The sequence below is a fragment of the Colobus angolensis genome, unplaced genomic scaffold, assembly GCF_000951035.1.
Source record: "Colobus angolensis palliatus isolate OR3802 unplaced genomic scaffold, Cang.pa_1.0 Scaffold12, whole genome shotgun sequence".
Lineage (NCBI taxonomy): Eukaryota > Metazoa > Chordata > Mammalia > Primates > Cercopithecidae > Colobus > Colobus angolensis.
The window spans coordinates 17021281-17093369 of NW_012113141.1; positions in this window are offsets into that span (position 1 = coordinate 17021281).

Genomic DNA, 72089 nt, shown 5'->3' on the forward strand with positions numbered 1-72089 from the left:
AACCACAATCTATCTTTGAGTTCATGAAATTTCTGAACCAGAATTCTATATATGGGTCAAATATCATGTATTTCCACAGGATGAGAGTATCTAAAAGTTCGGTAAGTGCAATCAAAGACAATACCACAGAACTGACCCCCAGAGCTGCCAAGAAATTCAGAAGACTGGATCACGATTCAGGAACTAAACCAACTCATTGCCAGTAAGAAAACAAAACCAACAACCAAAACAACTGACAAAAACGTAAGCATTTCCAAAGCTGATTTTTAAAATAAAGTTTAAAACATCTATGTTTACTTATTTCAAGCCAGATTTTACAACACTCTACTCCCCTGTCTCAGCCCCGAACATCTTACAGGCTCTTTTAGTGCCATTGTATCACTGGAGTCATTTATTCAGCGACTACCAAAGATACTTAGGAGGTAAGGTTGTTCAGATTTTGCACACTGGAGGTGAGAGAAAGGAGTATCAACTGATGGAATTCACTAAGAAAGGAGATGCAGGAGATGGACTAAAGTTGGGGCATGAGATCATGAGTTCAGTTTTGAACATGTTGATTTTGAGATTCTTGTTAAATCTCTAAGTGAAGATGTCAAGAAAGTATTTGAGTATATGAGTTAGTGGTTCAGAGCACAAAAAGCTTAGTCTAGTGATAAAAACTTGGAAATAACAGCATGTAAGTTACCAATTGAAGCCTTTAATCTCGGGGAAAGAAAGTAGACTGACAAGAAAATAGACCCTAACACTAACCCTGAATAACTCTAATCTTCAAAACTCCTGGCCGGGCGCGGTGGCTCAAGCCTGTAATCCCAGCACTTTGGGAGGCCGAGACGGGCGGATCACGAGGTCAGGAGATCGAGACCATCCTGGCTAACACGGTGAAACCCCGTCTCCACTAAAAATACAAAAAACTAGCCGGGCGAGGTGGCGGGCGCCTGTAGTCCCAGCTACTCGGGAGGCTGAGGCAGGAGAATGGCGTAAACCCGGGAGGCGGAGCTTGCAGTGAGCTGAGATCCAGCCACTGCACTCCAGCCCAGGTGACAGAGCGAGACTCCGCCTCAAAAAAAAAAAAAAAAAACTCCTATCTGCTGGTTTAAGTGTCTGGGGAGGGTCCACAGTAATTCAAGAAAGACTAAAATAGTAGTTATTCAAGTTAAGGGAAACAAATTTAAATAAATAGATCATATTCAATTAATGAAATTCTATGAGTGGTTAAGTAAGATAAGAGCTAAAATATATACACTGGCATCAAGGCACAGAGGTCACTGATGTCCTTAGTAAGTAAAAAATTGGTGAAGTGAAGGCATATATTTGTTTCAATAAAACACAAGCTGTTTAAGTGTGAGAGGAAACAGAAAATGCATTCCTCTGTCTTTTAAGAAATCCGTGAATAGAAGCAGAGAGATAGAACTGCAGCTAAACTAAGGAGTGGAGTCTAGAGATATTTGCTTTGATTTGGTTTTACGTTACAATCTGACATGGTGTGGCAAAGTGAAAATAAAGAAAGAGAAGCGACAATATAGGTACAAGTTTCCTGAGAAGAAAGAGATAAGACTCAGAACAAAGATGCATAATGAACTAGCCATAGGTAGAAGGATGGATATTTCCTAAGACAGAGAGAGGCTGAAGAGAGACACACATACAGAGAGAGAGAGAAAGAGAGAGAGAGAGAAACAGGTGCAGATGACAAGTAGAGGTTGGTTTATAGATTGATGGCTTACATTAACGAGGGTCCCATTTAAAGATCTCCCACCTCAAGCCTCCATCTGAGAATTAAGGAGAACACAGGAGAGTCAAGATTTTGAGAAATATGAAGACTTGAAATAATCTTAGGAGAGATCACTGAGTAGAGAAAAATGGTCATGAATGTAGTGGTACCAACTGATTTGCAATTGCGTAGAAAAAGAAAGATAGCTAGAAAATTGTGTTTTATTTAGAGTAGATGGGTTTACAAGAATTAGAAGGAAAGACCAAAGTACAAGCCTTCAGGACATTGGAACAAGAAAGTATTCGTGGGGAAAACCAGATTTAAATAATGTATCACAGACAGGAGAATAATATTCATCACTTATTCATTACTGTATCTCCAGCAAGGTGGGTGTGATCGTTTTGTAAAAATTCATCTTGTAGTATGATGATAAAATGTGCCCTTTTTCTATGTACATACTATATTTCAATAAAACAGTTTTACAAATAAAAACAACACAAAAGTACCAGTGAATTATAAGTCCCCAGTTGTATTCAGTCTACTCTAACCAGAATGTACTTTTTTAAGCATCTGCTGCCATACCAGGAAAGAGTGTACTGAACCCGCAGTTTAATTGTTTGATTTTCAAGACACTATAGACATAGCACACCAAGTCATTTAAAATGTATTGGGATAATGCTGTTATGATCCTTTTTTATATCTGAAGGATCAATGTCAATATACCTCTTTTTTCCTGATACTGATCATTTTCTTTTTCTTGTTATTTCTTGATTACTTTTGGCAGGGGTTTGTCATTTTAACGGCTTTTTTCATTTAAAAAAAAAAAACCTATTGATTTTCTTCATTCTCTGTACCACAAGTTGTTTTCTACATCATTAATTTCTGTTCTTATCTCCTTTACTTTCTTCCTTCTATATCATTTGAATTTAATTTGCTGCTCTTCAACTTCTTGGTATCAATACACAAAACAGTGTTTTTAAGTCTCTCTTTTCTAATATACATTTAAGGTTAAGATTTTCTTCTTTTCATTGTGGTAAAATTAACAAAAGTAAAAGCTACATATATTAAATGGACATTATAATGAGTATTGGCAGATATATTTATCCATATAGCCACCATAACAATCAAAACATAGAACATTTTTTCTATCATTCCAGAAAGTTTCCTCATTATCTTTCCCTGTATTTCTTCACATAAATAGAATCATAGAGGTATTATTTGTATTTGTCTTATTTCTTTTAACACATTACAATTTATTATCTTTTAAAATGTTTGCTCCTTAATATTGAGATAAATTTTGCAACCAGTGAAATACACAGATCTTAAATGTATAATTTCAATAAATTTTGTCAAATGTGTAGCCAATCTTCTCAATCAAGACATAGAATAATCTATCACACCAGGAAGGTCCCTAATGCAACATTAGGCAACTACTTCTCTCAATCACATTATGCAGATTACTTCTGCCTCTTCTTTAGCTTCACATAAATGGAATTGTACAGTGTGTATTTTTTAGTGTATAGCCTCTTTCACTTGGCATAATAGTTTGTAGATTCATGTATCAAGGGTGTAATCTTTCATAGTGTTAAGAAGTATTCCTAGTATCAATATATCATAATTTCTTTGTGCAAAAATTGTTTATGCAAAATGTTTATGCAAAATTATGTTTATTATTTAGCTACCATTAATGGACATTAGGATTTTCTCTTTAGTAGTTGATCATTATGAATAAAGTTACTTTAAACATGTTTTTGTAAGTCTATTTGTGGATGTAGGTCTTCATTTCTCTTGAATAAATTTCTAGAATTACTAGGTAAACAGATAGATGTAGATTTACCCTTACAAAAAACAGATAGTTTTTAAAGTGATCGGACCACTTTACTGACCTAAATCAGTGACGTGTATGGGTGTTCAATTTGTTCCACATATTATTCAACACTGGGGATTGTCAGCTTATTAAATTTTAGAAATTATAATGGTAGGAAATGTTATCTTACAGTGATTTTAATTTGGATTTTTCTGGTAACTAACAGTATTGATCCCTTTTAATGTGATTTGGGTCATTTATTCATATGTTGTGAAAGCTTATGTTCACGTCCACTGCAATTTTTCTGCATGTTTTCAAATTATTGATTTGTAGACATTCTTTATATATTTTGGATAAAAAGTCATTCTCCAAATGCTTTCTATGCCTCCATTAATAAGAGAATGTTTTTCTTTATTATTTTAATATGGATATAAAGGATAAAGTGATTTTACACCTGGATTAGGATACTATAATTATATGCATGGATGCTTGGAAGTTTGACACTGACTCTTGACTCAGATATAGACAGTGTGATAAACAATGTTTATTGTGTGATGTTTAATATTCGAAACTCCCCTGGCAGCATACATGAATGATGTATACTTGGCATAATCATATAGATAGTCTTCTTTGGCCATATAGCCAGAGGGGCACCAAAACTCTGCTGGAAAATTTAGGGAACTCTCCTGAAGCAAAGTGTTACTGTTCAAATTTTAGGGGTTGAATCCAGAAGTGAAGGACAACCTTGTGCAAATAAGAAAGACCCTCGGGAGCTGTGCCTGGAAATCTCTTGCTTGCCTGCACAGTCTTTCTCCTGTTCTTTCCTTCCGCCCACTTTTTCTCCTCTTTATTCTGCTGTACCCTAATTTTTGCTTTATAAAGATACGTTCTATGGCTTTGTAGGTCTTTTCAATTATCTATTACTGTTGTAATCTTTGCAAAGAGGAAATACATTTATTGATGGGCAACCACTAAATTGAACTTCCGGGGATTAGCATACCTAATAGACTGTGCTTTGTTTTTGTCTTCAGAATTTGGCTATTTCATCTAAATTTTTAGGATCTTAACATAAAATTGTTTGTGGGGGTCACTTATTGTACTTGTAATATCTGTAGGATTTCTAATGATAGCCCCTTTTTTCATTTCTGATATGGATAATTCTGTCTTTGTCTCTTTCTCTTCCGCTCTCCTCTGTCTCTATTGCTCTCTGTGTATGTGTCTAAGTATGTGTGTGTGTGTGTGTGTGTGTGTGTGTGTGTGTGTGTGTTCTGACATGCATGTCTGTCTCTTCTGACTGGTCTTGCTAGGGTTATATCAATTGCATTAATTTTTCTAGAGACCAACTTGGACTTTCTTAATTTTCTCTATTGTTATGCATTTTCTATTTTATCTTTTTGCTTTTATCTTATTTACTTCATTTTCTGTATTTTACGATTAAGTTTCCCCTTTTTTCTATATTCTTAAGGCAAAACTTAGTTTGCTAATTTTAAACCTTTCTATTTTTCCAATATAAGCATTTTAGTCTATAAATTTTGTTCTAAACATTGTTTTAGTCATATCCACCAATTTTTAAATATTGTGTTGTTATTTTTAGTGAGTTCAAAATATGTTTTAATTTTCTTATATTTCTTTTCTGACACACATGTTATTTAGAAGGGTAATACTAATATGACAGAATATGTAATTTTTCTGGGTTTCTTACTTTTTTAAAAAGTTTTATTATATTAGGATAAGAAAAGAAATTGTAAGTAGTTGAATTCTAAAAATTATTGAGACCAATTCAGTTATCATTATGTCACTTTCTTTGTGAAGGTTCCATGTGTATTTGAAAGGGATGTTGCTGTTCATATTCTTTTACAGATTTTATATATTCCTAATGTTTTTTATTTAATATTTATATCAATTATTCAAAGAGGAGATTTAATATCAACAACAGTAAGTATAGATCTGTCTATGTCTCTCTTCTCTTTTGCTATTTTTGCTTCGGGCATTTAAAGTTTGCCTCTTTTTTTTTAAGAGAAAATTCTCACTCTGTCACCCAGGTTGGAGTTCAGTGGTACAATCATAACTCACTATAGACTCAAACTCCTGGGTTCAAGTGCTCCTTCCACCTCAACTTCCCAAAATGCTGGGATTACAGGTATGAGCCACTGTGCTCAGATTGAAGCTTGCCTCTTTTATCTTTGTGTAGTATCTTTTTAAAGTCTGGAAGTGCTTCTTTTTTGAAGTTTATTTCATTTAATATTAATCTAGCCACTTGAATTTCATTATGCGTACATTTTTATGGCACATCTTTTTCCTCTAATATTTGAACTTTTCTGGCCTGTATCATTAAACCATGTCTCCTGTTGAGAACATGTTGTTAAAGAACTTTGCTTTTTTTTTCTGTATCTTATCTGAAAAATTCTCTCTATTTGCCTTTTTAGTACATTTACACTTAATGTAATTATATATATGTTTAGTTCAGGTCCATAATTTTGCTACTTGTTCGTTTAATACTTTTGTAGGTAAAACCTCTGTTTATGTGAAACCATTTGGCCCCTGCCACTCTGAGTTACCATCATCCTCATTGAATTCAGGAAGCCAAATTCAATAGCAACATGTCTCACTGTCATTTTTGGCCTAAGTAATAGCCATGATAGACCCACAAAAATTAGACAAAAGAACCCAACAGTCCTCACCTCAATAATGTACTTTTAAAGGCTAGATGAAAAAAGTGTCCTCTACACCATTGTGTGAGACACAGGGAGTAAATAAGCAGGTCTAACATAGTATTGCAGTCTAGCATTTCAACTTCCTTTAAGTTGGATACTTGTCTGTACTATACTAAGCAAATTTTGGCATTTTCTCTTCAATAATTGTAGGCCACCTTTAAGTTCATGTATCAGTCAACTAACAAAGCACACTTTTAGAGCCAGTATCGATTTGTAGAATCAATTAAGAATCTCTGCTTACAGTGCCCAAGTCAACAAATTCATCCCATGATAACTACATTTCTTCTACCTTTACTCTATGCCCTTAGAATTGTTTTCCAGACACCTTCTTTAGAGTTCTATAAATATAAATTAGATAAATTTTGCAAAACACTGGGCAGAGGAAATTATGGCATGCACTTACGAGTCACACTTTGTAATTGACTCTCGGGATCTGTTTGGAATTAAACCTGTTTATAAATCTAAGACCAAGACCTCTGGTAGAAGTCTTTGGTGGAGATGTTAAGAAATATCAGTAGTTTCCTTTAAGACAACCTTAGAAGCGACCATTTGCTTTCTTATCAAAGGAGTGTTGATGGGGTGAGGGGCTGCTGTTTCTATTGACAAAGACAACTCAGCAATATTTGAAAGATCAAAGTTCTTAGAATAAAAACCTGCCCAGAGGCTGGGGCAGTGGTTCACACCTGTAATCCCAGCACTTTGGAAGGCTGAAGCAGGAAGATTGCTTGAGCCCAGGAGTGTGAAATCAGCCTGGGTGACAAAGAGAGACCCTGATTCTACATAAAATAAAATTACCTGGAGGTGGAGGTACACATCTGTAGTTTCAGATATTTAGGAGGCTAAGGTGGGAGGATTGCTTAAGACCAGGAAGTTGAGGCTGCAGTGAGCTGTGATTGCACACTGCACTCCAACCTGGGTGACAGAGCCCTAATACTTTATAATCAAAGCCCTAACTTTACCAAAAGAGACCTTCAAAGATTGTGAATTCATTTACATTGCAATCTGCCATCCACAGGTTTAACTTTTATGTTAGCTTTTTAGAAACTCAATCCTGTGGCTAATAGAGATATGGCATTTTTTTTCTGGTTTGTTGCCTAGAGCTTGAGTTAAAAAGTCTTGAGCTCAAAATTTCCTTTCTGCACATTTTTCAGTAATGTAGAGGCAAATGAACAATCCACAGTTCCAATATTCCATTTCCATAAAATGTCCTATGGTATTAAATATTCGGCCATTCAAAGCTTTATTGACACTTAATTCCTGGGGACCGCAGATGACAGTTTAATAAGTGTTTGCCATAGCATGGTGCTGGCTGCCAATGCATTTACTACCAGCATCAGCGTTATTAATGCCTCTAGATCTAGTCAGAAAAGAGAACCAATCCAGATTTGTATCTCTAAGATATTGATGAAAAAACTCAAACATTGTAAAACATTTCAAGAGGTTTTCTGAGCCAAATGTGAGGACCATGACCTGTGGCACAGCCTCAGGAGGTCCTAAGGGCATGTGCTCAAGATGGTTTGGTTACAGCTTGATTTTATACATTTTAGGGAGACTGAAGTTACAGGCAAAGGCACAAACCAATACATGTAAGGTATACATTGGTTCTGCCCAGAAAGACAGGATATCTCAAAATAGGAGCTTCCAGGTTACATGTGGATGCAAAAATTTCCTCACTGACAATTGGTTAAAAGAATTATGCTTTGCCAAAAGAGTTAAAGTCAGCAGAAAGAAATGCTTGGGATTAAGATAAGGGGGGTTGTGGTAGCCAAGATTCTTGTTAAGCAGATGAAGCCTCCAGGTAGCAGGCTTCAGAGAGAATAGATTGTAAATGTCCCTTATCAGACCCTAAAAGGTGTCAGACTCTTGGTTAAATCTTTCCTGGATCAGGAAATGATCTGGAAAGAGAAAGGGGTTCTCTATAGAATTTGAATTTTCCCCACAAGGCATGGCTTTGCAAGATTAGTCTAAAATATGTTAAATAAATATATTTTGGGGTAAAATACTTTGATTTCCTTTAGGGCCTGTTACCTGTCATGTGATGTTATTCCAGAGTTAGGTTGGAATTGGAATCTTATTGCTACAAAGAGTCTGTTCTATCAGTCTTAAGATCAATGTTAATGCTGGTCAGTTACATCTAAAAAACAAAAGGGAGAGGGTATAATGAAACTTGTCTCAGACCGTCTTCCCATCATGGCCTGAATTGATTTTTCAGGTTTCTTTGGAATCCTGAAAGAAATCCCCTCTTTGACTGAGGGGGTGGGTTACATTCAGTCAGTTGGGGGGCTTAGAATTTTATTTTTGGTTTACAAAGTTTCTGTCTGTCTCAAACTCCTTCTGCTACTAATAACTGAATTAACTAGAAATCAGAGAATCAAAGCCACTATAAGTGCTATGGGATAAGAGAACTCTCATGGGAATTAGATCTTACGAAATTTTGAGAGGAGGTGGGGAAATGATAGTCTAGAAGGCAGAGTTGAGGGATCAGAGGAATAAGACATGAATCAGTCCTCCTGAAGCATTGATGTGAGGCAGTAAGTTAGAGCTTGAGAGAATCAAAGAAACCACATGTGACCAGCTGCCAGTGGGGGATGATGAGGGGATGATGTGTAGGGATGTTGATGGGAAGTGAGTTCCTATGTAACTATTGCCTGTATGCATCTGCAACTAAGCATCTGGTAATAGACTGGGACCATCTGCTGGTGGGCCTTTGTGCCTGCTTAACTTATAGCTTATGGAGAAACTGAACCTGTGTGACCACTGAAGCTAGATCATAAATTCAATACAGCTCCTGCCTGGCTCTCTCTTAGTACACTTGCCCTTAGAATCCAGACACCATGCTATGAAGTCCAGACCATATGGAGACCAACTAAAGTCTCTGGCCCTCTGGCACAGCAGGGATCTCAGTCGATAGCCAGCACCAACTTACCAGTCATATGCATGAGCCATCCTGGAAGCAGATCCTCTAGCTTTCAGTCAAACCTTCCCCACTGACATTAAGTGGAGAAGCAACGCGCTTTCCCCACCAAGCCATACCCAAGTTGCCAATTTGTGAACAAAATAAATGTTCATTGTTATTTTAAGCCAAGGACTGACAAACTTTCCCTGCAAAGGCCAAATAGCAAATTTTCCAAGCTTTGCAGACCACATGCTGTCTCTGCTTTTTTTTCCCCCCCATAAAAGTTCAAGAATAGTAAAAAAGCAACAGAATATTCCTAGCATATTGACACACAAAAACAGGATGTAGACTGACTTTGGCCCATGAACAAGAGTTTACTATGTCCTGTTTCAGGCCACTAAGTTTTACAGTGATCTGCTACATAGCGCTCAACTATCGGAGCAACCAGTTAAATAAATTGCACAAAGCTGAATTTGGAAAATTAGGAGAAAAATGAGAAGCAAGGAATCACATATGTCTGTGAGTGTGTGCATGTGTTTATTTGTATACATTCATATACAAAGTACATTTCATTAGAATTCTTGTAATAGCTTTATTGGCTTAAACATAGAAGATCAAATACCCAACATAAACTGAACAGCAATACATAAAAGCCCCCATTATATACATTTTATTAAAGGGAAAGGAACAAATATATATTAAAAACCTCCCATATTCCAGGATCTCTGTGGTACCATGGCATACATTATTTTATTTCTCTTCGAAACAATCTTATGAAGGAGGTATTGTTTTCCCTGTTTTACTAATAATGAAACTCATTTGGACAAGTCAAATAATTTTCTCAAGGTCTCATAATTATTCCTTGATTAGTAATAGCAGAGCTTGAATTCAAACTTAGTTCTATCTACCAAATTCTAAAGTCTATGTCTTTAAGGATTAGCTGAAGTGGATCTTAAATAAAATCACTTCAGCTAAAGTATCTTTCTCACTTTGCCTGTTAGTTTTACGGAGGAAGGAAGTGAGACACTGAGAGTTCCTTAGAATCAGAGCATGATATAACTGGTATTAAGGTTTAATTCCTTCTGCACATAACTGTCTTATGTCTCTATTTGGCTAATTTTCAGCTGCACTGTATTTAATAGGTACATTTATATGTAATACATTTTTATGTAATAAGGGATCTAAACGTTTAGATAGTATTAGATTTCATTCATGAGCCAATTTATCTTCAGAATTTATGAACAAAATTAAAAAATGTCAGCAAATAAATAAGATATACGATAGTCTCCCTTATTCATAGCTTTATTTTCCACAGTTTTGGTTACCTGTGGTCAACAAAGAATGGGAAATATTACATTACTCCTATCAAACTTTGGGGCCATTATTAGGTAAAATAAGTGTTGTTTGAACACGAGCACTGTGATACTGCCACCATTGGTCTGATAACTGAGACAGTTACTAAGTGACTAACAGCAATCCAGGCAAGACAGAGAGGATAATATTTCATTATGCTACTCAGAAGGGTGCACAATTTAAAACCTATAAATTCTCTATTTCTGGAATTCTTTTATTTACATCATAATGCCTACATCATTCACCTCCCTTCATCTCATCACGTAGGCATTATATCATCTCACATCATTACAAGAAGAAGGATAAGTACTGTATAATAAGATAATTTCAGAGAGATACAGACCACATTCTCATAACTTTTATTATAACATATTGTTATAGTTGTTCCATTTTACTAACAGATATTGTTAATTTCTTACTGTGCCTAATTAATAAATTAAACTTTATCATAAGTATGTATGTATAGAAAAAGTGTAATATATATAAGGCTTGGTGTTATCTGTGATTTCAGGCATCAACTGGGGCTTTGGAACACATCCCCAAGGATCAGAGGACTTCTGTATGTGTGTGTATTCTTGGTGAGTGACAGAAAAAGAGAGTTGTTTCATATGCATTTACTTGGAGGCATAGAAGACACCCTGAAAGATAATGTTGTTTTGAGCTGGCATAGTCTGCAGGAATCAGTGTTCTTTTGGGTTATATTTTTGTGATACATCTAACTCATGCTAAGCACCATAAAAGTTTATAGCCCAGAGACAGACAGCCAGTTCCTCTCGGGCATGTACATCCATCCACGCTCTATGGCTGATTCTTTCTGATCTCTAAGCCTGCACTGAGGCACTTACTCAGGATAACTTTTATCAAGTGCTCGTAAAAATCTGAGATCGACCTCTTGCTGCAGATTAGAATACCATCAGAAGATTTCCGTAAGCCATGGAAGGCTTTTCTCTTCCGCAGCGGAGAGAAGATGAATGGTTTTACAAATCCCTGAGGAGACTCTGTGGCGCTATAGACAGAGATGGAAGATCTTCCCGTTGAAGCCGCAGGGCTCCATCTTAGCTCTGGCATTACAACGCAAAGTCTGGAGAGAACAAAGTCGAGAAGCATGCCTTTAGTCCAGTATCCCTTTATTTGGTAGGCCACTGTGCTGGAATTTTCATCAATACTTAATTATCTTCTCCTGGCCACATACCAGGTTATAGGATGATAGAAACAAACAAAATGACGCAAAGTCACATAAGTACTTCTGGCCAATGAAATGTGAGCCAAGGCATGTACTAACTGCTGTATTTTCATTCATGTTCCTTTTCTCTGCTGCAGGGATTGCAGACGCTTGTGTTTAGACAGAGACACGGCAAGATCAAAGCATCTTGAAATGTATGTACCACGGGAAAGACAGAAACTCTGGAATGCCTCTGAGACCTGCAGCAGAGTTGGAGTGCAAGGGAAGTAAGCTATTATTGCATCAAGCCACCCAAGTATGTGGTTTTGTTCCTGTGGCATAAACTAATCTGTCCTGATTAATATATGTAGCAATTTCATGGTGCTACATCTATCAACATTCTCCTGCTTCTAATGAATCTATCCAATGGATCTGCCTTTCACAGTTGGTACTTCAGAATAGTGAAGCAAAAATACATAATTTCATTGTAAACCCCATCAGCCTCACCATCTTGGTGGATCTTTGTAAATACAATTTGTTTACCAAATAGAGACCAATTCTCAGCTAAAACTGAGGACAAACCTGGTCAACTTCCAAAGGTATAAGCAATATTGTTTGTTAATTATCCCTTTATTAATCAATTTTGGAAAGGTTTACCTTATCATGTATCAAGAATTTTGGTTTGTTTCTTTATCAACTCCCAGTTTTCTACCACTGTTTTATACATTTCAGATTCAGTAACATCTGCCTCCTTCAATTGTCACTATTATTGATGAAATACCCTTCTTTATCTCTCATTACTTTTGTCTCAAATTCATGTTAGAATTATTTAATTCAAAACTGTATTTGGATTTAAGTTGCAGTTGTGCTAATTTTATAATGTAAATTAGAAATATTAAACATTTATATAATATTTAGCTGAAATATTCAAGTATATGGTTTGTCTCCATCAATTCTGCCTCTTTATTTATCCTGATAAAATGTTATAGTTCCCTTCACAAAGATCTAGTGTACCTCATATTAGATTTAGCCCTAATTATTTTAGATAATTTAGTTTTATTAAAAATGGAATCTTCATTATTGTTGGTTTAATGGGAGGATTTTATCATTGTTATATCTATTTTATTTTGGCTCCTTTATTAAAATCATAAACTTGAATGCAAATCAAACACTTTAATTAAGCTAAATCCCTACTAGATTGGTGGAATATAACCCCATGAAGTTACTACTACAAATGTTCATAGCAGCAGTATTTGTAATAGTACAAAACTGGAAATCATTCAAATGTAAATCAAAAGAGAAATAAATAATTAACTAGCATATTCATACAATGGAATATTGCGTTTGACAAAGAGAAGTAACTAGTTATGACTCAACTACATGTTAAGTGAAGGATGCTGAATAATAAAAGATCCTTTATGAGTCTACTCACTTGAAAGTCAAAAGCAGCCAAAGCTGATAATCAAGGCCGATAGAAATCAAAATATTGGTTATCTGTAAAGAGGTGTTGACTGAAAAGGGACAAAAGGAGATTTCTGGGTTGATGAAAATGTTCTGTATCTTCAGTTGAATAATGTTTAGATAGGTATATACATATGAGCTATACATTTTTATCAATTTTGCTATATGAAAATTATACCTAATTAAAACACATATACACACAGTCTGCAGAACTAATCTAATGGCGATAAAATTAAAAAGAGGGTGGCATTTACTGGGAAGGGCATTTACTGAGAAGTTACTGGGAAGGCAACTTCTGGAGTGGTGCTCTGGCTGTTGGATGTTTGAGAGTCTTCATGGGTAAAACCTGGACATAGCAGTCTTGTATACTCACGTATTTTTTATGTCAATGAAAACATCTTTACGTTAACAAATTGTTTTCAATTAATCCTTTTGAATTTTCCTGGTGCACAATAATAATACCCTGTTTTTTTTTATTTTATTTATATCCTTAATTCTAATTACCAGAAAATTTAAAATACTGCCTTTTGTTTCATTTGTAAAGACACGTATCTACCAATATTGACCATAAAATAACTTTTGCTTGTATAATTTATTATATTAAACAATATTCCTCTTCAACAAAGGATATTGTAACAAACTTAAAAGGCAAATGAACAACTAGGATTACATATTTGTACCATTTAATATCATCAAAATAGTGAAGAGCTTAAATGTTTTGTAGAATTCCCAGGAACCCCATGTGAGCCTGGTGCACTCTGTGGCTGAAGGTTATTAATAGTTATAGGCCTATTAGAATTGTTTATTTGTTTTTATCTGAGTTTTGGCAGATTGTATCTTGCAAGGAACTGGTCCATTTCATTTAGTTTATCTAATTGGTGAGCATATAATTGTATAAAATATTCCTTTATTATTATTTTAATGTCCATTGTGTTTGTAATAATGGCTCCTCTTTCATTTCTGATTATTCTAATTTGTCTTCTCTTTTTTTCTTAGTCTGGCTATAGACTTATTGATTTTATTGGTTTCACTATTTTTCTGGACTTAAGAAGAGTTGATGATTTTTCAGTTTTTAAATTTTTAAAAATTGATACATAATGGATGTACATATTTGGAGGGTACAAGTGATAATTTCATACATTCATATAATTTGTAAGTCAATGTAATTGAAATACCCATTGCCTTGAATATTTGTCTTTTTTATGCTAGAAACATTCAAATTATTCTCTTCTAGCTATTTCAAAATGTGAAATAGATTATAGTAAGCTATAGTCACCCTACTGATCTATTGAACACTGGATCTTATTACTTTTATCTAACTGCATGTTTATAATCAGCCTCTCTGCATCTGGCTCTTTCCCCATCCTTCCCAGCCTCTGGTAACCACTTTTGAACTCCTTACATACTGGACTGAAAACCAGAGGTTTGCTATTTAATTTTTTTGCTTCCTCTTTATTCTCTCTTTATTTCTCCATCTTATTTTCTTGTTTTCTGCGGGTTACTGGAACTTTTTTAAAATTCCATTTTAATGTAACTATAACTTTTGGTAATTCAGTGGTTTTTATTAAATACATTTGAGGTGTACAAGTGATTTTTATATACCTAGAAATATGATTACCACAGTCATGCAAATTAACATATCCGTCATCTCACACAATTACCGGTGTGTGTGTGTTTCTGCATGCGTGTGTGTGTGTGTGTGTGTGTGTGGTGAAAACACCTTAAATCTACTCTTTTAGCAAATTTTCAGTGTACAATACAATATTATTAACTTTAGTCTTTATACTGTTCATTGACTCTCCAGACTTATTTGTCCCACATAACTGCAACTTTGTGCCCTTTGATGTACATCTCCCCATTTCTCTTATTTTCCTACCCCTGGTAACCACCTTCTACTCTGTTTCTATGTTGGGCTTTCTGTTTTTTGTTTGTTTCAAATGTGTTTATATTGCTCACTTAAGCAATTTTAGTACGGTTTCTTCAAAAAGCTTCACCAGATTATTCTTACAGTTGACATTGTTGACATCTCTGTATTTATTTTTTTCATTAAGTCTAAGATCTTGCTGATATTTAATATGATGAATGATACTAGATTGAAACCTGGACATTTTTGTTTTATGTTGTATGAGACTGTGAATCATATTTAGGATTTCTGTTTTAGCTGCATTTCCTTGATGTCAGTCCAACAGGAAAAGAAAGTAGGTCACTTCATTAATGCCAGATGGAAGCTGAAGTCCAGGCACCCCACTCAACCTCCAAGGGGACTTTTCCTTACTGCTAGGTAGGGATGGGAGTTCCAGCTCCACACATGGTCTCTACTGACACTGTAAGGGGTGGGAGCTTCTTACTGCTAGCAATGACGAAAGTCCTGACTCTCCACCAGGACTCTTCTGAAAGCTCAATAACAGAAATAGGAAGGAGTATATTTCTGGTTGGGGTGAAAGGACAGACTCCTCATATGGTTTCTACTACACCATTAAGGGCACATGGTGTATGCTTGTTACAGGCCAGTGAGGTAGAAGTAGGCATCTCTTCTAGCCTTTGTAGACTGGATTTGGCAAGGAAAGCACTTCATTGGTCAACTCATCCAGAAATTCTGGGTGGGCTGGCTGGTGGTTGCTGCTGGAGTCTTTGAGCAGGCTGGCCTGGTTCCTGGGTAAGCAGGTGGGTGGGCCTTGTGCCTGGGTCCACCGGGATAGGACTGGAGCCTGAGTCCAAAGTGGTGGGCCTGGATCTTGGGTTGTTAAGGTCAGTCCTGGATCCTGGTTCTGCAGGGGCTTGCCTTGTGCCAGGGTGGGTTTGGCACCTAGGTCTGGGGGACGATCTTGAATTCTGGGTCTGCAAAGCCAGCTGGTGCTGGGATGGGCCAGAAACCTGAGTCCACAGGAACAGGCTTGTGTCCTGGGTTCGCAGGTGCTGGCCTAGATCCGTAGAGTGGTTCTGAAGCCTGATTCACAGGGACTGGCCCAGCACTGAGACATACTGAAATAGGCCTTTGCCTTGAATCTGTTGGAGTGGGCCTGAACTCTGGGCCCACTGGACCCTGGGGCCACAGGGGCTGGCCTGATGCCTGGTTTCATGGGTGCTGATCTTATGCCTGATACCACAGCATCTGGCCTGCTGCTAAGGCGGGCATGGAGCCTGGGTTCACAGAACTGAGCCTGGAGCTTGGGTCTGCACAGGCAAGCCTAGGTCCTGGGGCCACAGGGGCTATTCTGGCTTTGGTGTGCCTGGAGCCTGGGAATTTGAGGATCAACTTGCTACTGGGGCAGCCCGGCACTGGTGCAGGCCTGGGGTCTAAGTCTCCAGGGACTGGCCTGGTGCTGGTGTGGGCCTGGAGGCTGAGTCCACAGATGATTGCCTGGAGCTTGGGACCACTAGGGCTGGCCTGGTACCAGGGTTCACTGGGGCAGTCCTGGAGCTGGGATCCCTGGAGAAGTGTAATGCTTACTTCCCCCTTTGTCCCCTAAGCAGATTGTCTCTCTTCACACTGGGATTGGGAAGCTGGTGATACAGGCCACATGAAACTGTCTTTCCTTTTCAATGAGTCTTCTTATTCCTGTGCTCCACCCAGGTGCTTTAACCACTCACCTGGATTCCTTACCTTTTGCAAAGGTATTTTTGGATGTGGACAGTTGTTCAAATTGATGTTTCTGCAAGGAGATAGACACTAGAAAGTCCTATTCCACATATTTTTGCCAGAGAACATCTTTAAAAGCTTTGTTTTCATTTTTGATTTAACCTGTTATAATCTAGATGTGTGTTTTCTTAATATATGATGATTTTTGCTATTAATTTTTATTTTTATTGCTTTATGACTTAGTGTGTGTTTAGTTTTGAAAATGTTTCATTTATTCTTGAAAAGAAAGTGCACTCACTGCTCTTTGAGTGGAAGGTTTAGAGAAATGACTCTAAGATTCCATATTTGCCTGTGCTAGGACCCTAAACGTTTGGCAAATGTGGGGACAATTTTTATGCCAATTTCTCCTCCTAACAGGATGCAAACATGACTTATCTTCTTCTGGCAAACACACATATAGTGCATTGTTCATGTTCTAATATTTGCTGTGGGCAGGCTGCTTATTTTCCTGCTGAGTTCCCAAGTTGTGGGTGTTTTTGTGTGTGTTGAGTTTTTTTGTTTGTTTGTTTGTTTTCTTTAGAAACAGAACTTCTTACTCTGTCACCAGGCTAGTGTGCAGTGGTGCCGTCACAGCTCACTGCAGCCTCCCACTCCTGGGCTCAAGCAATTCTCCTGCCTCAGCCTCAAAGTAGCTGGGACTATAGGCCTGCACCAAAATATCCATCTAATAAGTTTTTGTTTTGTTTTATAAAGATGGGGTCTCACTTCATTGCCCAGGCTGGTCTCAAACTCCTAGGCTCAAGCAATTCTTTTGCCTGAGGCCCCTAAAGAGCTTGGATTACAAGCGTGAGCCGCTGCATTTGCCCAGGGTAGGTTTTTTGTGTCCCCCTTCAATAATTAAATGTCATATCCAGGTTCCTACCTTTAAGAAGGGAACTTGGTTCCATCTCTGGCTTATACATGGTTGGCATTTATTAGGCATCAAAACCTCAGCTTCTAGGATATGTTTGGTCCTCTTACTTCTGTGCACAGCTAAGTTCCACTTTCTGATCATTATTTTAGATTTGAGTTTCCATTTCATGTAGCATTGAGCATTTCCTTTTATTTATTTATTTTGCTTTTGTGCTCAGATACATTGTTTTAAGTAATTGTTTTTCATTCATTTTTTCACATATTTAGAATGAAGTCAGATTTTTTTTCATCTACTTCGTCATTGAGAAAAAGTGCTTTTGCTTTGAATTCCAGGTTGGGCTATCTGATGTTAAGATCTAGCCTATATTGAATGCCACATGTACCTTCAAGTCATGAAGAATAGTAAACAAAGTAACTAACGTTTCTTATGCTATCATTGAGGATTCTGAGTCTAAAGTTCTACCTCTGTGTCCTGTCATAGATGGTGTCGCATGGGGGATTGCAGGGTGCAGACTGGAGTGTGGATTCAGGAGCAAAACTGCATTATTTCAAATCCTGGTTCTGATATTAACCATATGACCTTGGGCAAATTACTTAGCCTCTTCTTTTCTCATCTGTATAATGGGGTAAAAATATTTACCTATTTCATGTGCTTTTGTGTAAAAGATTATACTAAAAGGTAATTGTAACAATGTAACTTACATACTGTTATTGTTCCTTCACACATTGCCTAGCACAAAATAGACTCTTCCCCAAAAATGTGTTGAAAGATAACAGAATTATCAATATTTAAGTAAGGAAATAAAACTGAATGTAGGCAAGTAATTCAGCCTGTGTCACATAGTATAGACCAGAGTTTTGATGGCTGTCTGTTTTACTGTTGATAACTAGGATTCATCAGCACATAGAAACCTCTCTCTGGCCAGCTGTATCACCATGAATAAGGAAGACTGTTCTGCTGTAAGCATCTACATTTTTCTTCACCACTTTTTCCTCTGCTGTTTTTTTAAATATTCCTCTTCTCTGTGATGCAAAAGATATTCATTATCTTTTATTATATTTCTTCTTTCTCTGGACTTCTAAAATTGCCTGCTCTCTTGTTTTATACCAGTGTTGTTGTTATTGTTGTTTTTTCTTTAATGTGACTTCATTGGGTGTTTTTATCTACTTCTCTCTTCTCTAGATCAATAGTCGCTGTCCCCCTCACCTGATAATTCTATTAGCTTTCATTTTCAAGTCTCTTAAAGCCTTAAGGGAGAAATCCATTTGAACCTCTTCCTTTTATAACATTTTGTCTTTCTCCAAAACAGAACAGTTTTCTTTACTGCGGTGGCAATTTTGTCCTTTCTGATGCCCTTTCTGCTGAAGTTTCTGTATCTGCAGGGGCTGCGACAACCCTTGGCCAATTGCTGGGATGTTAAGAAAATTTAAAGTTCATATTAGATGGTGAGCCTGGTGAGTTTCTAATGTGATCACTGCCGACATCCTCTGAGGTTTCTATTACGGAATCCTGCATTTTATTGCAAGAAGAGTTCTGTCTTTCTCTGGGCCTCTTTTTCACTGTTTTGATTTACATGAAGGCTATACTAGCCCCAGAATTCACTGATAGTGGAAAGGCGGGAGACCCATTTTCTTCATGATGTAGTGAGAGACCACCACACAGCCAATGCCACTTGTGATAAAGCCTAGACTAGTGGGTACCCCTGGAAAACCACAGCATGGGAAAAATGCAACTTACCCTAAATCATTTATCTTTATACTTCCTTAAACTTCTGTAAGATCAAATCACACACCCTAATGCTCTACCTCTCTTAGAGAAAGAAAAAAACTCTGACATCAGAGAAAGGAGAATCCTACAATCAGAAAGGAAAATCTACTGACCAATTTTTGTGTGCCTAATGTTGTGAACTGGACTGTGTCTCCCCAAAATTCCCAAGTTGAAGTCCTAACCCCCAGTATCTCAGAATGTGACTATATGAGGCCATTAAAATGGGGACTCTAACTGAACCTGATGGGTTTTCTTATAAGAAAAGAAAATGCGTACCCAGAAAGAGACACTAAGAATGGGCAGAAAGAAAAGCTCATATGAGAACACAGAGAAAGGCAGCCATCTGCAAGCCAAGAAGAGAGGCCTCAGAAGAAACGAACTCTGCCAGCACCTTGATCCTGGACTTCTAGCCTCCAGAACTGTGAACGAATAAATGTCTGTTGCTGAAGCCATGCAGTCTGTGGTATTTTGTTATTACAGCTCTGCCAGACTAATACAAATTGTATTGTCAGTCTCAGTGCCTGTGAAAACAATCATCACTGAGGTTGCTTTGATGTCCCCATTCTACAGATAAAAAGTATGAACCTCACCAATGTTAAGTAATTTTTTGCAATACCGGGCTAGAATTCAAGTGCAGAAAAGGGTAGCCTTGTATTCACAGCATATTCTTACCCATTCTCACCCTGCTTCCTCTACAATTCACAGGTAGCCAGAACTCTCTTTATCAGAGAACCACCTCTCAGTCTTTGGACACCAGAGAAAATTAAGGAGTGTCCTTTGTTTGGGGACCCAGATTTGAAAAATCCTACACACAAGTATCAACACAGCCTAGTGTCGGGCCTCTGCCTTTTCAATGCTTGAGGAAGACTTGTCCATTACACTAGGATCTGTTCTTTCCAAACCTGGAGACAGTCTCTGCTGTGTCTGAGAATAGGAACTGACCCACTAGAACCTCGCCTCTACTTGTGGCCACGTGACTTAGCCAGGAGCCTCAGCCCACCCCATCATTAGGTTTGTCCACTAGACATTCTTGGACCAGCAGAAAGGGAGCTGATGCGCTGACAACCATGTCACAGCAGAGGTTTCATGAGATGTTTTATGGTCCTGGTAATGTGTGCCTATTTCCTTCTCCCACAATGCGGGGCAGCCAACAAAATGTAACATTAGCAGGGAGTCCACGTTACATTTTGTAAGCCTCTGAGATTTAGGGTTGTTTTTACCTCTGCAGCAAAGCTAACTGAACCATGATATTCATACTGGCCCTCTCATTGTGTCAAATACACTGATGCACTGATGGTTTATGCTGCCTGGGGAACTCTCCCGTTTGATCCACACAAGGTTTTACTTTTTGTTATTCAGATTTTTAGGCAACTACTCCTTATTCATAGACTATTCTCCTCCATTATTTTCTACTAAGATTTAATGGCCACTGAAATTGTATTAGGTATGCATTTGTTAACTTGCTTATTGCTTATCTTCTCCAGACTATAGCTTCATAAGAATAAGTGTAGTGGTTAAGAACATAGATGTGTTAGTCCAAGTGCCTCTTGCATTTTAATTCCGGCACCAACACTAGTCAGCTCTGTGACACTGGGAATGCTATTTAACTTACTGGACTTTGGTTGCCTTATTTATAAAGTTTAAATAAAAATGGAATAGAACTCATAGGGTTGCTTTAGGACTAAATGAGTTAGCAGGTACAAAGCACTCAGCACTGTGCCTGGCACGTAGTAAGCATTTGAGGAAGTCTGATATTATCATTAGTGCTGGATGTCATGGCATCCAGATCTGATAACACCCCCAGGATAATGTAGGAGTTTAATAATTAGCTAATCAATGGGTGGATAGATGGATGGATGGTTGGGTGATTGCCATGAAGATTTAGGAAACGTTGCTGACAGAGAATAACATATCATAGGTGAGAGTCTGACTGTCAGGTAGAAGTCTAATGTATACAAAATGTTTAGATTGATTCTTGACAATTAGTCGTTAAGATAATAATAATGATATTAACAATAACAACAGATATCAATACTACCCTATATTTACCATCTGCTTTTGTTACCTATATTATTACATGATTGTAAAAGGGCTATCATATTTTTAGGTAGGACACAGACTTGGAGAGAAGTTACCTGGGCTTACTCACAATTTCACAGATTATTGAAGCTGGACTTCGAATGCATTCTTCTTTGACTAAGTAATGCTGCCACGTGCTTGTTAAGTGATTACTTCTTTCTTGTCTTCTTCTAGTCCTGCTTTACTAGGATGATTCAGGTTGTCAATCTTAGTCTGATAAAAAGCATAATCAATTTCTTTGAATCAACCAATTTTCTGAATCATAGAACAGATGAAATAAAGAATCCCATCCCAGCTTCGTGGTAAGATCCATGATGGTCACAGAAAAGCTGGCAGTGATCTGCCGAATAGGTGTGGCTGTGCACCCCTTCTGCCGCCTGCTTTCTGGTCACCCTCCATGCTAATACCGATGGAATGTCCACTCTTCAGTGGTCATTCTGCTGGGATAAGGGTTCCAGAAGAAACAACAGAGAAATGAGATACGTCCCTGGCACTTGAGGAGTGAAATGGTTGAAATAACTGCTATTCCTGAAAGGAAAGTAGTTGGAATGTGCTCTTTCTTTTACTTTATTTTCTAATAATTACACCAATCTTTGCTGTACAGATAAATGGGGGCACCAAGACGTTTTGAATGTACCCAAGGTTACAGAGCTGAGGAAGCCATGTGGCTAGGATTCAAATACTGGAAGGCTGTGTTCACTTTCTACTGTGTCTCTACTCTTAGGTATGAGTAACACCTCATTTTTTCCCAGTTAATAGTGAAACCAGGTCTAAAGGCAAAGCTGGTCAGAGATGTACACAGAAAGTAGCATAATGACAATTGCATCTGTAGCATGACCATTTCATAAGGGGTGTGGATTCCTGCATAGAACACATCTGCAGCAAATAAAGGATCAGTTAATGCTCCGGTCTTTTCAATTGCATGATTCTCAGTAGCCCTATGTTTGAAGTGTTTTCTCGCTGTACATTGCATTTGGGTAGCCCACGTGTGGCCTGAAGCCTCTCCCTAATGCTATGCTTTCAATCGTCCTTACTAGATGTGCAGACCATGCATTCCAAGTGTAACAGTGGCCACATCCCCTCACTGAACACCAGCTTCTTTGACCTCTCCCTCCTTGCTGTTTCCAATATGCAGTTTTTCAGAAACACAGGATTGACTCTGTGCCATAAATCATGGCCAACTTGGTGGCATTCGCTTTCTTCCAAAGGTGAACACATGGCAGGCTACCCTCTGCTCTGCAGAGAAGCTGCTGAAGAATCACGTTGCTTCAGCATTATAAATCAGTAGCGGGCATGCGACAGCATTCTGACAGCAGGACAATTATTGTCCTAGAAATAAGAAATGCAAATTTCTCTTCCCTCATTGTGAAGGCAACCAGCAGACTTATTCTATGATGTTGATCAATGACTTTAATCTATACCCGCCTTCTTCCTTGCAGCTCAGTACTGAGGCGCTTTTTGATTTCTCTAGGTGTCATCTGAGTCATTTGGGCCACCTTGAAGGGGTGGCTATTAAAATGGTAAGTTGGAGAGAAATTTTAATTGGAGCTATTTCACCTGAAAAACTGAATCCTGGAGGCTTCAACACTTAGGAGCTGTGTGACTTTGACAATTTAGTTGGCCTCTCTAAGTAAATTTCTTATATGACAAATGCAGACAAAAATATCTATAGTGGAATCTGGCTTTGTTCTGTACACTGGGAGAATTGCTCATTTTGTGTTTACTACTATGTATTTAGCATTATTTGGCCAGAGTGGTTAGGTAAGAAGTGATGAAAAAGTGAATCCATACTAATGAATCAATCAAAACATTGGAAAAATAGGAATAGATTCTTTACCAAGAGAGTGTGCAACTTTATTTTTCATATTGTAATTGACAAGCAAGTCTAGCTGAAGAAAACATGGATGATAATACCAAAGAAAAAGGAGACCAGCATGAACTGCACACCTGCTGGGTTTCAGTCACTGTCTAGGACCATTACCACATGTAAATGACCCTCATTATCCTTCATTATCCTCAACCAAACATGAAACTTCTGGATTGTTTTAATAACATTATTGGCAAGCAGGTTACATAAGGATATATTCTACCTATAAGTCACAAGATATTTACATAAGGTCACAAATTTGATGCAGAAATTCTGGGTGTTGGAAGAAAATGTATGGTAGGAAATCCATTTGAGATCATGCAATGTGGACCATAGATGCATCAAACAGGAGTAATTAGAGGGCTAGAGGCCATAATATGTCCAAAGTATGCCAGGAAAAGAGATGAACACAGATCAATCTCTCTGGCTGTGAGTAAAGCTGCCATGGTTGGCTCATAACTTTGTCTTGCCTAATAGCGCCACAGTTGTCCATTAAGGGATGTGGTTATTGGAGCCAGTTGCAGCAGCTCACACCTGTAATCCCAGCAATTCTCCTCCTTTACTCAGGAGTTCGAGGTCAGCCTGGGCAACACAGCAAGACCCTGTCTCTAAAAAGTTTTTTAAAAATTAGTTGGGCATGGTGGTGCCTGCCTATAGTCCCAGCTACTTGGGAGGCTGAGTCAGGAAGGTGGCTTGAGTCCAGGAGTTTGAGGCTGTAGTGAACTACAATCACCACTGCACTCTAGCCTGGGTGACAGAGTAAGACCCTATCTCTAAAAATTAATTAACTACAAAATAACTTTAAAAAGAAATGATTATTATGGTCATAGAAAGATGCTACACTGTGCCTCTTCTGGATACATTCTATTCTCTATCCAAGAACATCATAAAGTTTTGAGATAATAATTTTTGAGAAACAGAGTGGTTTATCTTCCTAACATTATACCAGAAATTCAAGCAGGCATTCCAACAAAGGAGAGCCTTGTAGTATTTAAACTTCAGTTGCATCTTGTTGCAAGAAAGTTGATGTCTTTATGAAAGGCCTCACAAGGTCACTAAGACCAGAAATATTCTGCCTCTGCTAGATAGCTGATGGATCAGTTGATCACAAAGAAAACTAAGGATGCAGAGAGGCCTAATCAAAGCTTTGGATTCACTAAGAAAGAGTCTTGCAAATAAAGAAATTGTCTATGTACACTCTCCACTGCCAACTAGCTGGTCATGATGAATTATCAGGGCAATAAATTGTGAATATATATGGGAAGGGAGTGAGGATAATAATTAGAGACATTTTCTGAATTTTTGAGATCCATGAGAAAATAATGTGACTTATGAACTGAATGCTTGTGTTCCCCCCAAAATTCTTTTGTTGAAGCCTTAACTCCCAATATGATTGTATTTGGAGATGGAGTCTTTAGAAGGTAGTTAAAGTTAGATGAGGTCATGAGGGTGGGGTTCTTATGATGGGATTAGTATCCTTAGAAGAAGAGACACCAGAGATTCTCTCTCTGCCTCCATGCACACATAGAGAAGAGGTCATGCGAGCACAGAGTGGGATGGCAGTCACCTACAAATCAAGAGATGAGGCATCAGATTGAAATCTACCCTACCAGGACCTTGACCTTGGTCTTTTACCCTCCAGAATTCTGAGAAATAAATTTCTATTGTGGTATTTTGTTATGGCAGCCTGGGCAGACTAAGAAAGCAACCATTAGAACTATGTCTAAAATCTTTGTTCTAGGTTCTTGCCTCTGAAAAATTAATTTTAGTTTTTATCTGACAGTGGCATAAAGCTGTTGAATACAGAATGCAATGGACATTTAGCAAAATATTCTGATATGTTAAAAGACAAGCACCTTACTTCAAAGGTTTAATCAAAGAAACAGACAGTTGTCTCTGGAACTGTCTGTGGAGCTTGGAGAGGTGTGATGTGGTGGGAGTTGAGAATAGCCCTGATTGTTACAACCACCAGCTAGCTATCCTACTGCTTGCTCAGTGTCCCAGCCTTCTCATCCCTCAGCTCCTGCCTTTAATGACTTATCCTGGAAATCTCAGACATGTTACTGGGCAGCTAGATACATGAAAAGCATAAAGAGAGGATCAGCAGTGTCTGCTCATTCATCAACAAAAAGGCTTTCTAATTCTTTTTCTTGCCTCCCTTTTAGCTATCATCATCCAAAGGCTATGTCTCATCATTTCCTACTGTGAAAATATTTCAACATTTCCTGCCCACATGTCCATGACTCATGGTTTTTCCACAATACCAACAATACATTTATTTCATGGATCTGATCATTCTACAAAAACATTTGATGGCCACCTTACCATCTGATTATGCTCCAGTCCTGATTTGTTGCTCCAGCTTCATCTCTGGCCGACACCCTCTCTGACTCCAGGGCAAGCTCCATAATTATACTACTCACCATTGCTAAATGAATCTTTGGCATTCCCTCTCGCAGTAGTGGCCTTCCTAAACTTTCCTGTCTCCAGTGCCTTTAAACCCCAGCCCCATTACTTATTGTGGTAGGTAGAATAATGACCATCAAAGACGTCCACAACCTAATCTTTGGTGAGAGAGAATTAAGGTTGCAGAAGGAATTAAAGTTGCTCAAGAATACAGTTGCCCTTAATATTACCCTGGATTATCCAGAGGGCCTTATGTAATCACAAAAGTCCTTTAACATGGAAGAGGGAGGCAGAAGGTCAGTGTTAAAATGTGAAAACTCACAATTGGTCGTTGTGGCTTGGAAGATGAAAGAGGCCATGAGCCCAAGAATATGAGCAGCCTCCAGAAGCTGAAAAGGCGAGAAAATGGAGTCTTTCTTAGGGACTCCAGAAAGAATATAACCCCGCCAATGTCTTGGTTTTTAACCCTGTGTGATCCATTTTAGACTTCGGACTTCCAGAACTGTAAGATAAAAAGTTTGTATTGTATTAAGTTACGGTGTGATAGTTATTAACAGCTATGAAAGAAACTAATACACTTATGTTCATTCATTATTTTATTCATATTGAGAATCATTTAAGTTCCTCAATTTGCTAAGCACTGTGGTAGAAACAGAAGAGGTAGAAGATACTATGCTGGCCCACAGGCATTTAAAATCCACTTTGGAGAGAAAATAACAACTAATGTTTACTGAACACTTGCTCTGATAGTCATGTGCTATAGACTAAATGATTGTGCCCCCTCCCAAAATTTGTATGTTGATATTCTAACTCTCTCTGTGATGGTATTAGGAGGTGAGGCCTTTGATAAGAGATTATGTCATGAGAGAGAGCCCTCATAAATAGGATTTTTATTTATTTATAAGGGCAGTTTTTCGTAAGTGCCCAAACAAAAAGATCTCAGAGAGCTCCCTCCTGCCTTCCACCATGTGAGATAGTAGCGAGAAGATGACCATCTATGAACCAGTTGGCCCTCACTGGACACTGCATCTGCCAGCACCTTGATCTTGATCTTCCCAGCTTCCAGAGCTATCAGAAATAAATTTCTGTTCTTTATAAGCCACCCACTTTATGGTATTTTGTTATAGTGGCCCTAGCTGACTAAGACAACATGGTTGTTACATGGTTCATATATTATCTCACTGCATCCTTCCAAATTCTTCCACTCTTTGAGTAAAGTAGGCTCAAAGAGGCTAGTAAATTGAATAAATTCACACAATGGAGGAATTGTCATTTGAACTGAAGTTTAAGTGACTTCACCTAGAGTAACTTAGCAACTTTTAAAAAGTTTTTAAATTTTTAATTTTGGGGGATACATAGTAGGTGTATATAATTATGGGGTATCTGAGATATTTTGATACAGGCATTCAATGTATAATAATCACATCAGGGTTAATGGGTTATCCATCACCTCAAGCATTTATCCTTTGTTAGCTATTTTTTTTAAATAATAAAAGAATAGATAGTGCTTTGGTGTTTCAGAGGGAAAAAATACTTTTCACATTGGCAGAATCAATAATACTATCTGGGAGTAAGAAGATTTTGAACTGGATCTGGCTTAGAAGGAATACTATATATTAATTATCATATGCATAGCAAGGTGACTATTTAAGACCTCTTAAATAATCCAGAACTTAATTGTGTCTGTATGACTGCTGTTCTTATTTTCATGCTAACTATCCACCAGGGCCTGCTCTTGGGGCCTATAGGCTGCCCTAAGGCCCTTGCCATGTGGTACACTCTGTTCACAACAGGGTAATTACTTCATCCTTCATGCAAACATGGGAATTTCTTTCTGAGGCTTCGTCTTCTTTTAAAGGACTCACCTAATTCATCCTTAATAAATAATTAATTATGCTCATTCATTTTTTATTCATACTGCAAACCATTTAGATTTATCAATTTGCTAAGTGCTATGGTAGATACAGAAGAAATGACTCACCTAATTAGGCCAGACCCACCCAGGATCATCTTTGTTCGTTGAACTTAAAGTCAACTGATAAGTTTGTAATGAGCTCATAAAATGAAAATCCTGCATGCCAAATCAAATTCTGATATAGTGCTTGACACAAGGGATAGTCTTAGATCAGGGATATTCTTAGAATAAGCTCTCAAAAGATATTTCTTTGTTGCTGTTGTTGTTGGATTTTTTCCCAACTTTTACTTTAAGTTCAGTGGTACAAGTGCAGAATGTGCAGGTTTGTTACATAGGTAAACTTGTGCCATGGTGGTTTGTTGCACAGATCATCCCATCAACATTAAGCCCAGCATCCATTAGCTATTCTTCCTGATGTTCTCCCTCCTCCGACCCCAGTGTGTGTTATTCCCCTCCATCCATGTATCCGTATATTCTCATCATTCGGCTCCCATTTATAAGTGAAAACATGCAGTATTTGGTTTTCTGTTCTTGTTTTAGTTTGCTGAGGACAACAGATGCTGGTGAGGTTGCAGAGAAAGAGGAACGCTTTTGCACTGTTGCTCGAGATATAAATTCAACCATTGTGGAAGACAGTGTGGTGATTCCTCAAGACCAAGAGGCAGAAATACCATTTGACTCAGCAATCCCATTGCTAAGTAGATACTGAAAGGAATATAAATCATTCTATTATAAAGATACATGCACGTGTGTGTTCACTGCAGCACTATTCACAATAGCAAAGACATGGAATCAACCTAAATGCCCATCAGTCATAGACTGGATAAATAAAATGTGGTACATATACACCATGGACTACTATGCTGCCATAGAAAGGAATGAGATCATGGTTTTTGCAGAGACATGCATTTCTTTGTTGTTAATTCCATCAAAAATAAAAAATAAAATTTTATTTAGAAATATCTATTTTTTCACATTAATGTTTTAATGACATACATTAAATTTTTTGTTTTAAAGATCTATGGATTTTGACAAATGTGTATCATCATGTATATACCATTACAGTATTATACACAGTAGTTTTACTTTCCTAAAATCCTGTGTTCTACCTGTTCAACTTTTCTCTCATACCCCTGGCTATTTGCCATCTCTATAATTACACTTCTTCCAGAATGTCATACAAATTCAATCATATAGTATGTAGCCTTTTCATACTGATTTATTTCACTTAGGAATGTGCTTTTTCATGTAATTGTTTTGGAGGAACGTGATCTCACTATGTTTTCCATGCTGGTCTCAACCTCTTGGCATCAAGAGATTCTCCTGCCTCAGACTCCCAAAATGCTGAGATTACAGGCAGAAGCCACCATGCCCAGCCAGCAACATGCATTTAAGATTCATCTATGTCTCTGTGTGGCTAGAAAAGTTATTTCTATGTATTACTGAATCATATTACATTGTAGGCATGTGAAACTGTTTATCCATTCACCTAATGAAGGACATCGTGGTTGTTTCCAGTTTTTAGGGCTACAAAAATTCAACAACTCCAAGAAGATTTTTTGGTAAACTTGAGTGTTCAAGTCAGTTGAGTATATCTAGATGTTGGATCATATTGCAAGAGTATGTTTAGCTTTGTTAAAGACTGGCAAACTCTATTTGCACTTGCACCAGCAATGAATGAAGGTCTCATCCACTGTTTAACGTTGTGATCCAAAATTGGCATTGTCAGTATTTTGGATTTCAGTCATTCTAATAGGTGTGAATAATCATCTTTGTTTTTAAAAGTCATCTTCCTGGTAATCCCAGCACTTTGGAGGCCGAGGCGGGCGAATCATGAGGTCAGGGAGGTCAGGAGATCGAGACCATCCTGGCTAACATGGTGCAACCCCATCTCTACTAAAAATACAAAAAGTTAGCTGGACGTGGTGGCAGGCACCTGTAGTCCCAGCTACTTGGGAGGCTGATGCAGGAGAATGGCATGAACCCAGGAGGGGGAGCTTGCAGTGAACCAAGAGCACGCCACTGCACTCCAGCCTGGGCGACAGAGTGAAACTCCATCTCAAAAAAAAAAAAAAAAAAAAAAAAAAAAAAAAACAGACATCTTCACTGGGGATAGAATTCTATGTTCATTTAAGGATGTTTTGAAAGATGACATTTAAAAAGTGATGTTTTTAAAAGACGATGCTAAAAAGGATAATAAAGATAATTTAAAGATAATGTTACACAGTCTTCTTGCTTGCATTTTTTTTTCTGGCAAGAAATCTGCAGTAATCCTTATATCTGTTCCTCTGTGTACAAATGTCTTTTTTTTTTCTAGCTTGTCTTAAGATTTTATCTTTATCACTGGTTTTAAGCACTTTAATTATTATGTTTCTGGGTACAGGTTAGTTCATATGTTCTATGTCTTGGGTTTGTTGATCTTTTTTAATAGGTGGCTGTAAAATTTTTAGGATATCTTCAACATTCAAAGTTCAAAAGTTCAAAAAGTTAAATTTTTGGTTTTGGCAACATTGTAATACAAAATCCATTGGATTTATCCCAAATTAAAGGACTTTATAAATTATATATCACACTTACTTGGTCTATCATGACAGAAACACCAGGGGCCTCAACCAGTGGGCAATAAGAATTCATCAGACAACACGGCAGCATGAGCAGTAGCAGATGGTTCCTTCACTCTATGAAGAAAGGCAGCTGCCTAACCTTGAGAATTTTCCTAATGAAAGCTTTTTATGTAGTTTTCCCCTATTTCTAGTACACTAGGATAGCACTGTATTATGATGTGTCACTTCAGACACACAGCTTATGCTCTCAGGTCTGCCCTGTCCAGTTGCTGCACAACTCAAGGGGATATCATTCATATTGCAGAATATTAGGAAATAATTGTTTTAACTTCAACAAATAGGAGCAACTTTGTGACTGGCTTCAATTCTAGATGGGATCTAGAATAAAATCAAGGAACCATGGGATGGTATAAAATAAGCAGTCAGAATAAGCACAGTTAAAGCTAATATATTGTAAGAGTGATTGGTAGAATCTGATGTCAACAGAGGGACCTTGATTGAGGTTCTGGCTCTGTCGTATACTGAGTGTACTGGAGTTAAGGTGCTTCAGTAAAATGCTAGTACCTTGCTATTAGAGTCAGTAATGTTTAATTGCTATTATAAAGTCTGAATGAAATGGTGTGGGTTTAAGTTCTCTCAGCAAATTGCCTGATACACATTGATCCCTCAAAAAGTGGTAGTTATTATTTATTAGGCAATGAGGTTGAAGCTGCAATTGAAGGGACAGAACACAAAAACTTTACCAATAGGTTTCATGATTCTGATGCAGTATAGATCATTTTTCTATCCAAGATTATATGGGATCCAGAAATCGGTGAGAAGAAAAATGGAGTCAGACCTGAAAAAAAAGCCAAGAAGCAAAGAAGACTGTGGATATTAACCAACCCAAAGAAAAGAAGAAAAAATAATAGAGCTGGAATAGAATCAGGAGTCTAGGAACCATGGAGATAAAGAATAATAGTGAATAGGAAGGGAGGAATAGATAAAGGTCTGAGGAAATTTTCAGGCACTTGTGATTGTAGGCAAGTTTCCCCATCTATAAATGGATAAATCTGATTAATAAAACACTGCTCCTGGGAATGACAGTAAGATTAAATAAGGAACCCACCACATAAACATTCACCACAATGGCAGACAGAGAGTAGACCTGGTCTAAGTCAGCTATTATTACATGATGATGGTGTTGGGTAGGTTATGGACACCTTCCGCACAGTTAACATTCAGCCACACCTGACACAGGCCTTAAGGCAATGTAAATTACAAAAGAGTAAATGTGGATTTGAAGACACTAAAATAAGCACTGGAATGAAAAACTGGAAGTATAGAGAGAAAAGGAACATAATGCATAAACATTATGTTAGTGTTCACAGGGTCAGCCATGGCTGGATTGCTGATTCTGTATAAAACTTTTAGAAATGAGCATGTATTTTAAGTCTTTTTCCTTTGCTGATTTGGAGTTTTTGCTGATTTCTTACCCTCAGAAGAGGCTTTTGTGACCGTAAGAATTTTGAAAGACAAATCAAGCCATTAAAATTGTTACTCCCACTTGATAAATGAGGAGAGAGGTTTGGAGATATCTAGAGATTAGTTCATAGTCCCCCAGCTCATGAGTGATGACTAAGGTTTGAACCCAGTCATTTTCCCTAAATGAACTCCCATTCCGTTCTGCCATGTGCTATATAAGGAGCATGTTAGATATTCAAACATGAGGGTGGTAACCCCCATAAAACTGAACAGCAGGACAGATGTTGTTTGCCGGAGGCTGAGCCAGGTCTGTCTATGAGTGCCAAATTGCTGTCTCAGCGCTGCTGCTGATGCATAGTCTGCTCACCTGCCCCAGGCACTAGGAGCAACAGGAAGGACCTTCCATATGGCACAAAAGTCCCCAAAGCCCTAGGAGACACAGCCATGTGACTCCACTGAAGTTGCTTTAACACTTAAGCCACATGCTGCTGGGGCAAGGGTCTAGCTTTGGTCAGGATGAACTTAGGGGCTGCCTACATGGTCCACCTGATGTCTAGGTCCAGGCAGTACCTTCATGACAAATGTGTTTTTCAGTTAAGCAAATTCTGGGTAATTACATAATTTACTGTTTTGATATTTTATTAATGAATGAGCTTGCATGAGATATTGAAGGCAATCCATGAGCATATGCATATTTATGTCATGAAAGCATTTTGGGTTTATTTGTCTCTCAGTACTGCAGAGGCACAGTTGGTATCTGGCGGTTTAAAACAAGTAAAATGAAATCCTTTCCTTTTACAATTATATAAAGCTAAGTTATAAATCGGGAAGGTACCCTGCAAATCACCTCATCTACTGTTTTTATAAATGAGATGACTGATGTCTCAGGGGCATCAGTGGAACTTGGTTGTGGTCATAAAGCTGACAAGTACAGAAGCCTGGATCGGCCCCATGACACTTGGACTTGGGCTTCCCCACTCTTGTGTCTGGTAAAAGTCAAATACATATAAAGTACCAATTCTCTATTTTTCTCTCCTTTCCTTTTGTTTTTGTTCCTCTTTCATTTCTTTATTATCCAATTCAATTCATAATTTAATAATTTTCTTTCTTGTTCTTTTCTGGTTTTTTGTTTGTTTGCTTGTTTTTGTTTTTGAGACAGAGTCTGGCTCTGTCACCCAGGCTGGAGTGCAGTGGTGTGACCATGTCTCACAGCAGCCTCAACCTTCCCAGTTCAACAAACCTTTCCACTTCAGCCTTCCAAGAAGCTGGGACTACATTCGCATGCCACCATGCCCAGCTAATTTTTGTATTTTTTGTAGAGACGGGGGTTTGCCTTGTTGCCCAGGCTGATCTTGAACTCCTGGGCTCAAGCAATCTATCCACCTCAGCCTCCTAAAATGTTGGGATTACAGGCTTGAGCTGCCTACCACGCCCAGCCCATTTTCTTTCCATATAGTTAACATTAGTGGACCATGACCTTCATATTATTGGTAGCATGACAGCACTGTTCTTTCTTCAATACCTACATAAACTCATAAAAGTCTTTGGTACTTGCTTCTTCAAACTTCTAAAATTTTAAAAGAGGAGCTCAGAGGAGCTCACACAAATTTCACTGGTGGGATGTTATGGCAACTAGTTTCAACATTCACATGGGAGAGATACTACTGTGATGCCTCATAAAATAATTACTATCCTAATTTTAAAAAGCATGAAACTATATTTTCAACAACTACTGACACATGAATGAACAGACATCGCATCATTAGCACATCCTTCTCAATTTACATACTCTTTGAAAATCTCATTTACTGAGTTTCTTTATGTCTTCATTTACCAATCACTACCTTGATTAGCCTAGATTAATCAAAATTGCTTTAAGGAAATTGATCAGTTAAAAGTCTTTCTGATGTAATCTGTCAAGCATACCTGATTCAGTCCTACTGTGTGTACCGAACTTAGGCTTTCTTGGGCTCATCTTCTTCACAGATACCTCCATGAGGCTCCGAATATACCTGGGAAGACTGACGGTGTAGGTTAACAGATATTTTTATTTGCTGAAGGGTATAATGGATTTCATGAACACTTAATGGCTAAATGAGTTTAAGCCAATGGCTGAAAACAAAGGCCAAGACCATTGTACTAGACCGTCGTATTTAAGCTGCTTTCCTCATCACACCTGCTTCTAAGGAATCTACCAGTCCTTCAGCCCGTAGATGGCCTTTCTTTTACTATATAACCCATGTTCTTCACTTTTTACAGCTATTTGAACCAAAGATGAGCACTTCATACAAAAGAAGTGAAATAAAGCCTGAATGGTGATTTTTGACTTGACGTGAAGAAGCAAATATGGTTAATCATAGTTTTCTTCCAGAAATTTGAAGTAAAAAATTTTGAAAGAATTAGTTCACATGTAGGGAGATCAACACACATATGAAAATATAAGACTGAAACCTTGCCCTCTTCCATATGAATAAGTATGTTTATTATTTAGTGTAATCATAAAAAATATAATTTGAATTCAGGAATAAATCTCAAAATACAAGAACACCCTACCTAATACTATCCTCCCAAATAAATAGTGTCTTGAGCCCCTTTCCTATACATTTCTGATTCCCTAATCAGAAATATAATACATAGCAATCCTTATAGATATAATAATTATAATTCTAAATCACAACTTCCATTTTTCTACCAGTGATCAGGCCATTTATAACTTTCTTCTTCATTAGAATCACAGTGTACTTTTTATTCTGAAAGCCAAGTTCATCTAATGGATGGACTCTTTCTATAGCAAACATTTCAAGTAAACATATTTTAATTCTTTTCATGCTCCCAATTTTTTTTGTTTACTTTTTTTAGTACAAAGATCATGAGTAAGGGCCCAAAAAATAAACAGAATTTCTGATTCCCAGATCAATTTTAGTTTTAGCTCGCATGTTTCCTTAAAATCAACATCCTCTTTTGGGGAAAAAAATGCAGGTGACTTGTTTCTCACAACCAAAGAATGAAACTAAAACATGCCCTAGTAAATTGAGAAATCCTGAATATCTTTAACATTGACAGGAGTGTATGGAATTCTCTTGTTTGTGGGAGACCCTCACCTGACCTGGCTGAGGATCAGAAGGGAGTGGATGATAAAGCACTATGGCACAGGTGTACTTATGTGATCTTCCTACCAAATTGCTTACATATTCCTAAAAACATGTAGCAGTGCATTCTAAACACTGGTTCATGGACCAGAGTCCACCTGTAATGATTTTTCTAAAAATGAAAAAAAAAATTCTGTAGTTACTTTTTATATAAAATATTTATTAAATTTAAAAATATGTTCTTCACATAAATATCTCCTCCTTTCTATATTCTGGAGTATCTCACTGGAGAAAGGATATATTCAAATATATATTGAATATATTCAAATATATTCAAATATATATATATTCAAATATCCTTTCTTCTGTCAAAAGATAATATTAAATCGTGTTTCTTTCTCAAGATCTCATCTTGGCCTGGTAAAATACTGGCCACCATATGTTAATCCAAACGTACATTTTAAATTTTACTAAAAAATTCAGCATAGAGACTACTGAAGTAGAATCAAGATCTGCTGGGAAAATAACCATGTGCTGAACCAGGAAGCCATACAGAAGCCACAGGTAAGGCCAAGAAAGAATGATCACAGACTCTACAATGAGCTTTGGTGTAGCCAAGGGTGTCACGGTTGCTTAGGAGCTCACAAACAGGAGGAGGAATCTGGGGGCCTGAGTTTCAGTGATTTTGCTGAAAGTGTATTTCTCAAACAATTCTGTTTATTACCATGACTACAGCCTTAGTCCAAGTGAGTATCTCCTGGTCTGTGAAGCCCCAGAAAGGTGGATTTTTTTTTAAAGCCCAAAGAAATTGGACATTAGACTTAAAGTTCATGAGATACATGGAATCCTGTGAACATTCCCTCTTCTGTGCACTTGCATATATGGTTTCATTTTTCCACCTAGGCCTATAGTTTCTAATCGTGGGTGCATATTAGAAACACCTAGGAGTTTTATATAACCACCCAAAGAGCACTGTGGGGAGTCTGGTGGCCTTGACCTTCTCCACAGTGTGCCCTTGTGTAAGCCACTTCATTCCAGCTTCTTATTACAAAATGAAGTCACTGGAATACATGATCTCAAAGCTTCCTTTTAGCTCAGATGTTCTATAATTCTGTTCTCTTCCACATTTTTTCCCCAAGAAGGAAATGCCATGTCTCGATTCCAAGATGGAAAAATGACTTTAATTTTTAATATATTTTCATTCATTAAATTTTGATTTTTTTAAAAAAATGAAACGACTCAAGTGCCTGGTTTTTATCTTAAAAGCAGAGATGGCAAAGAATTAGAGTACCTTATTGCTTCTTTTGTTGGGGATGCATGGCCATAGTTCACTGAAGGACAGCGAGATCTCTTTGTTGACACACCCAAAGGACTTGCTGGAATTACAGAAGTTGCCAGAAAGCTGTTCACAGAGAAATATCTCATCAGAAGCACTTTGCTACAAAACCACTTGAGGAGGTTGTTAGAGGAAGTTGCTGGCCACCAGGAGTTGTGACTGCTGTGCACTGCAGAACCTGGACACCGGAGAAAGTGCAGGCCCTGCTAGGGAAGTCCTGTGTGCGACAAGAGCTCAACCTAGAGAAGTTGCATAACTCAGCAGGAGTCTGCACAAGGAGCACACTGGAAGCAGGAAGCAAAACTCTTTCCTTTCTTCTGAAATGTCTCTCAAGCACTCTCTACTATCAAAATTTAGCATTTTGTTTGCTAGTAGAGAAAAAATACTTAAAGACCTCAGATCTACTTTCATAGAGCAAGCTAAAAGAGTGAATTAGAAGCTGAGATGCCATAAATAGATAACAGCTAAGCTCTTTGAGGGAGACAGCATGTCTGACTGTTCCCATGTTCTTCTGTCTGGGGAACAAAGGGATTGCAGAATGTTTGTGGAACCCACCGTTACTGTACACATCAATTGTTCTTTGTGTGTTGTCCCCAGAGTCCCCACTGTGGGAGACTGGTCAAGCATCTGGGTTTTCCTCTGATTTCCAACCTGCACTCCAACTTCCCCTTGTGTTCCTGACTTACCACTGGAACTGGACTCCAGCTGTGGGTCTCCGACATTGGAATAGTTTTCTCCAGACACTTCCTTTGTATTCTTTGATTCCACAGACTCTAAAATGGGGAGAAATTTACTTTAGGTAAACTGGAATTCATCATAATATCCAGTGTGGATGGACACTGAGCAGGTGCTGACTGGAGAAGTTAGGCAAAGCGTTATAGTCTCCAGGCTGCAGTTCCATTAGGCCAATGTTATTTGCAAACACTGTGGGGCTCTGCAAGTCTGAGAAAGAATTAAGGCCCCAGACACCTGAGAAAGGGCCCCACAAAGCCAGTGAAGACAAATGTGCAAAGGGTTTAGATATTTTTTTCATTAAATTCTTGTTTATGACTTTGATTTTTAAATAAACTCATTATCAAGATAAGGAGGAAGGATAAAAAATGACATGGACAGAGAGTGGAAGGGGAAAAACTGGAACATTGAGAAGTCAGTTTCAAAGTTAGAAACAATAGCTGACACCAAGCCAAACTGAAAATAACTGAGTGTATGTCCTCATTGCTTCTTATGAAAGATTTCCTGCTTTCCGTGTTAGTTGTTCAGTCACCTTCCTTAAACAGAAAAGCTGAGGCAGAGAAAAGGATCATCACTGCTACAGTCCCTTGTTTCACAAGGATAGGGAAAACGGTGCCTAGTATTTTAGCAATTTGACTTTAGAGGACAGAGAAGCACAGACACGGTAAATGGAAGCAGTGTATATTGAATGCGTTTTTTTCTTCCTCCGCTAGAACTCCATATTGTCACCTGCATATTGCAGATGATGTTCTGATTGGAGCTACCAAGGGCCCTAGAAGCAGGAAGTAACATCAGTCCCAAGCTTTGTTCTGCATAGGAACAGGTGTTATCAAGTGATGAATGGAGAAATCTCAGCTGCCCCACAGAGGGTCCCACAAGTGAAGAAAATCTTGAATGTGCCAAGTTCCAGAGTTAGCCTTCCTCTCTACATGTCTTGAAAATAAATCACATTGAAATCATATCGACCTGTCCAATGTTGATAAGGATCTCAGGGATAACTAATTAAAATGCCAGTCAAGTCCCTTTCTGCTGCCTCTTTAAACTGAAACCAATCATGGGGCTGGTTTGCTAAGCATTTATCTATGTGTGTGTGTGCCCAATTTTATTAGAAATTTAGCATTTTGTTCTTTTTAAATATAACTTTTTTCTACAATTATAAAGATAGTGTATCATGATCATAAACATTTAAAGAAATATAGAACAACAAAAAGAGAAGATTAAAGTCCCACCTTGAACAGAATTTCATTTGAGAGGTCTCCAAGTACGGAAATTCACAATTTTGATGAGAAACAGGAAAAGGAGATGAAGGTCACTACATATCCCCATGTTTTTGTGTCATTTGATCTTTCTCACTTCTCTGTAATGCATTCAACTCTTCCCAAGTTTAAGCCAAAATTCAATAATTTTAAATCTCATCTCTTAATTTTTAATTTCTGTCTTAACATCTGAATCTCCATGTCTTTTCTGCACATATAAGGGATGAGTTGAATTTTTTTTAATGTGCTTGTTGGATGAAGATGTCTTTAGATATTCATTGCAGGACAAAGTAAGGGGCTTTGATTTCCTCCAGGGCATTGAAGCAAAATGGCCATGAAGCGAGTTTTCCAGATGAGGTTCTTGATAAGGAAGCAGGCAGGCACAGACAAAAGGCTCAGTGAAGGAAGACTACACTGCAGAATAGAGGAATAGCAGTTAATGAAACAAAATGCCATCAGAAAAGTGTTCATGGTCTCGAGAACAAACTTTTATGGGGCAGACAATCTGTTACAGCTGGCACAAATTCGTGCTTCACCACTGATCAGCCTTGTACACCTGAGCAAGTTACCTAACAACTTGTTACCTTTATTTGTGCATAAGTGATGAGGTTTGTTATTTGTGCATAAGTGATGAGGTTTGTCCATACCTTCCTCATGGATTATTTTCAGAACTACTACTCGTTATTAAGAATCTAGGCAAACCCCTGGTGCTGAAACACAGGAGATACTTGATAAGCACTGTTCTCGTGTCTCTTCTCCCTTGTTGCTGTTTTATAATCTAGTGGGGTCTGGCATTGAGGAAAGATTACTTTTGAAATCATTTTTTTCCTTAGTTTTTTTTTTCTTTTTTTTTAAATTCAATATGTGTCTGCCTCCCATTTCCTACCTGAGAGTTTGTAACCCCAGGTTAGCAATACCGAAGGTGTTGCTATGGCTACCACTGTACTGCGACTTTAGGTGGTGAGAAAGCTGCAGGAGGCAGAGTCCGTGCTTTCATGCAGATGTCCTCAAAACTGCAGAGAAAGAAGGGTGAGCCTTGTGAAGGTGCTTGGTATGAAATTCTAGATATGCAGTGGGCAAGAGTTGGAGTCACACCTGCGATGTGAGGTTCTGGACATGTCAGACACAGACAACATCCTCCCTGCAACACCAGGCACCTGCGAATGATCAAGTGCCTCATTCCAGACTCAAACACAAATTCACATTTCCCTGATTTTTTGTCTCTTTTGTCAATCTCTTTTCTGTTTCCAACCAGATATCCTTTCTTCCTTCCTTTAAAACAGATTCTCCCTGATTTTACTCCCAGGCAAAAAAAGAAAAAAAAATGCCCTTTTTCCTTTAACTAAACTTGCTTATTGAATTGATTCAGTTTACAGAAAGCAACAACATCCAGGCACATTGCCTTTCTCCCACACCATCATGAGGTATTGATCCCTCCCCTTTTGTCCAGATATCTTTGGCATTTTTTCTTTTTTTAGCTTTACTAAGGTATACTTGACAAATAAAAAGTGTGCATATTTGAGGTGTACAATGTGATGCGTTGATGTATATATATATATATATATATATACACATTGTGAAATGATTTCTACAATTGAGCTAATTAACGTATCTATCACCTCACATAGTTACCATTTTTTACATATGTGATGAGAATACTCAAGAGCTACTCTCTTAGTAAATTTCAAGTATACAAAACATTATTATTAGCTGTAGTCACTATGTAATGTAGACCTATACATTAGGTCTCCAGAATTTATTTATCTTAGAACTAAGAGTTTGTACTCTTTAACCAACATCACTCCTCGACCTCTGAAAACCGCTGGTTTGCTGTTCCTATGAGTTCAGCTTTTTTACATTCCCCATATAAGTGATATCATGCAGTATTTGTCTTTCTGTGTCCAACTTATTTCACTTAACATAATGTCTTCTGGGTTCGTCTATGCTGTCACAAATGGCTGTCACAAATACTTCCTTCTTTTTGAATATTGAATAGTATTCTATTGTGAATACACACACCAAAGTTGTTTTTTGTTTGTTTGTTTGCTTGTTTGTTTTTTTTGAAATGGAGTCTTGCACTGTCGCCCAGGCTGTGTGTAGTGGTCTAATCTGGGCTCACTGCAAGCTCCGCCTCCTGGGCTGATGCCATTCTCCTGCCTCAGCCTCCCGAGTAGCTGGGAGTACAGGCGCCCGCCACCACACCCAGCTAATTTTTTTTTTTTTTTTTTTGCATTTTTAGTAGAGACGGGGTTTCACCGTGTTAGCCAGGATGGTCTCGATCTCCTGACCTTGTGAGCCACCTGCCTTGGTCTCGCAAAGTGCTGGGATTACAGGCGTGAGCCACCTCGCCTGGCCTATACACACCAAAGTTTATTTATCCATTTATCTGTCAGTGGACACTTAGGTTATTTTCAAATCTTGGCTGTTGTAAGTAATGCTGCAATGAACTTAGGAGTGCAGATGTCTCCTCAAGATACTGATTTCATTTCCCTTGGATACATGCCTAGAAGGCAAATGGCTGGATCATATGATAATTCTATTTTTAATTTTTTGAGGAACTTCTGTACCATTTTCCATAATGGCCATTCCAATTTACATTCCCACCAACAACATATAAGGATTCCTTTTCTCTGTATCTTTGGGGAAATGCAATTCAAAACTACATTGAGATACTACCTCGCACCTGTTAGCGTGGCCATTGCCATTGTCATTCTAACCTTAGACCACATCAGTCTACAGTTTGAACAGAATGTATTTATCAGTCCAGTCAAAATTCTCAACATAAAAGGCAAAAATTATGAATAAATTACCTCTCCAAGTTCTGGACTTGTCATTTCACATACGCATCATTTCATCTTCCTAACTATTTTACGGAATGGCTGACATTTCCTCATTTTACAGAGATAAGTAGTTTGCCTGAGATCACAGAGTGAGTAAGTATCTGAGTCACTATATACTGATACAGTGCCTGATACTATATAACTTCAAAGCCAGCCCTCATTCTTTCTGTTTAGTTGCCTTATAGTGACACAGACATATTACATTCAGCACAAAATATTGCATCCATGTAAAAGTATACACAGCATTAGAAGCTACCAGTTATAACTGGCCAGTAATGTTTCTGAAATTTTTTTAAGTCAGTACAGTATTCATCACTGTAACCTATTTTCAGAATTGCTAGTCTTTGAAAATATATATCTAGGGAAGCAGAGAAAAGGAAAGAACTGATGTTGCCTATGGCATTTCATGTCTAATGCATAGTACTGTGCCCCTCAGCTCCCAGAAAATGAATTCCTCTCTTTTTCTCACTTCTTAGAACGTTTGGTCACTATTCACATAACTAAGAAAATGTACATGGTATCCTTTTCCAATCTATTGCTCTACTTTTCCATTATGAAATAAGGAGGCAAAGGCATGATAGAAAGAAAATGGCCTTTAGATGATGAATAATCAGGGTATGAATCCTAGATACTTTCAGCAACCTCATGCAATTATTTATCTTTATAAGAGGTGGCCATGGCTCTCTCCTTGCAAGGGTGGAAGTCACGCTTGTGATGTGATGTCTGTGCGTATCATGACTGCCCTACGTGATATGTTCTCTGTAATATCAGGCTCATCCAAATAGGCAATAATTATGTTCTGGAGTCTCAAGCACAATATCATTTTTTCTAGTATTTTTGTCTCTATTTTCAGTCTAATCCCTATTTCCAACCATATAACCCTATTACTATTTAAACAATTCAGTGAAAATGCATATTTAAAGTTCCTAGCAATTTATCTGGCACAGAGTAGATGCTCAACAGAATGAATTTCCTTGTCCTTGTCCTTTTCCATTTCAAAAAGGAGAACAACCCATTTCTCTGGTTTGGGTACAGGTTACTCTTGTTTTTTGACAAATCCATTATCCACAGGCAACAGCTCTGTGAGAAGTTCAGGAAAATTAGCATTTACTCAACAAAATGGCATTCTGATATCATTTCCCTGTGGGGCTTAATTATTTAATAAGCTTACAAACACCCACCATATATGAAAGGGAGCAAATAGAGAGAACAAATCAGGGACTTGGACTTTGAAAAACTCACAGCCTGGCTGGGGAGAGAATGACCCAAGAAAGAGTGGTGAATGTGGTATAAGAAATGCTGCATCTAACTGGGGGACACCAAATTAGAACCCCAGAGTCATAAGGAGTGTGGGAAGTCTCTCTAACCCCAGGTCAAGTGAAGAGATGATGATGGAATTGAACTCTCCACAAGAGTTAAAGACCAGTAGTTCTTCTAGGTTTCAAGATGATATAAACCCTCCACCCCTAAAGATAGGACCAAATCTTTACCAGGGAAACCTGGCAGCAATCACCTTGCTCTCTAGAGGCTGCAACCAAAGACAACCATTTCCAGGAGTTATCTGATTAAAAATATTAGTTCCTAGTGAATTATATTTCAGTATTAGATGTGAGCATTAGGATCTCTGTGTAATACATGGGAGCAGAGAAGCTTCATCTATACTCAAGCTGCATTGACATCGTCAAGTTTAAGACAGAAATTAGACAAATCTCTGAGTCATTTGAGAAACCAAGCCAACTTTCAAGTATTTGGGCTGAGCAGGCTGCCCCAACAGTCTACACCAACTGTCAGAGGAAAGGACGATTCACCTTCACTTCCAGAGCCTTCCTCAGAGTCTTCCGAGAAGGAAGACTCTCCATAAGGGAAGTTCTGTGCTACTAGAGAGACCCAGGCAATGTCTTCCCTTAGGAATCCTGCTGAAAATACGAGGTATTTTGGCTAGTTCGTGTTTCCTCTCCACTGTCTGAAGTTTAGAGAAAACAAACATTGGGAAACAAAACAAAAAAAAAGGAGTAAACATTCCTTCAGCCCACATTTGGGGTCAGACACTGTTCTGTGTGCTTATCTCCAACTGTGCTAGACATCATTAACTCTACTGAGCAGCTGCAGAGATTAGATTCATGGAGTTGAAGTGACTTTCCCAAGGTTACTGAGCTGGTAAAGGGTGGATATCAGATTCAAACTCATGACTCTGAAAAAAAACTTACAAGATTTTTTTATTCTACCACACTGCATTTCCTGAAACGACAAGATTAGCAGTTCCTCTCTTTGTTTCTCTTACCTTCCTTTTTTATCTCCTTCTCTATCTTTCTTTGTTTTCTCTCCCTCCTTTGTATTTCATTTCTTACCCTCGGTCTTGATGATATTTGTGTGGCATAGAGGTCATGCTTGTTGACATTGGTTTATATTTCTCACTGCACATCATTTTCCAATAAAGTCAAATTCCTATCTAGGGGGAAAGCTTTCACTGAAAAGTTAGAAACAAACATTATATATGCCTAACCATCAAATTACAAGCATCATTAGCTTTCTTCTATTCTCTCTTTATCTTTTTAATATATTTTTAGAGTTATTTATTGCTTAAGACATCAGTTTGTTGAATGACACTTCCAGTCATTGCCTCCAAAATATATAGGATTGTTATGGGATCATACACTTCAGGCAGTATTAAATTGCCAAAGGAAGATTAACTCTTTTCCCACAGTTTATTCTATAGAAAATTTTCCTTATATTCATATGTGTTGTTTCTATTCATGATTCATATGTGGTGGCTGGTAAGTATTAGGTCCATCTTTCATTTGCCCCTAGTGTTCAGGAGAGTATTTTATTGTGATGCCATGAAATGCAAGGTTAATATTACTCAACAGGTCATATACACCATTTGTTGTCCACCACGAAGAAATACAATTAAGATTTTAAGCAAATAGGCTGTCAGAAAGGAATGCATATTGCTCTTAAAGGCACAACTTCAGTGTCATTGAAGAATCCAAATGGCTGCAATCCCCGTTAACAACATTGTTTATTTCAGAGACTGGCAGTTTTTTAAACAGCTGATGGAGCACAAATGTAGGTCAGTGTTGGGAAATTATGCTGAGAAATGCTCCATACCTCAGAATTGGGCCACGCCTTGAGGTCAGCACAAACATAATGACACCACTGTCTCACTGTTCACACCTTGCTCTTGGCCAAACCTACCCAACTCATTTAAGCAGCCACATCCAACTTTATATATGCACTAAATACAGACAAAATGAAATCTACAAATTATTCTAACTCTGACATGCTCACCTTGTTAACAGGTGAAGACAGGGAGTCAGAGTGTAAGTTTAAATAGTCAAAAATAGGAGAGTGTTTTGGTTATCTAGTAGAGAGTAACAAACCTTTCCCAAGCTTAATGGCTTAAAGTAACTGCCACATTCATTTTGCTCACTAATCTGCAGTTTGGAAGAGCTGGAAAGAAGCGGGCAGCCTATCTCTGGTTCACTTGGCATTTGCTTAACCACTCAAAATCATGATGGCATCTTATGAAAAATACCTGCAGAACCTGTAACGAAGAATGAGTTATTAAGTGCTGTTTGGACATCCAACAACAGAAATGACTCTGGACTCTGCCCTGAGATAGAATGTCTGTAACCTTAAATTAGAGAGAGCCTCCACTTAATCCTTGAGAGGGTAGTGGTTCTTTTGACAGTCTCTGACCCCTTTTTCTGGAGGGGCAATTCTTTCTCTTATTTAAAGAATGATAAATGTGAAAAAACATGTGCAAACTATGGAGAACCACTAAATTATTTGATTTTGTGTTTAAAGCAGCTTTTTATCCTAATGAAATGTATACAGTTTAAAATTATCTAGTTCTAATCAATTCTGTTGACAGAAGCTCCACGTAATAGGCAGAATAACCTTTGGGAAAATAGTATACACATATGTGTATGTGTATATATATATATCCATATAAATGTATACACATTTACATATTTAAATGCATATATATGTGTATAGTTTATATTCATAGTTATCTAGAAAAATATTTTTGCATACCAGGATTATGAACAAATTTTATATAGTAAACCATTTTCTAAAAAGTTTTTCTCTCTATATTGTGTGTGTGTATATATGATATGAGTGTATGTCTGTGTGTGTTGGGGGTGGGTGTATATATACAGATACTGGCTGGATTAATAAAAATCTTTGAGATTTTTACCTGCATTCCCTTGAGTAGTGTTATTGTGCCTTAGGTTGGGGGATAATAGGGAAGTCATTTATCCCATAATGTGCATCATGACGTCTCTTATGATATCTTTCATTGAAAAGCCAAGCAGATCCAGAAAAAGTTTACTACTGTTCTGATATCAAGCTTCCTTTAGTTCACTAGCATTCTCTAGTAGTTTTTAACCCTTTTGAGCACATAAACATTCTAAAACTCCCATGCTACTTCTCGGCAATAAAGAACATATCGAGGCTTTCTAAGGTCCTAAATGCTTAGACACAGTAGTACAGACATTATCTCTTAGGAGGACTATTTACTCCTAAGAAGGACTATTTACTTGTTTAACTTTGTCCCTTGCTCTAGACCTCACCAGCTTTTCTGGGGATTTTGTTCCCTTTCTGGCCTGATTGGTTGTGAATGGAAGATTGGGATCGTTCGTGGTTGGGATTTACTGATACCTATAGTATAATCATTTCTTCTTTGATTACACTTGGAATAACCTGTTACACACTGAGGGAAGTTTTATTCTCAATATATCCACCTAAATCTTTTGACTAAGTCATAAATACCTTCCTTTCTCCTCAGGAACTAGATGTCTAATTATCAAAAAATTATCAAATAAAAAGTAGAATCAGGTGTCTCCTGTGCCCACTGTAACACCCCATCTCTGAGGTAGTGGAAATAATGCACAGGGCTCAAGATAATTTAAGATATTAAAATATTAGAAGGAAAGTTGGAGATGGGAGTTTTAGGGAACAAATTTTTAAAAAGGCATTGGCTAATATTTCCAAATAACATCTTGTCATGATTGGTTTGTACCTCATGTATATTTCTTGTTTATCCATGAACGATCTGCTCTACTAGGTTCTGTACACTTTACAAAATAAAATAAAAACTATGCTGATGACATCCTAATTTCATCACTTGATGCTTAGTTATCCTTATAAAATTATAAACTACTTTATGATTTTGAGAATGTTTTGTCATTTGCAATATATGCAACTTCACAAAAATCTTCTAAAAATAAAATTAATAATGAAAGTAAAACACAAAATACAGCACCTGATATTTAAAAATCTTGCTATTTATAATTTCTTTAGTGACATTCATTCCTCTGAATCATGATTCAGACAAGGTCCTTCCTTTGTGTTTCCACAAGGACTCAGCTAAAACATTTGTGTTACACACTGGTCAGAATTGGAACCCAGATTCATTTGTTTGAGTACACGATTCCTCACTTCTACTTTTCCCAAGAGTGTCAGAGAAAAGCTATGAGCCTATTACACAAGAATGAGCAGAAGTCAACTATGTGTTTGAGCAGAATTAAGTGATCATGTGACAAGAAGTTATCACTTGAAATTGCTTCTAGAGGGTCATCTGCAGTATATAGAATTATTTAATTGGCTTGTCCTGTAGTTGAAGTCTAGAAAGGTGGAGACTAGAAAGTATGGACCAAAAGCACACCCAAAAGTGAATGCAAAACATTTTGAGAAAGGGAAACACTTAAAATCAGTCAATTCAAAAGACACATTAAATTCAAAAGAGCAAAAATAAAACAGATGATTGACTCCTCAAAAGAAGTGATGGAAAGCAGAAGATATTGAAAAGGTATCTATAAAGAACTGAATAAATATAATTGTCAAACTAGAATTCAATTCACAGTGGACTCATCTTTTGAAAGAGAAGATGAGAGCCTGCATGGTGGCTGCATGATGATGCCTGCATGGTGGCTCACATCTGTAACCACAGCATTTTGGGAGGACGAGGCGGGTGGAACACCTGAGGTCAGGAATTTGAGACCAGCCTGGACAACATGGTGAAACCTCGTCTCTATTAAAAATACAAAAATTAGCTGGATGTGGTGGTGAGTTCCTGTAATCCCAGCTACCCCGGAAGCTGTGGCAAGAGAGTCACTTGAACCCTGGAAGGGGAGGTTGCAGTCAGCAGAGACCACACCACTGCACTCAAGCCTGGGCAGCAAAAACAAAACTCCATCTCAAAAAGGAAAAAAAAAAAAAGAAAAAGAAGAAGAAGAAGATGAGATAGAAATATTTGCCACACACACACATACACCCCCACCCCCAGAGGGAGAGAATGAAAATTTCTAGAAAACCATCATGTAAAAAAGAAAATAGGCCGGGTGCGGTGGCTCAAGCCTGTAATCCCAGCACTTTGGGAGGCCGAGACGGGCGGATCACGAGGTCAGGAGATCGAGACCATCCTGGCTAACATGGTGAAACCCCGTCTCTACTAAAAAATACAAAAAACTAGCCGGGCGAGGTGGCGGGTGCCTGTTGTCCCAGCTACTCCGGAGGCTGAGGCAGGAGAATGGCGTAAAAACCCGGGAGGCGGAGCTTGCAGTGAGTTGAGATTCGGCCACTGCACTCCATCCGGGGCGACAGAGCGAGACTCCGTCTCAAAAAAAAAAAAAGAAAGAAAATAAAGTTATCAAAGAAGGAAAATAATCCCAGAATAACACATATAAATACAGAAAGAAATGAAGAACAATTTAATGGGTTTGCATGTTAGTAACTCCCAATGAAAACTAACATTTTAATATTATAAAACTATAGTAATATCTGAAATGTTTTAAAAAATATGTAAAACTAAAATATATGACAAAAATAGCAAAGAATATGGTGGCCTATAAATACAGAAAAATGCTCTAATGTTTCCACTGTCTGGAAAGTGGTAAAAGTAATAATTTTAATTAGGCTCCAGTAAACTTTTTTAAAGAGACATTGTGTTCTCTCAGCTAACCACAAACGAGATAGTAAAAGCATGTTTAACAAAATAATGTCTAAAGGAAGAGAATATGCAATTTTTAAAAACTTGATTACTAAGAAAATACTAGAAAGGAATGCTAACAAGTACATCAGTTGTGACACATTGAAAGAACATATAATTATATAATTTATATATATATATATAATTTTTCTTTTTTTTTCTTTTTTTTTGAGACTGAGTCTAGCTCTGTCGCCCAGGCTGGAGTGCAGTGGCGTGATCTCGGCTGACTGCAAGCTCTGCCTCCCGGGTTCATGGAATCTCCTGCCTCAGCCTCCCGAGTAGCTGGGACTGCAGGTGCCCACCACCACGCCCGGCTGATTTTTTGTGGTTTTAGTAGAGACAAGTTTTCATCATGCTAGCCAGGATGGTCTTGATCTCCTGACCTCGTGATCCGCCCACCTCGGCCTCCCAAAGTGCTGGGATTACAGGCGTGAGCTACTGTGCCTGGCCTAATGATATATTTAAACTCTAACATATCGTGAATTAATCTAAATTAAAGTGACCTAACCATTTTAATTAAAAGAAAAAATATTATACCATGAAAACTGTATTATCTTAAAAGGGATAATTTTTTCTTTTTTTTTTTTTTTGTGACTGAGTCCTGCTCTGTAGCCCAGGCTGGAGTGCAGTGGCGCGATCTCGGCTCACTGCAAGCTCTGCCTCCTGGGTTCATGCCATTCTCCTGCCTCAGCCTCCCGAGTAGCTGGGAGTACAGGCGCCCACCACCATGCCCAGCTAATTTTTTTTTTTTTTTTTTCGTAGAGATGGGGTTTCACCACGTTAGCCAGGATGGTTTCAATCTCCTGACCTCATGATCTGCCCACCTCGGCCTCCCAAAGTGCTGGGATTACAGACATAAGCCACCGCATCCGGCCAAAAGAGATAAATCTTAAGTGTTAGAACAAAAATTTCTGAGAGCAATTGAATAGAAAAGGTGTACAATGCACAAGCTAACTAAAAAATATCAGGCATAACTACACTAATGTTATTTCAAAGTAGTTATTAAAACAGGAAGCTTTACAAGAGTTAAAGAGGAATGTTTCAAAATGACTAAAGGATAAAATCCACAAAGACAATTTCCAAGTTCTTAATGTGTATGCCTAATAGTACATCCTCAAGATTATACAAAGCAAAAACTAAAATGGAGCAATAAACAATATCCAATTATTGTGGAAGACAGTAACACATCTCCCTCAGAAACTGATAGAGCAAGAAGACAAAATATCAAAAAGGATCTAGATGGAATACCCTTTCAAACTTGACTTAATTGATATGTATACAATATTGCATAAAAACCGTACCAGAGTAAGCATCCTTTTTAATTATGAGTATTCAATGATATGTATTAATACTATATCATAAAGAAATTCAAAAAAATTAAAATCTTATATATTCCCTGAGAACAGTAGAATTTAGCTAGACAGTGATAACAAATGGACAGTGGACATTTCATACATCTTAAAATTAACCATGAAGAACAAAGTTGGACAAAATGTTCTACTGAGTACCAAGATTTTTATAATGCTAAAGCTAGTGTTGTATACGTACCAAGCAGAAAAAATTGAAACAGAACGGGAAGCTCAGAAATAGATCCACATATAGGTGATTACTTGCTTTGTGATAAAGGAGACTTCAGAGCAATGGAGAAAGGTTTTTTTAAATCAACATGAGGCATTTAGATAGTTATGTAAAAATTAATCTTTATCCTTAATTCACATAATATGCAAAAATTCAGTGCAAGTGGGTTATAAATCAAAATGTGAAAAGCAAATAGTAAAGCTTTTACACAATAACATAGGAAAATATTTCCACAAACTTATGGTAGGAAAGATGTCTTTACAAAAATTAGCCAGTGGTGGCATATGACTATAATCCCAGCTACGAGGTGGAGGTTGAAATGAACTGAGGTCATGCCACCGCACTTGAGACTCTGTCTCAAAAAAAAAAAAAAATATTAAAAAGAATGCAAAAAATTAATAAATATAAATAGGTGATTAATAATTTGAACTATGTTAAATTAATACTTAAGTTCATCAAGAGACACCATTAAGCCAAGTTACAGTATGAAAGATACTTGCTGTATACATAGTTAACAAAATATTTTATGTAAGAAGGTCTCCCCCAAACAGTAAGAACCAAATAGAAAATGGTAAAATGCCTGAACTGGCATATCACGGTTAACATATCCAAAAGTCCAATAAACATTTGAAAAGGTGCTTATCCCATCAATTATCAGACAGGCAAATAAAAACCAATATAAAATATAATTGTCAGATTTCTAAAAATAGCAATAATATTTGTTGGGGAAGTGTGGAAGAATGGAAAGTTTCATAGTTTTCTGTTAGAAGTATATATCATATCCGTGCAATCACTTAGGTACATTGGCAGTATCTTAAAGTTCATTTCACATATATATTCCTGACACAGAAAGTCTACTCTTTAGTATATTGTCAATATAAATCTATGTACATTTTAGCAGCATTATTTGTAATACTAAGTTGTAATGGTAACAACACAAATGTCCATCAATGTTTGAATGAATAAATATATTGTGTCTTATTCATACTGTGATCCTATACAGAACTGCAAATCAATTAAACTTACATAACAAACATACGAACAACACAAATTGGCCCTGGATAATTCTGAGTAAAGAAAACCAGACCTAAGAGAGTAGATACCATACAAATTTCAGTTAACAGACAAAACTACCTAATCGTGTTAGAATAGTAATGACCTTTGGACAGGAAGCTACTGAGAGAGGCATCCGTGATTTTATTTATGAAAATTAATTTAGCCATACATTCATGTTTTGTGTATTTTTTTCTGTATGTGTAATTTAAAAGTTTATAAAGGAAAAACACTTGGGCCAAAATGTAAGTGATTTGATAAAATTTTGTCAGTAACTTTTATGTATTTCTAAATTCTTTCTTCAAGTCATGTTCTGATAAATGACGGGAGATCTGGGGATTTGGGGACCACCTTAAACCCACCCTTCTCCCCACTCTTCCCTTTCCTCTTGGTTTTGCCCTGTTGAGTGCCAAGCTCCACATGCAAAACTGCAACGTCCTACTCTCCATGATTACTCTCCACCAGTCAGCTCTTGACCTCTTTCTGTAGGGAAACATTTTATAGGATTACAGAGTGGAGCTACGGGGGTGAAGGAACTCTAGACATTACCCTCCTCCTTCTGCAGTAACAGCTTTGGTAGTCAGACTTGAGAAGGGCTTCCCTGGCCCAGGGGCACCTTTTACTGGGCGATCTATTCGCTCTTTAATAATTAAAGGAAGCCTAAGATGAGCCCTGAGGAAAGGGAGTAAGGCTAGCTGCAGAGCGACTCTGCCCCTGGGATTTACTTCGATCATGAGATTGCTTGTGCTGTGTCCATCTCAGTTTCCTACGACCGGAAAGTAGAGAGGTGTAGCCTCCCATAATCATAAACTCTTGATTCCCAAAGGGTTAAGTGTGACCACTTGGAAAGCAGCAAATCCAGGTAAGGAGGAGAGATTTCCACAGGAAGACTGCAAGAACTATAGAAAGAACACCTATAGAGATGTTGACCTGACCAGGTTGTAATTTTCTGTGTAGATGCCTTCAGGGATCTGAGTCACTTCTCCAGGTGGCCTGGAGACCTAAATATCAAAAACTGGAGACTCATTCCTGAGACTCATTTTTCTCATGCTAGAATAAAATGAACCACAGGTCAACCTAAAGTGTTGCAAGTACTAATAAATGCTCTTCTTGACCTTATCAATTTTGACTCATACATTGCTTGATTTAACCAAAAGAATGTATGAAAAATGCCCCTCCTTGAATGTCTTGGCTCTGCAGTGGAGCTATCATGGATAGCTATCATAGCATCTTCCCAGTGCAGAGTGTTACCACATTAGCTGTATCCTCCTTTCCTCCATTTCTAGGTCACAATAATGAATTACTGGCAGGCATTTTGTGCAATGTAACCATGCCCTAGTCCTGCCCCGTCTGCTGTTAATTGGGCTTGTCAACTTAAAAAAAGAGAGATGTATAAAGGTAGAAAAGGAAAGGAGGCTTTATTTCATGTAAGGGGTTACAACTTGCAAGTTGGCCATCTCCCAGGCCTGGAAGCACAGCCTCCAGCCAAGACCAGAGACAAGCACTTCAAAAGAGGAGGGGTTGGGTTCAAAAGATGAGGGCTTACAGCTTTATTCTGAACGGGTTGACTAAACATACATATTCAACAGGTAACAAGAGGAAATGTGAATAATCACGGAAGTAGTCCTGACACATGTGTATTGAACAAACATGCATATAACATAAAACTCACGTTCATTTTGGGGTGGAGATTAATATTTAAATATATTACAATTAGGCCCTCTACATCCAAAGGCATTTTCAGGACAAAAAGGCATGCAATGTACAACCTCTGTAAATTAGCCACAACCAGCCGTGGTTAGTAGTCTTCTTATCTGGAGAAACTTACTAAAATCAATCTCTTCTCCAATCAAAGCTGCAGCTATGGCTGGTGGGCCAGGGCCGTCAGTTAGTCAGCGTCTATGAGCTGGATGAGTTGTAATTGTTTTGATATTGCCTATCTCAAGGCCAATGCTTATTTAGCTGCTAGGGGAAAAAAAAGAAGAAAGAAGAAAGAAAAAAAATGTGTGGCAGTTAGAACAGAGTTTATCCTTTAAGTGTAGGAGTGAGTGACTTAACCCTTGCCTGCCCTGGCCTTAGGTCCTCTAATTTTGGTGTCTTAATGCTACAATGAGTCCATTTTATCAGTCTTATGATCTCTAGTTTAACATTAATGCTGGTCAGTTTTTATGTCTAAACCATAAAGGGAGGGGGTGTAATAAGCTGTGTCTGATCTCCCATCCTGTCATAGCTAGAAACTCAGTTTTTAGGTTTTTCTGGGGTCCCCTTGGCCACAGGGCATCCATTCAGTCGATGAAGGCTTAGGATTTTATTTTTAGTTTAGAGTCCTCATAACCAAGATAGGCTAATCAGAAGCTTATCTGTGAGTATTGAAATTTAAGACTGAGTGAGATGTCATCCCTCTATGTTTAGATAATACTGATACCTAAAACGCAGAAAGTGGGGGCCACTGTTCTTTTTTTTTAATGATGTAGACTTGCAAGTGAAGAAACTTGGTCTGCAGAGAAGGAGATAAATAGGAAATATATATACAGAAAAGCTGCAAACCTCAATTCTAGTACTATGTTCCTGCCCTTGGGCTTCAAGAGACACCCCTCTTTCATTATTAGAAGAAATTCTCTCATTTATGCTGATTCAGGTAGTGTGAGATATTTTTATTTATTATGAAAGAGAGCTAATAAATAGAAATATTATCACACTGAAAAACAAGTGGGTAGGTACTCTTAGCATGAGCATTACCTATGCTGATTCAAAGTATCTGCTCCTTTAAATCTATAGCTTAGGTTCAAATAGAGATTTTTTCCCCGCCTCAAAGGCCGCTTTTTCTTACATGAAAACGTTAAGACTAGTTTATCGTCTCCGTTTTGCAGTTTGCCTCTGGGACCAAAGGAGACAAAGGCAGTTATTTAGTTTTGTTTCGTAATTGTCCTTCAAGATGCTGAAAATTGTAATTTTTGGCTTATTGACTTTTATCTTCTTGCAATTTGTTAATGTTTTCACTTGACTGCATCTTATGCTACAGATGGGGAGAGAAAGTAGCACCAAGTCATTTTTCTAATGTTGCCTGTGAAGATCTTCCAGTAATTCTTATTCCCAAAAGAGCAAGCATTCTGGGCCACCTTCCCTTGGCAGAAGGAAGCAGAGGACTCTTCTGTGGGCATTCCAGACAGCAGTGGAGGAAGTGTGCACATTATGTGCAGACTTGCCTTCCAAACCGTGCTGATGTGATGGAGATCGATCCGCCAGGCAGCAATTATACATTCACGGGGGAATCGATGCAGCTAAATTTACATTGACCTCAGCAGAATAGTTAGTAGTGGAGTAAATCCCTTCAGGCTCTTGTCCGGGGAAATGCAAATAGATATAGACATGTATGTTCCTCAGAAAATCTTTTTCGGGAAACACGTGGTTAGTCAGAAGATTATAGATGGATCCTGGGCCACATGGCATCTGCAAGTGTTTTGAGACCTTAATTTTTGTAGTTAAGTTTAAGCAGGAAAAGAAGTGGAACCTGTCATAAATAATAGTAACCTTAATAAAAGTCAGTGTGCATTTTTTCACTTAATGTGTGCCACCAATGGTGCTATATTTATAATTAGCACAACTATAAGGAAAGGTATCATTATTATCACCTTATCTTATTGATGAGAAAACTGTAATTCAGGAAAGTTAAGTTGCAGAGTCCACGTGTCAGAACTAGGACCTAACACAGGCAGTCTGATTCCAGGGCTCAGAGTTTGAGAGCACACTGTGAACTGTCTTTTTTAATCATTCTTCTGACTATGAGGCACCTGCCAAGTCTTCACCCCTGAGGTCTAGGCAAAGACTATCAGAGAACCACAGAACCAAGTGTAACCTGAGGAGCAGAAAGGAGACCTGGCATAAGGGACAGCAAGTAGACAAACATGGTCAGCAGGCAGGAAAAACAAATAGAACAGATCAGTTCATGGTCAGCTGAGATCATGGATAGCAAATGTGTCCAAGCCGCAACAATGAATGCATGGGCCAGGCATGGGCGCATAAGAACATCTGCAGTGCTAGCTCTGTGCAGGGAAGGTACTCAGGTACCAGGGCTCTCCCAGACAGCAGGAGGAGTGAAGCATCCTCACATCAGTGCATCTGCTCTAGAGGGAGCACTGGCTTGTGTCAGAGCCCATGGTGCCCTTCTTCTGTGCCACTCTGTGTCCCTGCCCAGGCCTCATGGCTTTCTGAGCTTCTTTTCTATGTGAGACGAGAAATCTGTGTTTTGACTGCATTCATATCCATGAATGAACCCAAGGAGAAGGGGCAGAACTAACACTGGTTTGGGTTCCAAATCTCAGAATCTTTTGATCACACTTCCCAGCATCATCCCATCACAGATGATTTAGCATCTGCCAAATCTTTGCAAACTGTCTGTTTTGGAGAATTTCTTGGACAGGGGAGAGTGACCACTTCATAGGCCATGCTTATATTCTCACCACCCCAAAGGCTGCCCCTGCCCAATCCTTAGCTGTGGGATGATAAATATACCTGAGTGGCTTTGCTTCTGTCATGCATCCTTCAGCCGAAATTCTCTCCTAGGGCAGAATGTTCTATGGTTCATTCTTAATTTCTTCTCTCTTCCCTCGCCTCAGCCTTTCCCTCATCTCTTAATTTTGGTTTGGTTTTCGGAAGAGCATCACTCCTCAGCTAGTTTATCTCAGCCCAGGTTCCCTAGAATACCTACTAAGGTTTCTCAAAGCATTGGGTGCCTAAATGCATGCCTTTTACAACTCACCTTGATCATTAGATAGTTCTGGTAGTTACCGGTTTTTCTCAATACTTGGCCATGATGTTTTAATCCCCTAATAAAACAACTAGAAATCCCTAGATTTTATTTTTCATGGGCAGATGGCTTGAGAAGACTTGGGATCTCCTGAAATTAAGACTCCTCTGATTCAACAATTATCTGAGAATCAAGAAAGAAGAATGTGAAAAAAAAATGAGAATAATGAAACAGTTTAACATTTCTGAGGAATAGACTGGAGGTAATATAACCTCTTTAAACTGGAGCTGGAAATCATTATTTGTTTGCCTGGCAAATTCAGTCCTGATTAATTGTGAAAAATGCCAGTTTGGAACCAGTTACTTGATTGAGTTGTTTAAATCACCCTTATCGAAGAGTTGTTCGAGGACTGCCTAACCAGTCTATCATTAGAAGTATTTGCAAGATCTAGAGCAACAGTAGAGAGGTTGATCCAACTCCTATTTTGGAAGAAAGGTTTTGTTGTGGGTGGAAGGCTGGTTTTGGTTTTAATTTTGTTTTGGCTTTCTAAAGAGCATCCTAGGATTGAAGGGCAGTAACAGAGTTGACTCAATGGAGGCATGCAATGTGATTTGAGATGAAGGCCCTCATTAGAAACGTCCTGATTTTCTGCTCTGTGTAAATGTTATCCAGTGAATAAGCTTCAGAACTTCCTTGTCTGAGCCCTAGAAAGAGAATCTCTGGGGAAGAAGAAAAAGTGAGGGATGATCTCTGTCCATCCTTATGGTTCTTATCTTCTGCTTGTGAGGAGGGGTCTCTTCCTACAAAGTAAGGCTCCCCACCACCCTTTGCTTCCTGAATACGTGCTTTGTCTCCAGAGCTCTGACTCAGGGACTCGGGAATTCCTTAGCATAGATAAGATGATCTGTTGTTTTCACAAGGCTTTCTTGAATTCTGGAAGTGATCAATAACGGAGAAAAGACAAGGTGCTCCAACCCTCTGGTTCATCAGACAAAGCTCCTCAGTGCTGTCTTATCTTGCTCCTACCTGAGGCTCACAGTCATACATGATTTTGTTCTGTCTTCTAAAACATAAACCTCGACCCACGGAATCACCTGTGCTTCCCGTGTTCTTTCCCTCTGGCTTCCAGCCTAACTTGCATGAGCAGACACCCAGCTAACACATAAGATGGTTTTCCTAGCATTCTGATTTCCCTCATAGCCAAAAGAACATTCCAATCCTGATGTCCAATTCACCCTTAGAGTCTCGCCCTCATATCCCACTTCTGGTTGTAAGGACATGCCTTTTCGCCATGAACCACATTCCTTGAATGAGCTCTCTCTGCAGGCATGACTTGCTCTTCACCCAGGGACATAGACTTTCCCTTGTAAAGCCATTCTGAGATATAAGCATCATTTCTGTATGCACTTTACAAATCAATACACTGAGGAATAAATAGATCAAAAGATTTTTTCAAAGTCACCTATCTCACAAAGGATAGAGTCGGGATTTGAATCCAGATAAATTTGAGCACTAAGCCACAGTTATTCTTTGCTGTTTTCAACAGCCTCAAGATTGTAATGCACATCTTATAATTCATGAAAACAAACAATCTCTCATAACTAACTCCAGCCCTGCACTAATATATTTTGAAGCAGGCAACTTTTATTTATTAAGATCTCCAGATAAACCTGTTTAGATTTGTTATTGATTACTATACTTCTTGCTCTGAAATGGGACTGGCTGGTAACTCGAAAAATGAATGGAAAATTGTGTCATTGTGCTCTGACTGGTTAAAATCCCTCCTTCCAGGCTGAAATGCTAGTGTACACTCTCAGTTCTTGGTTCTTGCAGGCGTTTATTCTGGAATTATTGTGCAGACCATTAAGCTTGGGGGTTTTCTCAGTCTTTGCAATTTCATAAGCTGTGGAGGCTCCATTGACCACAGAAGGCTGAGTAGTAAATGGATATGCATTGTGAATGGAATGCTTTTTCTAAGAGAATCCCTGTAGAGAAAAGCAAAAAAAAAGGAGAATGTCAAACTTGATTCAGACCAACTAGGATCTTGTGAGCCCTCTGTTCAATTTTATAATATCTGGTAATGTCCCTTCTCTTCCAGAGTAGCTGTCAACTATACCTTAAGATCACCCTGAGGAATGCTTGGTTCCCCTAAGACATGCCTGGGGAGTGTCTAGGTCCTTTACACCTTACCTAGGTCCTTCCTAAGACCTCTGCTTCTCAGGTCTACATAGCTACCTATTCCATGCTGACTCCTTGCTGCCTGTTTTTCTCTCTAACACCTTCTGACTGGGCCTTTAAGTTACCATTTCTTTCTTTCTATGGCTGGACCTTCTAGCATTATTTTATGACAAGCTCACTACAGGCAGGAGACTGGCCCTTTACTTCCCATCCCTCAGCTCCCTCTTTTCTATGCTGTTCTCCATGGATTTCTCCCCCACTACTTGTGTTTAGGCATAATCGATTGACAACCTTTGGTAAGAAGCACTGACTTCCCTGAAGCAACCTCGCTAAAAGGACCCCTATGGTGTATCCAGTCATAGAAACATAGAAACATAGAAAAGGGTTCCTGACCTTTATGGCTCTCTTCAAGGCAGTCATTCTACCAGTGTGTTCATGTGTATGTGTATATGTATGCAAGCATGTGAATATGTATGTGTATGTAAAATGGATGCATACTTGCATGTGTGTGTGCGCATGTATAAGTGTACATGTGTGTCTGAGTGCATACATGTGTGAACACATACATAAGAGTGTGTTTGTGTGCCCCTGTGCAGAGGTAGGGAAGACAGAGAGAGTAGGTGAATCCTTGGCCAACTTTTCATCAGCATTACTTGGTCAATCTCGGAGAAGTTCCTTGGGAAGCTTGTGGCACCAACACCTAAAATGCAGGAAGCTGGTGAGACTCGGGAAGGAGGGCCAGGGCTGGGGGCCTGACAGCCAGCTATGGATATTGCTGATCAGAAAGTACTTGTCGGACAGAAAGAAACATATCAGAAGCAATTACTGGTGATTCAAGAGATGGTGGGAGATTAGAAATTTACAAGCACCCTGGCATTTGCAGGAGTCACCAAGGGACAGCGAGTGAAAAACAAACATTTTTCAAGTTGTTTAGCAGCACTTTATCCCACTCCCTGGTGGATGTGGGGATAAAGGGAAAGCAACCTCTCAGACACCCTTTTGTCCTCTCTGTGCCTCAGCAGGACTCATTTCAATTCTTTCTGGACACACATTTGGAGTCACTTAAGGGGCAGTGGATGCAGTAACTGTAGTTCACTTCCCTAGTTCAAATTTTAGAGAGACCCTGAAGACATATCTTGATTTTCTTTGTTAATCATGAATGTTAAAATTAAAAAGCTACAGACATTTCCAGGAAAAGTCAGCTGAAATATCAAATCAATTGAAAATTCACGAATCTGGAAAACAAGAAATTGTCTCTATTTAAATGTATAAATACTTTTTTTAAAAAATAAAAAGGAATGAGAAAACATAAAATGTCTGATCACAGACAATTATAGATGTAAGCTTATCCACAACTGCTCTCTGAGACGCATCCTTGCATGTCCCTGCCTCTTTCTCCTCCTTGCCTCCATCCCACACACCCACAGGCACACACTTATCACTGCTCTGGGCCACACTGGTCTTTTTTTTTACTCCATAGATATGTCCTGCACCCTCCTTTCTCAGGGACCTTGCTGACAGTCTTCCATCTGCCTGGAATGATCTCCTCTCCCTCCTTCTTAGCTGACTATTGACCTCTGCACATTTCTTTAGCACACATCCTCCTGCCAAGAACTCATTCATTTGTGGTGTGACGATATCAGAATTTCTGGACTGATATTCAGATCTGTACAGCTTCTTTATGTGTGTGAGCTTGTTTTTTTTTGTGTGCTAAAGATCTCACTCCAGCTGATTGAAGGTGGAGTTTAAAATGTGACTAAAATTGTCTTGGTTCCTTTAAGCTTTGAACATTCTCTTTCTAATAAACTCAAAGTCACGTGATCTGAAAGTCCAAAATAGATAACCCTTTATCAACTAAGATGGACCCTAAGGTTGAGAAAACAAGATTACCTATAGGTTGAGGGTTCAGGGCCCAGATGGCAAGGCAAATTTCAACATTCTTAGGGCTTTAAATTCCCTAACAATAAGAGTTATCAAGCCCCTCCTAACTCTGACTTACGACCCAGGTCACTACAACTCTCATTGGACAGAGGACCAGCCTTACAAACATTCTTTTCTGATAAGCAATTGCAGACTTTAAACCAGTTTCACCCGCATATAGAGGCTGTGCACAAATGGTCTTTCTGTCATAAAGAATTCCACCCTATTTTAATGCTAAAACCCTGCTCCAAGGTGAACATGGGATGTATGTTACATGCATGTTTACTCACTGTGCATGTGCTCTGCTCCCCTCATAAGTATGTACGGCTTTTCCCCCAAATCAACTGAATACGTATAATACCAACTCACGAGCCATGAAACCCGAACTGCCCTTCCCTTCTTTGAAGAAAGAATACCTTTGATACACAATGGAAACTGTCCCTTTCCAGCCTGCAAACTGATATCATCAATTAAGCTCTTTTCTACTATTTACCCATCCCACTCTTCTTTTGGATGACTTTCAAATTGCATACGTTTTTATTAGGTCTTTTTTCTTCTCTCCTAAATTTATTCCTTCCTCCCCCGACCTCTATCTAACAAGGTGTTTAGAGGTAGAAGAAGCTTTACATGTCCCCAAGGAACAAAGAAACCCGAAAGGTGATGTTATCAGGTTAAAAAGAAATTATTTAGGCAGATAATGAGTGGAAGAAAGTCCTTGGTAAGGTTTTCCTTTTAATGAGGAGTAGCCCACAAATTATTTTTTTCTTTCTTTTTTTTTTTTCTTGAGACAGAGTTTCACTCTTGTTGCCCAGGCTGGAGTTCAATGGCGTGATCTCAGCTCACTGCAACCTCTGCCTACCAGGTTCAAACTATTCTCCCGCCTCAGCCTCCCGAGTAGCTGGGATTACAGGCATGTGCCACCATGCCCAGCTAACTTTTGTATTTTTAGTAGAGACGGGGTTTAAGAGCAGCCTTAAAAATCAAGCTGCAGACATAGATAATCAAGTTGGAAGCTTGTATGGGTTAAAACCGGCAGCTATGCCCATAGAAGGCTACCTGGGGGCCAGCATGTTCAACATGATGGCTCCATCTTCCGTTTTCTTTGTCAACCACATGTAAAGTAAGGAACAGACAACATGGTCCTGGAAAGGTAGTGATCTCATCTGCATAATAAGAGATTACAGTGGGATGGCCAGCTTCTTCGCATGCTATGCAAATGTCTCAACTAGTCCAACCAATCTCTCAGGCCCTATATTAATCAGACATTACTTCCTCAAGCTTGTCTATAAAACCCCATGCGTTTCACCATGAAACCAGAAGACCCACTTGGGAGCTCCTCTCTCTCTGCAGGAGAGAGAGCTATTCTTTATTCTCTTTCTTTCGCCTATTAAGCCACTGCTTTTAAAATCACTACCTGTGCATACACGTCATTGATTCCCTTGGTGTGAGACAACAATCTTCTAGTATTTACCCCAGAAAATGATGCCACTTCAGTGACTTGTCCCCAGCTGCCCTCAAGGTCCTCACTGGCCTCTCAGTCTCTTGTTCTGCCTGATGACCAGGCTTTCTGTACTTGTGTTTACTCAGGTCAATCTGTGTTTTTCCAAGCTGTTGAATGTCATGCTATATGCACTTCTGATGACTACAGATATTGCCATTGTCTTCAGCCATGATGCTCTGATGCTCTGTGGTCTCCTTACCCATCCTAAGCCTCGCCTGGCCAGTGGCACTAAAGTACCATAGTGACAGTAAAGTACCATAGCATTGGGCATTGGAGCCAATTTGGGGATGAATCAATCAGTTGAGGAATTCTCCAGCTAGAATTAAGCACAGGGATCTGTATTCTAACTATAAGAAAAAGAATCACCAAACCTGGTTCTTTGAGCATGGCACGTGATTCACAGCATTTCCCGACTCTGGTGGCAGGTGCATGATCACAAACATTTCTTTGGACAGCCCAGTGCAGCAGTGACAATAGTCTCTTGGATTTGCTGGCAGGAACAGTTGCACGTTGGCACACTTCTGCACCCCTCTTTATCTAGAAGATGTGGTCAGATTTGCCAGTATCCAGAGGGCACTTTTGAAGGCTGACTTACACAGCACTGTGAGAACAATGAGGACTGACCACCTGGAGTCCAGGGCTTATAATAGGAATAAGAATCTGAGGATCAAAGAAAGACATTCTCAGCATAGTGTAAGAGATTAAAATATGCCACCCCCAAACCTGCCACTTTGGCATAAGGATTATTTTGAACTAAAATATTTAAGATTCAATAGATGTAGTAAAAACCTTCCTAGGGCTTCTCTTTTCTGATTGAAAGCAGAAACTTTTGAAATATGAAGGCAGCCACCAATCCTCTCTCCTGGGGAAGTTTTATGACCATGAAGAAGATGAAAGTCAGCCTTGAGATGGACATTTGCAAACAAGTCTTACTCCATTTGTCCCCTCATATATGTCCCTTCCCATAGTGTGCCACCTTTGGAATCCCAAAATCTTTTTTTTTTGTCTTATTATTTCTCTGCAAATGTATTGCTTTTAGTTAAGATGCTATTAATACATTAGTCCAGGTTCTGACCACCCTTCTGAGTGACTCATCACGGAGTTTCTGCTGTATAGGTGTGCTGCACGTGTTAATGTTCTGTTTTTCCTGTTAATCTGTCTTTTGTGAGTCTGATTTGCAAATTCATAGCTGGAAAACTTAGAAAAGTAGAAAAAAAATGGAGTTTTTTTTCCCCTTCTCTGCAATAGCTGTCATTTAATTCTAAATTATATTTACTACATATTCTTTCAGAAAATACTTGTTTTGACAGATTCTTGATATAGTTTCAGAACTAAACCCTGCCATTGAGGAGCTCATAGTGCAGTTGGGGAGATAGAAAGCAACTAAGATGTGATGTATGTATTGACTGCGTGCCATGGAAAAACTAGTTCTAGGGGATGAGAGAAGTCTACATAGGCTTTCCAGAGTTTTAATTTCTATGCAGTGTTGTGTATGATATCTTGATTCAGACAAGCATATGGTTAAATCACTGTTCTATCACTTACATAGAATAAAACAAATCAGGTCGTAAGTAAGGAAGGATTTTATTTAAAGGATTGTTGAATTAGGGGAGACATATTATTGCAACTAGGGGAGAGCAACTACTGCAGTAGGGAGAAGGCTCCCACCGTGAGATCTGAAAGTGCCTCAAAGGTTAGGCAGAAAAGGGCTTTTCCTGTACACAGAGGAATAAACAAAGATAGAAAGAAAGAGGATGAATGGATAGAGGTGGCAGCTGTCACGATCTGACAGGAGATCAGAGAGGTTTTACCTAGAGTAGCATAGTCTCAGGAGGGGCCAGGAGGAGGGGCTGTGTGCTGGCTCAGATTAAGGGTAAATCAAAGTTCAGGTATGTTGAGAAAGAAACAAAGATTGAATAAAGTTTGTTCAAGTCATAGTAACAGGTATTTTAGTCTACACTTGTCAGTTGGTACAGTTTAGCTAGTCATTTATGGGGCAAAGAATAGAAATTTGGAGAGCCCGTGCCTGGCATTTTCATGGGTAATCAAAGTCGGGCATCTGAGTCTGGCCTAAGTCATATCAGGAAGGATGGTCCTTCACAATAAGGCTGAAACACAAAGTGTGGGAGATTTCTTAGTTTTTGCTGTTTCCCAGGAGCACAGTCTCAGATAAAATTCGATATTGTCATTGAGCTTCAATTTCTTCATAGGAAAATTGGAATTAAACGGTTCCTTTGCCAGAGTGGTTGTGAAGATCATAGATGCAACTTGTATAAAGAAAGATAGCATGGTACCAGGCACATTTTAAGAGTCTAATAATAGCAGTCAACATTATTATTCTGATTCATTTTTGTTGTTGTTATTACTGCATTCTGGGCTTTGCTTTAATTAAAGCAATTTTTGTTATCTATTTTACAACTAAATACAACTAACCAGAGTCTACAGCAAAGCATTTAGCAAAAAATTAAGTGTGCAATTAATCTTAATGTGACCTCATTACTATGCAGGAGAGAGCCAGTGGCATTGGAAGCATTTGACCAAACAAAGGACACACCAGTCAAATCTTAAACTAACTTTCAAACATGAGTTCATTCAATGCATTCCCAGGAACCCATGCAAAGTGATTTGCAATCTAAATGAGAACAGGCCACTGGAGTATAGAGGCTAGAGACTCCTTTGTGGAACTAAAGAGATGCCAACTCTCTGAGGGTTGTGCTTCTGGGTCTCCATGTGTACTCAGACTCCTGCTAATGTGACCTCAGTGGCTCTTTCTGCGAGCACTCAAATCCTCCCAGACCTTTCTCTCTCACACTGGGGATGGCGTTTCTCCTAACATCTTCTTATTGGTTCATAAAGGATTCTTTTGAGAATTTGTAAGGAGCCTTACATATTTCATGGGCTCATCTGCCTGTTTAATTATGTCTCCATGCAAAAAAGGCTTCTTGGCTAGGCATACATTTTACAATACGGTTACCTAAATATTTAAACAGCTGGGCTTCTCTGTATCATCAAGAACTGTGCCAGTCTTTCCTGAAGAGGAAAGGCTCAAAAGGAAGAAGCTGTGGAAATGCGTGTATATTATAAGTAGATCTCCATGTGTAAATGAGGTGACTGATTTTTATTTTTGAAGCTAATTAAAACAAAACAAAACAAAAAGACTGCCCTTTGCCTGGTCTGTTTGGGGAGCTAGTTTGATATGCTGTAGTTGAGCTTTGGAGCAAAAGAGGCACAAAAGAAAATCCTGATTTTATCATTTACCAACTGGACAAAACTATGCAAATCGTTCAGCCTCCTTGAGCCTTATTTTCCTCTTTAAGAAATGAGAGCAATGGTGGTGCAATTACTAACTCCTGGAAATCACTAATCTGTTCTCCATGCCCTTAATTTTTTCATTTCAAGAATGTTATATGAATGAAATCATATAGTATGTAATCTTTGGATATTTATGCTTTTTCACCACTTTATTGAGGTATGATTGACATACAAATAGCTGCATATATAATATAGATACAACTTGATGAGTTAGGAGGTAAGTATACAATGATGAAAGTGTCACCAGAATCCAGAATCTTTGTCATAAACATATTCATCACCTCTAAAAGTTTCCTCCCATTGTATTTATTTATTATCATTATTATTTTTATATGTGATAATACTTAATATAAAATATATTCTCTTAGAAAATTTTTAAGTATATAACATACTATTGCTAACTATAGAAATTATGCCATGCAGTAGATCTCTAAGTCTTATTTGTGTCACATAATTGAAAGTTTTTACCCTTTAACTAATATTTCCCCCATTGCCCCCTCCCGTCAATCCCTGGAAACCACTATTATCTCTGCTTCTCTGAATTTGACTATTTTACGTTCCTCATACGAGTGGGATCACATAGTATTTGTTCTTCTGTGTTTGGCTTATGTCACTTAGCATAATGTCTTCTAGGTTCATCCATGTTGTTACAATTAGCAGAATTTTCTTGTTTTGTAAAGCTGTGTGATATATGCAGACAATGGAATATATATGTGATAGGTATTCCACATGCATATATGGTATATATATCCATGATATGTAAATAAAACTATTTTTAAAGCTAATTAAACGAAAGAGAATGTCTGCCCTTTGCAGACATTTATCCATTCATCTGCGAATGAATTCTTAGGTTAATTCCATATCTTGTCTATTTTGACTAGTGCTGCAATGAATGTGAGAGTGTGGCTATCTCTTGGAGATCCTCATTTCAATTCCTTTGGATGTATACCCAAAAGTTAGATTGCTGAATTACATAGTAGTTCTATTTTTAGTTTTAACCCAAAATAATCCCCTGAAGATTCATCCATGTTGGTAATTATATTTTTTAAAATAAACGCATAGCTGATTATTAAATCAACTTGATCCATCCAAGTCTTAGTAAAGAGTTAATTCCCTCCAGATGGTTCATACAAAGGGTCTTTAATGAAGAGATTAGTGCTAGAGGTGAGAGTAGCAGTAAAGAAGCCAATAAAGGTTGTGACACACGTGGGGGCAAGCAATGTGGGAGCCATGGACATCCCTAAAGCTGAAGCAGAAGGGGAAGATACCACATGACCAGAGCCCAGAGAGTGGCACAGCTGGAAAAGGAGGAGTGTTGTGGTGGGAGCAGGGATCAGGGAAAGACATAGCTACTGCAGATTGCAACTGGGAGAGCGTGTCCTGACCTCTCCTCCTGCCCCCCCAGTTTTCCCGCCTAACTTTGGCTGAACCTAACAGGAAGCCAGCAGACCAGGAAATCCACACAAAGCAGTCTTTGGAAGCCAACTTCTTTGGGTATAGAGGAAGGCAAAGAAGGGCACAGATAGATTTTTAGGCCAAACAGCAAATAACCAGCACAACAAATAGTGATGCAAATTTGTTCATTCAACAAACGTTTTTTTAAAGTCCACTATTTGCAAGGCTCAATTCTCAACATTGAAGAAACATAGTAAACTAGAACACTGGAGCTTTGGTCCTTAATTTCTAGTAGGCAGAGACAACCAATAGATACATGTATTTATAGATATTATAACATATTTATTAATGTAAATGCTATAAAGAAATGAGAAAGATAATTTTTGAAAAAGTAGGCACACTGCTGAAGTAAAGCCTTTGAGTAGGGGAGAGGTGATGGGATCTAAGTAAGCTCAAGAGATGTGTTGGCCTTAAACAGGGACATGGGCAGTGCAGCCATAGTACCAGCCTGAGAGGCAAAATCAATGGGAACAAATAAGTGTAGGATTGCAGATGCAGTGGATGGAACATACAGACATTCTGTTCTATTGGTTTATTTTCTTAGTGAAAATGAAGCAAGCTGAGAGGAAGGATAATTAAAAAGGAGTTGGAGGTTTTAGGAAAGAAAAGATGTGAAAAAGTATCTAGGAGAGTTGAAGTGTAAATGGACTAAGTCGTAGGAGTCTTTTAAAAATTCTTGCCCAGGCTGTATCCCAGACCAATTAAATCACAATCACAGGAGTGAAACATAGGCATGAGCAATTTTTGAAGCTCCATAGTTGACATCAATGTGCAGACAAGTTTGGCAATCACTGGACTATGGAAAAGAAGAGTGACAGTTTGGCAACACTGAGGTAAGAGGTCATGACTTTAATGTGAGACCGGTCAACATGGTCATTTTTTCTCACCAGTTTTGATGGCATGTGTATAGATAGAGTGGACTGTGGCTTATATTTAACCATGGTTGAGTTTAACTAGATAAGGATGATGGACACAGAGGAAGACAAGGGAGCTTAGGTGTATGGTAAAAAGTTGATGAATATGATGAAATCTGGGCTGTTGGCTGGAAAAGAAAGGACTTGTCTGTGACAGTGACAAGTCAGCAGGATGATAAGTCTGTAGGCTCCTATGAGGTCAAATTTCTGGGGCTGGTGTACTAGAAGGAGTGAGCTGGAAAAGTAGAAGATGATGATCAGATTTTAGTGTGCATGGAACTGAGATTGTAGAGTGGGTACAACTCCTGGTAATGCTAAATTTCAGAGCATGAGCACATGAGTTGGTGTCTGATATGGACTAAAAGACAGAATATTAAGGAGAGCAGGTTAAGGAACTCAAAGTTGAATACATTATAGAGGTCCTATGGGTGGATGCTGAAATCCTCAAGAAATATGTCATGACTGGTATTAGACAGAGAAGCATGAAGCCAGATGCAAAAAATAAATAAATAAATAAATAAGTTATATTTAAATGTAATGTGTGTTGGAGCAAATCTGAAAGAAACTTTCCATTGTCTATATGGAACTATAGAGCAATGATTAGAAACAGATTTTTGGGGCCCATCTGACCTGATACTGGTTATACCACTTAAGCTTTGTGCTGATGAGTTACTCTTTTTGAGACTCAATTTATTCATGAATCAATATAGATGATGATATCCTTCTAATCAGCTTTTTATGAGACATTAACTGATGTGGAGCCTGGAAAGTGCTCAGCACCTTGCCTGGCGTTACTACTTGGGTTGTTATTCACACTTCTTAATTATCCCTGATTGTTCTCAGTCTGCAGTGACACCTGGCTTACCCCAAGAGCAAAGTTCTCAAACTCGACTGTGCATCACAATTATCCTGAGGGCTTGTAGAACATATTGGCCAGCCTCAATCCCAGCCTTCTTGATATACGGTGGAGCCCAAGAATTTGCACTCCTAAAGTGTTCCCAGGTGAGGCTGCTTCTGCTGGGCTGGGGGACCACATTTTGAGAACAACTGCTAGGGGTGGACCCTAGAAATTGTGCTCTAACAAGCCTCCATGTGACTTTCATTACAAGCTCAAGTTTGAGAACTGCTCTAAGAATGAGTAAAGCTAATACACTTACTCCTTGTTGCCTAGTTCATCTCAGTATGTCTCTAAATGTTTCGATCATGGTGGCATCAAAACTCTCCTTTCCCCTGCCCCCAGGAAAAATGGATTTATCTGTTTCTCCTCAGGCCCTTTCTTGCTTAGTTGCCTAAATAATTTTCCACATGGCTTGGTAAAAATTGGAGAAGAATGTTTCTCACCAAGTGGATTTAAGTGATTTTTCAGGCTTTTAAAGGAAGTGTGCTTTTCACTTCCATCCATTTCCAATGCTAGAAATGGTAAGATTTAATCATCAAAGCCTTTACCATGGTCTGTCCATTATCTGGGAGACAAAAGAAAAATCAGAAACTTGAAAATAAAAGTGCTGGTGTCATAGCCTTTCAATATCTTATAGAAGTGAAGATCATTCAAAGATTTTACAGGAGAATATAGTTAGTTCATTTCATAGTTTAATAGTCGTTAAAAATTACAGATTTAATGAAGTTATTTGTGAACATGTATTTTTGTCAAGGAGGGATGCAAATAATTTTCATCCAAAGGAATAGATTATCCCCAAAATTTACAGTCTACTGGACAGTAAACAGTTTATTTAAGAGTAACAATTTTTAACACTTATTTGTTAAGTTGCCTATAAACACTCCTAGTTTTTAACTAGTTCTTTCAACCTAGTTCTTTGAGCTAGCCACATCTTGCCAGTTTCCTCATTAGTTAATACATTTTAAAGTCTTTGACATGTGCTTATTTTATATTTGCCTGAGAGTCATGATTTTGCATATCTGAAAATTATACTTTAACACCATTCACTGAATAACCCATTTGAAATTGTCTTGAGAGGACTAGGCTTAAGACTTGGTGCACATGATGACTCTGTGGCATAAATGTATAACCACTAGTTAAATTTTACTGTAATCAGTTCAAAAATCCAATGTAGCAAAGGACAACAAAATCCATCAGGTCAGGAAAGCAAAGAACCATGGTTTCCTAGGTTGCCGCTGTTTCCTCACAGGAGAGGTACTCAGGTAGTGGCTATTTAGGTGTCCTGCCTTTCCAGGACAAAGTCCTGCCAGAATGCAAGAACCCCAGGGTGAGTGATCCTATCACCTGCAACTCTTTTGCTAAGCCATCTCCCTGGACTAGGATGAAGTTCTGGTAGCTTCTGACTATGTAGCTTCTGGTATCCTCTTGCTGTACTGTCTTCGGGTTCTTTTTAGTAACCACTCATCACACATGTCTGGTCACATTGTAACTATGCAGCAATGACCAGCCAGGGACGTCCACTAGAATCTCCTGCATTATAAGGAGCACGGCAGGCTCAGCCACACTATTTCTATCCACTCGTCTCTTAATCAAATTCAGATTCTCAGATGACGTAAATACTTTTTAAACAAGCATACGAAATTCCACAATGGAGAATGCTCATTAAAACCTTATTGTCTGAAATACAAATTAGCTATGATTTCAGAAAATGAGAATATCAATCCAAAGAACATTTGAGAGAAGGAAATTATTTATGGAAATTCAAAAAAAAATACAGAGCTAAAAGATAGTAAAAGTAATGAATAATCCAAAATATGGTTGCTTATGAAGTCAAAATTTTAAAAATATATAATTAAGTTTAATTAAAATAAGACATAGCCATTACATAGGGTATATCATACATCATAATGGATAAAATGATTAAATTATAATGGATTTCTCTCACAGTTTTGTGATCAAGTTAGGAATAGCAATGAAAGGGATCATGTTGCATAAAACAGACCAACAAGTACTACAATAACAGCAAAACTAACATCAAAATTAACATAGTAAGAGGTGAAAAACCCGAACAGAGCAACTGAGAAAATAAAATTGTTAAAGATTATCCACAGCGGCCGGGCGCAGTGGCTCAAGCCTGTAATCCCAGCACTTTGGGAGGCCGAGACGGGCGGATCACGAGGTCAGGAGATCGAGACCATCCTGGCTAACACTGTGAAACCCCGTCTCTACTAAAAAACAAAAAAAAAACTAGCCGGGCGAGGTGGTGGGCGCCTGTAGTCCCAACTACTCGGGGGGCTGAGGCAGGAGAATGGCGTAAACCCGGGAGGTGGAGCTTGCAGTGAGCTGGGATCTGGCCACTGCACTCCAGCCTGGGCGACAGAGCGAGACTCCGCCTCAAAAAAAAAAAAAAAAAAGATTATCCACAGCAATGAAGGTGAACAGTGTGAGAGGGATTTTTCACATTATTCTTTAGCAATTTCAGTGTCAATTACTCATTCCAAGTCATGGATCAAAAAGATAATTACCCATCATAACTACCAGGCAATGGCCAACTCAATCCCCAGAGCTGCTGAAGTTTTTGCAAAAGTAGAAGTGAATTGATTGTAGTTAGCTATAGATATGACAATTTAAATAAACTACTCTAAATTAAGCAATATAATAGGAAAGTAATAAATCAAATTGGGAATGCAATCCCGATCCAATATTTAACAATTCATAAATATTACACAATAAATTAGTAATTTAAAGAAAACAAATTATATCATTTTTATAGGTATGTAAAAGAAATTTGGGCAATTCTTAACTCATGCCAATAAATAAATATTTTTTAAAAGATAGCATTCTTCTTTAAGCTTTTAAACTTTTTTAAAATTAGAGATATCTTTGTTTTCTGAACAAAAACATATAAACATTGTTTATAGAGCTGTGCTGTCATAGATGCAGGTGGAGTTGACCCACAGCCTCTAGGTCTTCCAGTTGGTGCCTGAGTTTCTATAAGCAAGATACTTATTCATCAGCAATTTCTATCAGGTGGTTCCAGTACCAGAGGAAGACTGTGCAGATAGACGCAGCAGTCCATTGAGGTATCTGTAGAACTGAGAAAAGTCCAGAGGGATAACCAAATATTGACAGGAGAAAGATGAGCACTTTTCCTGGTGATACTATTTTGCCCTGGCAAGGCCAACTCCAAGTTACCCAAGCTACTAGTAAACTTCTTTCTGAGGAAGATATCATCACCCCTGTCTCCACTGAAGGTGAAAACTAGACTAGCTTGATTCCAAAATGTGTGTATGTTCCAGGCAGGATCATCTGTGGTATTATTCTACTTACATATGTTTAGACATTAACCAAACCAGCTTCCAGATCATTAAACTAAAACAGACTAATGGAAGGTGCTATAACAGCATCCTCTATTCTGTCACCATCTCCTCAAGCTCATTGTAATGGGGAAAAAAATGGCCTCTGAGGAATAGTGCAGGTAATAACTAAGCTTATGACTTGGTTATGTGTCAATGGATTCCTTATCACCTTTGCTTGCATTTCCTTACACAGCATCTTTAGAATATGGTTATAGTCTTACCTGGGCATGTAAAAATGTTTATTGTGACAAGATTACTAATCCCCCATTAAAAACAGGTAAGCAGGGTTTTCTTCTTCTTAACTTTCATCTATGTAATAATCAATTTTATGTTTTCTTCTTTCTTCATATTTTGCAAATATCTACCTGGTAATATTCACAATAATGATGGCCTAAACAAACAAATTGAAATAGACCAGAAAGCAAAAGTTGTTCCACAGTTTGTGAGCTCCTAGGATCTATGAAATATCTAGAGTTAAGAGAAACATTACTAGCAAGAGCAATGAACAAACTCAGGTTGCATTAGATGCAAAAGAACCTAGGGTCTTTATTAACAAATAACTAATATCCAGAAGGAAACTGTGTGGAGATCTAACAGTTGGTGGTCAAGGTCAGATCTGGTTGGTTATCAATCATGGCTCCATGCCCCAGTAATTCTGAAGAAGTTGTAAGAATGACATTAATTTTAAAGTTGAAAGAACATTTAAACAGACTGTACACATTTTGTCCATAGAGACACAATTACATGCTACTTTTAAACCTTACATCTAAGAAAAATACCAAAATTGCTCTGATTATTGGGATACAATTTAAAAGACGTTTCAGGTTGCTGACAACTAGTTGACATTGAGAAACTGTATGCTGTGATTGAAGAGTGCAGAAAATTAGACAAAATTGAAATTTTTCCATTGATGAGCGCGAGTCCCTCTAAAGGACTGTGAAAGGCTAATTGAAAAATGTTTTTCCTACAGGGGAAGAAGACAATCAGAATAACATGCCTACAATTGTTAACCTTTGCATTTTGTAACAAAGGCAAAAAAGTCTCATTTGGTATAAAATTTTTCAATTAATATGTAATTAGCGGGGAAAAAAAGAAAAGAAGGAAGGAGGCAGGAAAAATAGCTCATAAGAAGAATATTACAATATAGAAGTATCAAAGCAGAAACTCAAAGTATGTCACAACTTTACCTCACCTCTATCTCGAAAGAACAATTGTGTAATAATTGGATATTAATATGTTTAACTTGCATAGTATAAATTTACATTTTATAC